The sequence below is a fragment of the Lycium barbarum genome, chromosome 5 (assembly GCF_019175385.1).
Source record: "Lycium barbarum isolate Lr01 chromosome 5, ASM1917538v2, whole genome shotgun sequence".
NCBI lineage: Eukaryota > Viridiplantae > Streptophyta > Magnoliopsida > Solanales > Solanaceae > Lycium > Lycium barbarum.
Genome location: NC_083341.1, coordinates 12,822,102 through 12,894,190, shown reverse-complemented (window position 1 = coordinate 12,894,190; position 72,089 = coordinate 12,822,102). Strand labels below are relative to the sequence as shown.

Below are 72,089 nucleotides of genomic sequence, written 5' to 3'. Positions count from 1 at the left end.
TAGTATTATACTCTCTGTGTTTTAAATTCTGCAATGATATTTGACTGGGGCATAACTGTGTTTGATTTGGCGCTTAGTTTTTTCAAAAAAAAAAAACTTTAAAACTTGTGATCTTAAAAATATTATGAATTTTTTTCGGGTAATAAAAGCATACCATTGAAGGTATATAAAATGAAATTATTAAAAAAAAAAGTATCAATTATTTGCAAAACATGTTAATAAGAAAAGAATGTTATATAAAATGAAACAGATGTGTACCTCTCCATTATCATTGATGACAAGAGCCCCAATCTATGAGAAGCATTTGCAGGAATAGTATTAGGAGTTTGAGGAATCCAGTACACCAACATCAAGTATGTTGGCTCTCCATGGTGATACCAAAATCCTTCCTGCATTATATTTCATGCAACAATAAAAAATAAGTACTAACACAAATCATCAATGTTTAATTAATACTCCTTTATTGGCCTTGTGATCATCAGTTCATGAAACTTTATTTAGTTTTAGTTTTACGTACCTTGACTGCAGCGTTAACTAGGATGGCATGTTCTATAGGCAATTTAATCCAAACAGCCGTCTTTCCCTGAAACAAAAAGTAGAACATATTGTTACTTTGACCAAAGACATACGTATTTCTATTTCTACTATATGAGAAGAGTGGGTTTGGTGGTTAACCACCCACTCTTCTAATATTGATAAATAGTGTAAATATGTAGTAAAAGAATATTTTGTAAATCTTCTATTTTAGGTTAGTATAGTTTGTATCCTAATAGGACATTGTAACTATGGTATATTTACCAACTCAATCAATTAGAATAATCACGGAATTAATCTCTTTCATGGTATCAGATACTAGGATTTCTTTTCCTTCTCTTCCGCTGCCCTAATTCTCCGACATCCTCTACCCACTTTTCCGACGTCTTCTTCTTCTTCTTCTTCTTCGATTTCCGTCCATTTTTCTTGCCTCCCATCAATGGCAGACACCAAGTTCCATCCTGCTTTGGCTGTCTCCAACATCAAGAATCACATCCCAATCATTCTTGAGATGGAAACGGATCATTATTCGGCTTGGGCCGAATTATTCAAACTTCATGCCCGGTCTCACCGTGTCCTTTCCCACATTCTGCCAACCGGAAAGGAGAAGGCTCCTACCACCGACGACGAAAAGGAGTTGTGGTCCACTTTGGATGCCACGGTACTTCAATGGGTATATGCAACCATCTCCACGGACTTATTGCATACAATCATCGAAGAAGACCTATCGGCAAAGGAGGCCTGGGATCGCCTCCGTAATCTTTTTCAAGACAACAAAAACTCCCGTGCCGTTGCTTTGGAACATGATTTCTCTCATGTCAAGATGCGGGATTTTCCAAACGCTTCGGCGTATTGCCAACGTCTCAAGACCTTGGCCGATCAACTTAAGAGTGTGGGGGCTCCGGTGACCGACAACCGCCTCGTTCTCCAACTGGTGGCTGGACTCCCAGAGGCATACAAGAATTTAGGTACCTACATCCGCCAAAGTAAGCCTCTTCCACCATTCTCCGAAGCTCAGTCAAGTTTGTGCCTTGAGGAAAAGGCGTTGGCTGAAATGCACGATGACTCGCCCGCGGCTATGGTGGCTAATTCCAAACGTGATTTTGATGACTCTTCTCATCTGGAAAATTCTAGTCGTTCTCACCATCATCGGGGCAAAAATAACAACAAAAACCGCGGCTCTAGCGGCGGGAATAATAACGGCGGTGGCCGTGGTTCGGGCGGCGGCAGTGGCAGTCGACGCCGTGGAGGACGCCCCTCAGGTGACCAGCAGCAGTGGCAACATCCCTCCTCACCGTGGCAGTGGGGTTGGATGCCTCAGTGGGTTCCCCCTTGCCCGTATCTTACCACGCAGTGGGCTCGGCCACAGCAGTAGTGGCAGCCGCCATCTTATTCGTCTGGCCCGAGGTCGCTGGCCCAGCCTGGCATTTTGGGCTCGCGACCACAGCAGCAGGCATATGCAGCCGCGGGCCCCCCGACGCAATGGACTCCGACGGATATTGAATCGGCCATGCACACGATGACGTTGAACCAACCCGATTCGAATTGGTATATGGATACCGGCGCCACGTCCCATATGACATCCACAAAAGGTACTCTCTCGTCTTATTTTAATTTGAGCAATCGTAATACTGGCATTGTTGTTGGTAATGGTAATTCAATTCCAATTCGAGGTTGTGGTCATGCTAAATTGACTCCCCCGAACCCTCCTTTATTGTTAAACAATGTCCTTCATGCGCCAAAACTCATAAAGAATTTGATATCGGTTCGTAAATTTACTACTGATAACTATGTGAGTGTTGAATTTGATCCTTATGGGTTTTCTGTGAAGGATTTCCGGACGGGGATGGCTCTCATGAGATGTAATAGTAGGGGTGCTCTCTATCCATTGTCCACCTTCAAATTTTCCACCAATTCACCGTCGACTTTTGCTGCCTTGTCTTCTACCCGTTGGCATGATCGTTTGGGCCACCCGGGAGCTTCTATTTTGGATTTTCTTAGGCGTAATAAAATCATTGAATGTAATAGTTCTAGTTCATCTAGTATTTGTCATTCTTGCGTTCTTGGTAAACATGTTAAGTTGCCATTTGCTAGTTCTATTTCCGAAACTTTGTTTCCATTTGACATTATTCATAGTGATTTGTGGACTTCTCCAATTTTGAGTTCTATGGGTCATCGTTATTATGTTTTGTTTTTGGATGATTTTACCAACTATTTGTGGAATTTCCCTTTGGCTATAAAATCTGATGTTTACTCAAAATTCATGGATTTTAAGACCCATATTCTTACTCAATTTGAACGTCCTATCAAGAATGTCCAATGTGATAATGGGAGGGAATATACTAATAGTCAATTCAGAAAATTTTGTGCATCCAATGGGATGTCTTTCCGTCTTTCGTGTCCTCATACATCCTCTCAAAATGGGAAAGCAGAAAGAAAAATTTGTTCACTAAATAATGTCATCCGGACTCTTCTTGCTCATGCCTCCATTCCTCCGTCTTTTTGGCATCATGCATTGCAAATGGCGACGTATCTCATTAATATTTTACCAAGTAAGCTATTGGGTCACAAATCACCTTTAGAGGTCCTTTACCAACGGAAACCATCTTATTCTCATCTCCGAGTCTTTGGGTGTTTATGTTATCCCCTTTTTCCGTCTACTACTATTCACAAGTTGCACCCTCGGTCAACTCCATGTGTCTTTTTGGGATATCCACCAAACCATCGTGGCTACAAATGTTTTGATTTATCCTCAAATAAAATCATTATTTGTCGTCACGTTTTATTTGATGAGACTCAATTTCCGTTTTCCAAAATCCATACTCCGGCTCCCACCTTTTATGACTTCCTTGATGATGGCCTCTCTCCTTACTTGATCCATCATATAGCCGCCAGCCCTCCACCGCTGCCCTGTCCCCCTCCGTCGCTGCCCGTGACTCAGGACCACGCCGACCCCTCCCCACCTGGGCAGCAGCCTCCATCGTCTTCTACGCAGGACCAGTCCACCCCTCTCCCCCACCAGCTTCCCACCACCCCGCAAAACTCGACCATTTCTCCACCTGTCCAGCCCAATACCCACACACGCATGGTCACTCGTAGTCAGCGCAGGATTTTCAAACCCAAGCACCCATTTAATCTACATGCGGCGGTTACCAAGTCCCCCATACCTCGTAAACCGTTGGATGCGCTACGTGACCCGAATTGGAAATTGGCCATGGATGATGAATGTGATGCTCTTATTAAAAATAAGACGTGGGATTTGGTACCCCGTCCACCTAATGTGAATGTTATTCGGTCTATATGGATTTTTACTCATAAAGAAAAGTCTAATGGTGATTTTGACAGGCATAAAGCCCGTCTTGTAGGTGATGGCAAAACACAGCAGGTTGGCATTGATTGTGGTGAGACTTTCAGTCCGGTCGTGAAGCCAGCAACGATCCGCACTGTCTTAAGTCTAGCTCTATCTAAACATTGGCCCATTCATCAGTTGGATGTCAAAAATGCACTTCTTCATGGCGAGCTCAAAGAGACGGTTTATATGCATCAGCCTATGGGTTTTAGAGACCCATCTCGTCCCGATTATGTGTGTTTGTTGCGCAAGTCCTTATATGGGCTTAAACAGACACCGAGAGCTTGGTATAAAAGATTTGCTGACTTTGTTTCTTCCATTGGTTTTGCTAATAGCAGGTCTGACCACTCCTTGTTCATCTATCGCAAAGGGCACCACTTGGCTTACATTTTACTATATGTGGATGATATTATTCTTACTGCTTCTTCAGATGCTCTCCGCTGTTCTATTATGGGCCTTCTTGGCTCAGAATTTGCTATGAAGGACTTAGGTCCTTTGAACTATTTTCTTTGCATTGCGGTGACCCGTCACAAGGGTGGTATGTTTCTATCACAACGAAGTTATGCTACGGACATTATTGAACGTGCAGGAATGTCCTCGTGTAAGCCTTCTTCCACTCCGGTTGACACTAAACCGAAGGTCAGTGCCTCTTCTGGCGATCTGTGTGACGATCCCACTCATTTCCGGAGCCTTGCAGGTGCTCTTCAGTATCTTACCTTCACCAGACCGGATATTGCTTATGCCGTATAGCAGATTTGTCTTCATATGCATGCTCCACGAGATACGCATATGCTTGCTTTTAAGCGGATTATTCGGTATATTCAGGGTACTCTTGATCATGGTTTGCATCTCTACTCATCTTCAGTTACTGATTTGGTTTCATACACTGATGCTGATTGGGGGGGATGTCCAGACACCAGACGCTCGACGTCGGGTTATTGCGTGTTTTTGGGAGATAATTTGATATCCTGGTCATCTAAGCGACAACCTACTCTTTCCCGCTCTAGTGCGGAAGCAGAATATAGGGGGGTTGCTAATGTTGTCTCTAAATCATGCTGGATACGTAACCTCCTCTTGGAACTACATTGTCCGATCCCTAAGGCTACTTTAGTTTATTGTGATAATGTCAGTGTCATTTACCTGTCAGGAAATCCAGTCCAACATCAGCGCACCAAGCACATTGAGATGGATATACATTTTGTTCGTGAAAAGGTGGCGCGCGGCCACGTCCGTGTCCTTCATGTTCCGTCCCGATATCAGCTCGCCGATATTTTCACTAAAGGACTGCCACAGGTCTTATTTGAAGATTTTCGGGACAGTCTCAGCATTCGTAAACCTCCCGTTTCGACTACGGGGGTGTGATAAATAGTGTAAATATGTAGTAAAAGAATATTTTGTAAATCTTCTATTTTAGGTTAGTATAGTTTGTATCCTAATAGGACATTGTAACTATGGTATATTTACCAATTCAATCAATGAGAATAATCACGGAATTAATCTCTTTCAAATATAGTGATGAATTAATTAAAATAATTAAAAAAAATTAAGGTGAGTCCGCGTGAAGAATTAAGAGACAATTGAGAAAAAAAAAATTAAGATGGGGTCCGCTTGAAGAAGTAGAAGACAATTGCAAAAAAAAAAAAAAAGACATCTAAATAATGATAATAAGTTCAGAAAATGGTAAAGGTATGCTTAAAGAAAATTTAAAGAAGAGAAATTCAAGAAAAAATAAATAACGATTTAAATTGAACACAAAACTGCTAAAGAAGTCATAGAACCAAAAGATTTAAAACTTATACTTTAGGAAAGGATAAAAATGTAACACCTCGTAACTTCGGACGAAAAGTTTGACTCATAAGATGATAATATAATGGAACCAATATGAGGGTTATAGGAAGTGTTTTGAAAACCAATTAAGTCATAAGAAATGTCTTTGAGCAAAGAAAAGTTGGAAGCCACTCTACGGGGCATGTTTGCAAGTGAGTTTCTGGGAGGTCTTACTTCCAACGACCATAAACCCTCTATTAATTTGGATTTTGGGAAAACTTCCTTGATGAAAGTTGTAGCCCCTTGAAATAGATTTCCAACGGTATATTATGGGCCTCAAACGGACATCCGTGCAAAGAGTTATGCCCATTATACGATAGACTGTCCGAGCAGAGAATTTTGACGGACCATTTGACGGTCCGTATAACATTTTGACGGTCCGTAAAACATTTATACGGTCCGTCAAATGGTCACAGAGAATGCTATTTTGAGGGTCAGTTTTACGGTTCAATTTTACGGTCCGTAAAATTGACTCAAGCCAGCGTAAAATGGTCACTGAAAACCATATTTTGCTGGGCAATTTTACGGTTCAATTATACGGTCCGTAAAACAATTATACGGTCCGTAAAATTGACTCAGACCACCGTAAAATGAGCACAGAATGTCCAAATCACTGGAATGGTTTTACGGTAAGTTATACGGACCGTAAAACCATTATACGGGACGTAAAACCCACCGTAAAATGAGCACAGAATGTCCAAATCACTGGAATGGTTTTACGGTAAGTTATACGGACCGTAAAACCATTATACGGAACGTAAAAATGGGCGTAGAATTGCCTGATGGGTCAGATTTTAAGATATTAATAAGAGACCCAAACCCATTTTTTTTTCATTCCCATTTCTCCTACACGACTCAAGGGTTCTCTAGAGCCATCCAAACACTTCATATGCAAGAATCCAAGTGAAACAAAAGATCCACTTCATCAATCCATAAAACTAACTGTGAAAAACACATCAAATCCATTCAAGTCAAGAAATTTCATAGAAGGTGGAACTAGGGTTTTGTTCAAGTGAAGCATTTCAACTCAAGGCTTATTACTACAATAACCAAGGTAAGTTTTATGATGTTTCATGATGATTAAAGTGTTGATAAGTTCTTGGGAGAATAGTAAATGGGTTTGATAAAGAGAATTATATGAACTATGCTAGGGTTTTTGGATTGTTGACTTGGGATTGTTGTATTCATATGGGTGATGAAGAATGATGTCAATTACATCTAATTGAGATTGTAGAATCAACTAGAAGTAATAGAATGGGGATTGGGGGAAGAAAACACCATTAATGAAGGTTGTGGAGCTTCATGCCCACCAAGTGTTTGATAAAATGCTTAGATGAACAAAACATGGATATTGTTGCTAATATAGAGTCCCTATGACCTGTATTGCTATAGATTAAAGTTGAAGGGATTGAAGGACATTGTGATACACTCAAAAGCAGGAAGTCAAGGTATGTAGAACTTCCATCCACATGTGGGAATCTCTACGTTCTTCCCCATGATCCGTTTTCGTAAAATCTATGAAGTTCAAATCCTAGGGCATTAAACCCAACATATTGGTAGCCCGTAATTATGTATGTATGTACATGAATTTTGTATCTATGTTCGTCATTGTATTCCTAATCTTCCATTACGGATATTAGGAATCCTAGCTAAATCCATGAATCATGAATTCTTCCTCATGTGTTCTCATTATGTTTATATGAAACTTTATGATTTCATCCAGCAAGTTACAAGCATGTTTTCAAGACAAGTATATATATATGATTTCGAACTATTGTTATTACTCATGAACCAAAAACATGTTTTGCAAGACTATGACAAGTTATCTTATGAAACTATACAAACAAGTTATGATTCATGAAAACCATGTACAAGCAAGTTATGATTCATGAACACTATGTACAAGCAAGTTATGATTCATGATATACCATGGGCAGAAAGTGCCACTATTTTACATGTTCATGTTTTGGGAGTTGCATTAATTACCGAGGAGGGCTTCAGATAGCCTGAAACTACGTAGCCACCGTAGGATGAGGATCGCTCCACCCATGTCCCGGGCGATCTCTCATAATGACTGGATCCTTTCATATTTTAGCAAATCTCATGTTCCCTGGCAAGGACTGAGTGTTCTGCTGGCGGGACGCAAGCACCAGACCATGGATCGGTTATAAGTTATTGCTCTCCCTACTTATCATGTTTTTACTAATGTTATATATATACATATGTACTCATGCTCATGTTCATGTCCAAGTTTTTCAGTTTCAGCTCTTATCATGTTATTCCATGTCCCATGTTGTTTCTTTCGGTTGCTTTACATACCAGTACATTCAATGTGCTGACGTCCCATTTTATTGCTCGGGGGCCTGCATTTCACGATGCAGGTACTAATATACAGGACGACACATCTGCTCAGTAGGACAACATTCGTATCAGCTTATTGGTGAGCCCCATCTCATTCGGGGTTTAGTCAACTTTTGTTTTATGATTAATTATGCATCTAAAGGTATGCTGGGGGTCTTGTCCCAGTAAGTATGTTTTTCAGTCAGACTCATGATAGAGGTTTCATAGACTAGACAAGTCAGTTATGTCATGTCAGACATTTGGAGTCGTATAGCCATTTTGGCTCACTCATGCTTAAACAAGTATTTTATTAAGTATTATGACTTACCATGTTTTATAAAGGCTCATTATGCATTCACATTATATTCCGCATATGTTATGTATCATGATGATTCAGCAAGCCATGTGGTTCGCTCGGTCACATGCAGTCAGGCACCGAGTGCCGTGTTACGTCCAGGCCATGGTTCGGGGCGTGACAAAAAATGCACTAATTTTAGACACATACGTCTCACACAAATAATGAGGAATAACATCAAAAAGACGAAATATAAACGGTCAACAAACGTATACACATATTTTCTTAAAATACTGAAGTTGGTCTATACTTAAAATTTAAGACTACAACAGATGTTAACACATGAAAGCGCTTTTTAGTGTTGTTGAGTAGCAAGAGATGATGGCATGAAACTCGGTAGGAGAAGGTGTATTCCAAATCTTTCAATTGGAAAACCAAACCAGGAAAGTCATATATGGGAGAAGCGGACTAAGTAAAATAATTTATTGATATTTTAAATTAATTGAATTATAATATTTTCTATAATAAAAATTCCATAAATTATATTACTAAAAGGTACTCTCTTTGTCTTAGTTTATGTGACATAGTTTGACTAGGCAAGAAGTTTAAAAATGAAAGGAAAGATCTTTCAAACATGTGGTCTAAAACAAATCACAGATAATTGTGTGGATTTAAATCATTTCATTAAAGGTAAAAGTGGAAGTTTCAAGTTAAATGGTTTCTAAACATAAAAATATATCATTCTTTATTACACAAACTAAAAAAGAAAAGTGTGGTACTATTTTTTGTGTTGGGCCCATGCTAGCACGGGCTTTCATCATCTAGTCTGCATAATACTCTGTCCATTTTGTTGACGACAAGAATTAACAAAGAGGGGAATAACAAGTACTCCCTCCGTTCACTTTTAGTTGTCCACTTTTAACTATGCACACTCCTTAAGAAATATTAAACGAAATGCATAATTTACCAATGTATCTATATTGATTGGTGCATATTTTTATTGGATTTGAAAAATAATTTGAAGTGAGTCTTTAATACAATATGCAAAACAAGGAAAAAGAAATTGTCTTATCTTGATATGCTAAAAGTGACAAGTAAAAGTAAAATCTATTTTTAGAATATTAGACAAGTAAAAGTGAACTGAGGGAGTATATATTGGAAACTAAAGATCCAAGTTTTTAGTTTTGTGGCATTCACTACGTTCAATTCCAACTACTTATATTTATACATTTAAAAAAAATTTACATCTTATACTTATAAATTGTACTCTTTCCGAGACCCTGTTTACTGAGCAAGAGTTTAAAAAAGGAAAGCAGATTTTTGAAACATATAATTTTATACATGCCATAATATTTGAGTGACTTTTAAAATTTGTGGTTTTAAAATTTCATAATATTTGTGTCGGTATAAAAGTTTGTTATCAAGTATATGTGAAATGAAAAGCTTAGATTAAATTAATTTTCAAATTAGCAAGAATCATTTTTGTGAAGCGGACGAGAAAGAAAATAAAGTCACATAAATTGAATTAGAGGGCGTATTAAGTTCGTAGGCATTGCCAAAATGGACGTCAGAATATGGTGACATATTTTGCATCCACTATTTTTAAATCTTAATCCAGGGGCACATTTGTTACGATGATTATCGGTTCACGTGAGATCAATAACTTTTGCTTAGACCATATAATTGTATTAAAAAATCATTAAATGTAAAGTAATCAATATTTAGATTGAAACCCTGTCTATTGGTCCAATTATTATTGTATATTAACTTGAGACAATATACTCAAAATTTTGATTCCGCCTCTGCTTAAATATGATTTCGAGAACGAGTGTTGTTATGTTCTGTTTTTCTGTCGAATCTCCAATAACTTACTCCATTTAGCAAAGAAGGAGAACAATCCTCTTTTTTTCATAAAAAATGAAGAAGAAAAAGAAAAGAAAACCTGTTTCGTCCATTGTGTAATTGATGCTCTAAGCATAGTAATGAAGTGGTTAGAATCATTGATTCCTTGATGTGGACATTCATACCGTCATATGCATCTTCATCTGCCTCAAATACTTGTCTCTTTCGCTCCATTATAACTCCATTTTCGACTACTCTCATTATCTCTTCCACCAAAACCATCGTTCAAAATTTCTTTGTATAGCTGAAAAAGGTTTAATCAATAGGAAAGCTGTTATAACTAAAAGAAAGTTAAATCTTTAATTTACATCTCTCTATGATGTTTAGGGAGACAACAAGGAATGGCACGAAGTTGACGACAAAGGAACATGCTTTGTTTACCTTTTGGAACATGCTATATATTTTAGACAAAATGCATGGAAGATGCTTTGTTTCAATTGTTGGATACCTTTCCGAAATAATTAAGTGTTTAGCTTTTATAATAATTTTACAAATTAATTAAGTTTATAACTTTTATATGCGTGTAAAGAATTTTAACCTATTTGGTCAGCTAAAACAAGCCTACACCATTAATGGATGTGGTGCAGCGGATGGGCTGCTCTCTTAACCAAAAGTTTGGTGTTCGAGCCCTGGGTATGGAAAAATCCTTGGTAGAGAGCGTTTCCTCCTGAATGAGATCCTACGCAGCGTGAATCCGAATATATATTAGCCTGTTTGGCCAAGCTTATTTATCTCCAAAAGTACTTATTTTTTTCAATAAGTGTTTATTTGAAAAAAAAAAAAAAAAGTGAGATGTTTGGCCAAGCTTTTAGGAGAAAATAAGTGTTTTTAGGGAGTAGCAGAAGCAGTTTTTCAGAAACTAAAAAAATAGCTTCTGCCCAAAAGCACTTTTTTCAAAAGCACTTTTGAGAAAAATTATACTTCGAAGCACTTATTAAAAGCTTGGTCAAACACAAATTGCCACTCAAAAGTACTTTTAAATTAATTGATCAAACACAAACTGTTTTTGACAAAAATACTTTTTTTAAGCACTTTCGAAAAAAGCACTTTTTAAAATAAGTTAATTTTAGAAGTTTGGCCAAACAGACTATAATCGGGCTCCAATGCAGATACCGGACACCAAGTGGGAAACCAAAAAAAGCTAAAACAAGCCCTCTCATTACAGTCCATAACAAGTTGTATTAATAACTTAGAAAATAGAGTTTAAATTATACACTCCCCCTCATTTCAATTTATGCGAATCTTTTCAAAGTATGTGGGTCAAACTTTATAGCTTTGACCGTAAATTTGGTATAAGTTTTTCAAGTTTATAAAAATAAAATTTATATATTTAGAAACTACATAAAAAGACGTACTATAAATCATGATAATTTATAATTTAAATAATTTAGAAAAATTATAAGAAAAACGTAGCCAAAGAACCATTTCGTAGGTTCCCCAAAGTAGTAATAGGTTCACATAAATTGAAACAAAGGGAGTATATAAACCGTCAGTTTAAAGATTTCTTTTTAGATCATCATGTCAAACAAATGATATCTAAAGAGAAACCTCCTTAAAATATGAGATCTAATTTGTAAACTTGAAAATAAGAAAAAAGGATATGAAAGAATTGAAGTGATAAAACATATACATTTAGTTAGTCCGTAACTTACAAAGATTTGAAGGAAGGAGCTTGTAAGCACCTTTTACAAGTTGTCTGAAACACTTGCCTATGAATATCAACACAAATAATTAAGTTCAGTACCAAATCTGAAACCCGACAAGCTTTATATAGACTGATTAAGTTTTCCTTCTCCCATTAAGAACACGCTCCTACATGACTGCAGGCTTGTCATCTATTTATAATAATTATTATATGCTGACCAATATTATTTTTCTTTCAGCCATTATGAAAAAAAAAAAAAAAGATGTCGTCAATAAGAATTGGTAGTCAGGGAAGCGGTCTTAGTTGGTGAACTAATTTTACCAAACATTTTAGTTATATGTATCGTATTTTGTACACTCGGTGAATTTTAACATGTAATTGCAGGTTGATTATACTATTTACTCATTATTTAATAGAGTATTTATTAGTATATTATAAGTGGACTATTTGTTTATATACATTTAGACTGAATTAAAACTTTGAATTTTTTAGCAATACTTGGATGGGAACATTTATTTCGTGTTTGACTAAAATAATATACCAAAGAAAAATAATGAAGGAAGAAACCAGGAAACTCATGAGGCGAGACTTTTTCTTTTTCCATCTCCAAAATTAAAGATAACTCCAACGAGAAATTGCAAACTCATACTCGCTGTCTCAAAATATTTATCGCATTTTTTATTTACGCACCTATTAAGAAAATATCTATAAAGGTAGCATTTTGATTATTTTATCCTCTTAACATATTTCATCATGTTCTCTCTCCTCAATAAATATTTAATTCATTAATGATGAACATCTTAAATGTTGGTATGTGAACTCACAAAATCAGCCCATTGATGTAATTAATACAAGGGTAACATAGAAAAAGGCTACTTAATTTTATTTTAGATAAATAAAACGACAAATATTTTGAGACATGTATTTGTAGTAAGGACGACAAATATTTTGAGACGGAGGAAGCATGGGTTACGATTGATTAAGTGAACAAACACGTTGTTGGATCATCGATGGAGACAAAATTATTTCTATTAATGGAAGTTGGGGATGTACATATAGGAATTACCTTGCATCTTCTTGGAGGAGTACCCGAATTTCAGATATTGGCTTCATCAATGTCCAGAAACTCCGAATAAATAAAAAGTCAAAGTTAGCAAAACAAGTGTCCAATGCCACGCATGCATAGGTTCATTTAAAGGTAAAATAATGAAAAAACATGTTATCCCCTGAAGGTAAAAAAGAAAAGAAAAGACAAAATACTAACCACCTTTTATCGGCGTTCAAAGAAAACATTGACCATAAACTAAAGTGGACGATTAGATTTTTTTTTTTTTTTCAAAAGATGCCTTCTCAATTATTTCTCATAGTGAGTACATAAATAAAAGTAAAACTTACACAAATATTTATCTTTTAATAGCTTATAACTAATTATAACTATAAGTTGAAGATTTACAATTCATAGCTGTTTTTACCTGTATTTCAGTTATATCTAGCATTTTTGAAATACAATGAAATATAGAAATAATACAAAACATGTTAGTGTAAATTTAGGCTCTATTTTTGGAACATATTTTTTTTAAAAAAAAAAAATCTGAGAGAAAAAAAGGCTATATTTTTGGAACATAATTCTTTTCCTTTTTAAATAGTAAGTCAAATTAAATCAACCATATTTCACACAAATCACTGAAGAGTAAAAGCAGGCCCTATTTATGGAACAGTTTTTAAAAAAAAAAACATTATGGGATTCAATTTAAAACTTCCCATAAATCACGCATAACGGTTGTTTTTCCATAAAAGCTTACAAATCTCTCTCAACTTTTATCACAATCAAAACTTTTTGAATTCAAAAACCACTAAAGATCTAAAAACTTCCAAATACAGAAAAATACACACTGAAATATAATAAAATATGGTTAATTGTTTAAGAAATATAAAGTTGTAATATGCGTATATACAGTGGAATACAATGAAATATATCAGAAACTGTTTCATAAATTAGAAATACAAAATGCAGGAATACATTGAAATACGGCGAAATACAAAAGTCTTGAAAATAAAGTGTAGCAAAAGTAGGCTCTATATTTGGAACATTCACTATATTTACAAATACAGCGAAATAATATACTAAAATATACTGAAAATTAAATATACTATTTGTTAATACACATAAATGCACTGAAATATACTGAAACATTTTATCAAACACTTGGTGGGCATGAAGCTCCACAACTCTCATCAATGGTGTTCTCATGGGAAAGAAGCGAGTCGTCTCAGATTGCTACAAAAAGGACGTTATCCGGAGATAAAGACTTTCAATTGGACTAGTTAATAAAGCTTCACTCCGTCGGCCTTCACTGTTGTTAGAGCTGTTTTTTTCACTCCGTCATCGATCATGGCTCTTTTTAATAAAGCTTCACTCCGTCGTCGACCATGGCTGCTGCTACTACTGTAGGATTCTTCTGATTTGTAAGAGAAAAATGAGATCTAGGGTAGGTGATGGAATAGAGAGGGAAAGAGGGGCGAGGAAGAAAATAAATTTGGTAGGTTAGAGAAAATCAATTTAAAAGACTAGGAGATGGAACGGAGAGAGAAAGAGGGGTGAACGAGAAAACAGATTTGATAGGTGAGAGAAAATATTTGGAAAAAAAAAAGATTGTGGGTAAGTGGGAGAGAGGTACCTTATTTTTAAGGAAATACATTGCAGTTACAAAAACAAGTTATAGATGATAATTCGATAAATAATTAAGCTACCAAATATAGTTTTTTTAAAAAGGTAGCTATTACTAATAAATAAATCTTAGAGGTAGTTATAGGCTGTAAAACTTCATAAATAAAGATGGTGGGATAAACTAGATAATGAAAGCACGGGCCCAACACAAAAAATAGTATCACGCTTTTTTTAGTCTACCTAAAAAAGAATGATATATTTTTATGTTTAGAAATCATTTAACTTGAAACTTCCCCTTTCACCTTTAATGAAATTATTTAAATCCACACAAATATCTATGACTTGTTTTAGACCACAAGTTTCAAAGATTTTTTTTTTTTAAAACTTCGTGTCTAGTCAAATTATGTCACATAAATTAGGACAAAGAGAGTGCCTTTTAGTAATATAATTATGGAATTTTATAGAAAGTATTGTAATTAAATTCATTGAAAATATCAATAAATTATTTTACTTAGTCCGCTTCTCCCATATATGACTTTCCTGATTTGGCTCTCCAATTGAAAGATTTGGAATACACCTTCTCTTACCGAGTTTCATTCTATCATCTCTTTCTACTCAACAACACTGAAAAGCGCTTTCATGTGTTAGCATCTGTTGTACTCTTAAATTTTTAAGTATAGACCAACTTCATAATTTTAAGAAAATATGTGTATATTTTTCTTGACCATTTATATTTCGTTTTCTTGATGTTATTCATCATTATTTGTGTGAGACGTATGTGTCTAAAATTAGTGCATTTTTATCCTTACCCAAAGGTATAAGTTTTAAATCTTTTGGTTTTATGACTTCTTTAGCAGTTTTTGTGTTCAATTTAAATCATTATTTCTTTTTTCCTGAATTTCTCTTCTTTAAATTTTCTCTAAGCATACCTTTACCATTTTCTAAACTTATTATCATTATTTAAATGTCCTTTTTTTTTGCAATTGTCTCCTACTTCTTCACGTGGACCCCACCTTAATTTTTTTTTAATGAAAGCACGGGCCCAACACAAAAAATAGTACCACACTTTTTTTTAGTCTGTCTAAAAACGAATGATGTATTTTTATGTTTAGAAATCATTTAACTTGAAATTTTTCTTTTACCTTTAATGAAATGATTTAAATTCACACAAATATTTATGACTTGTTTTAGACCACAAGTTTCAAAGATCTTTCCTTTCTTTTTTAAACTCCGTGCCTAGTCAAACAATGTCATATAAATTAGGTTTAAAAGCCGACCTCGTAGGTAGTTTTCAATTTTTTTCAAAAAGAAATCGAGATTTTAGATCGGTTTTTGCTGTTTTTTTAGTAACACTATGAAATTGGTATCTCATAAGCGAAATGTTTTCCTTTCAGATAGCTTTAAATTTTCAAATTTCCCGTCTCTCTTCTTAAGATATTATCCAATTACGTTTTTCAAATATCTCAAATATTCTCCTCATATCTCTCTACCATTGTATCAAATACTCTCAATCTCTATTTTTTCTTTTCTTTTCTTCGACAATCCCAACCCTTTACAGCATAGGAATTATTAAAGAAGATGTTGGGATCTACCAGCAACTGTGGGATTTGGAAAAGACTATAATATAGGCAATTTTGTTCGGCAGCTTTAAATTGTTGTTTGTAGTGATTTTCTCGGCAACTTCAAATTGTTTTTTGTAACTATTTCAATATGCGTATTTATGATTAGTCTGAATTAGGTGATATTAGGTTTTGTTGGAAGCATCTTAAGCAGTTTTGAATATCAATTTTTGAGGTGTTTGGAGACGATTTGATGCGGATTTGAGCTGAATTTAAAATTTAAAATTTGAGATCAAAGACATTCCATCTGTTTATTCCCCTATTGTATCCCATGTATATTCTTGTGTACATCAATATATACAGTGTTGTATATTTTTTTATCACATGTATATCATGTATGTATCTCTGAACATCTGTTTGTGATAAGAGGTACATGATATGCGGCATGATATACACGTCGCAATAGCATCATCAAAATCTTTCTGTAATATACACTGATATTCATGATATACATATGTCATAGTGTGTTTGGGTTTGGTTTTTTACTTGAAACAAGTCTAATAACTTCTATTTTTTCTCAAATTTTGTATATAGTCTTGTCCAAGTGTCTCACACAACTCTAAGCACACCACTCATGCCCGTCCAATCCGACAAAAGGAGGAGGTGGAGAGAAGAAAAAGAAAGCTGAAATTTGTTTTTCCCTTTTTTTTTTTTCCTTGATTTTTGCTTATGGTCTTCTCTGATTTGAGATAAAAATGGCTATATTAATTTTTGGAAGTGAATATACAATTCAAGCGGGAATTTAGGAAGAGAATCTTTAGCATATCTTATTATCTGGTTCATTTTTGTTGGATATGATTATAAATTGCCAAATTTTTTGGGCTTCAGTTGCTAGATATATTTTTTCGCCAAAAATATATCACTATCAATTGCGAGTTGTATATATGTATCAATATCCTTTTTGTTTATTTAATTACCCAACTAACTCAAATTAATCCAATAGGTCCACTAAAGAGGAGTAAAACTTATCGAAAAAAAAAAAGTAAAGCTGAATTAGGCGGCTCATAAATCTTATAGAGCACCAAAAAATGACTAGATAATAGGTTCATGAATAACCCAATACATAAGTAATAATTAGGTGGAATGGCCAATTTTTGGGTCTGTTATGAGTTTTTAGCCGCCATTTGAAAAGTAATAGGGAATAGTCATAGTTTAGTGTGAATATAAAATTTGGACAAAAATAACCCTACTCGAACACGGAAAAACTTGTAAAGGTCTGAACCTCATAATATGTTCCTCCTTTAGATACGACTATACACCTACATTAAAATAGTATTCTATATTGCATGTTTAAGTTGTTTAGCACATTTTCTTCTAGTGGTTGGGTGGTGAGGAGACAAAAAGAGTAAGGAAAAGGAATGAGAAGATGGTGGTGAGGTGAAGGTGATGGTGACAACTGTCAATGGTGGTGGGAGAGATAACGAGGAAGCATGAATAAAAGAGCGAAAAAGGGCCAAAATTACCCCTGAACTTTGGGAAATAGTTCATCCACACCCTTTGTTATACTTTAGGGCCAATTATACCCTTACCGTTATACTATGGGGTCAATTACACCCTTATGTCTAACGGCTGCTACGTGGCATCATCCTAGCCCTTCAAAATTATTTTCCCCTCAAATAATTTTTTACCCACTAAAATAACCCAACCCGACCCGAATTTTTTTTCCAGCCAAACTGGTATGAACCCAACCCATTACCTCCTGGCTGGAAAAAAAAATTCGGGTCGGGTTGGGTTATTTTAGTGGGTAAAAAATTATTTGAGGGGAAAATAATTTTGAAGGGCTGGGATGATGCCACGTGGCAATTATTAGATATAAGGGTATAATTGACCCCATAGTATAACGGTAAGGGTATAATTGGCCCTAAAGTATAACAAAGGGTGTGGATGAACTATTTCCCAAAGTTCAGGGGTAATTTTGGCCCTTTTCCGATAAAAGAGTGATTGGTGGTAGAAGAAATGACAGGGACAGAGAAATGAGGAACCTAAAAAATTCGAACTCAAAATTAGAGAGAACGGTCAAATTAGCCCTTGAACTATGTGATATGTATAAATTTGTCATCTGTTAAAAAAAAAATTAATCCTTAAGTATTGGACATGTGACATCACGGGGTGATAAGCTTTCGATATTTGAAAATAAGGAAAATTTAGCCTATTTTAGAAACAACGAAGACATATTTGACCCCAACTATTAACGAAAGGTAAATCTACTCAGAAGCGGAACGAAATAAAAGGAAACTTTTTTCTTTGTTGGTTTTCGAGTGTTATTGGGATTTAGATCCTTTCTAGAAAAGGATTAGACCTAGTAGTATATATACATGCTAGCTCGGATTTATTAAGGACAGAACATAGAACTTAAGAGTATTCAATCTTGTAACCTACTTTCTCCCTTGATATTAATAAAAGTGTCGGCCGTTCTCCGTGGACTGTGATCACATCGATCCGAACCACGTTAATTACTGTGTTTTTATCGTTTCCGCGCTAACACCTTCCTTATAATTTTGTGAGAAGATGTTTGATTTGACATATATTTTTATATAGTCATATAAATATTATGTCATCTTTAAAATCACATATATTAAGAACACTAGAGTATTTAGTATAGCCAATAACTTTTTTTCTTTTATAAGTTATGTATCTAATTAAATATTGGCATAGAAAATGAACCAAAACGAGTATAACAACAAACTAGTTGCATGAGCCCCGCATGCTACAGAAGTATTAAATTTATTTTAAAAAAATATCACTTATGTTACATTTTTTTAATTGCACAATTAATTTAATCTATTGGCACGCGTATCACCATCTTAATGGTAAGTCTTTATAATTATTAGAGTTTTTCAGTCACATAATTAAATAATTTATAAAAAGCAAGTTATTTATGAGGAAGAGTTTGGAATGAATTAGCAAATACAAAGAAATACAAGATTTGATATTCACTAAAGAAGCAAAACGTTGGAGGCTTAAAACAAATAAAGGGTATGTTCTAGGGGTGCTTATCGGTCATTTATCGGTTTATGGTTTATAGACACGCTTAACCGATAGCCAAACCAATAAGATATTCGTTATCGATTTTAATCTGTTTAGGTCCTTAACGGTACAGTTTTCGGTTTAACCGATAAGAAAATGTTTTTTTTCCTTTCTATTTTGTTCATTTGTTCATATACATTGCCTTCATGCATAAAAGTCTACACAAATTACAAGCAGAAGCAAATTCAAAGACGTTATTGCTAAAATAAACTTGTTTTCTTTCTGGTCGAGTTTGAGAGAACTAAAGTGTCGCTTGCAGAAATAGGGTTCTCGAACGAAAATTTAGGAACTGGAGTTTGTATTTAAAAGCTAAAGTCACTGATATAATTAGAGATAAAAAGGTAATTTTAATATAATCTTATTGAGTTATCGGTTTAACCTTTAACTAAAACTTCAAAATCAGAAACTAGCCCGGTAGTCCAATAAAAATATTTACAAAACCATTTAAAAATCGTTAACCCAAATAATTCGATACGGATAAATCAATGACATTTTTCTCGGTTTGGTTCATCAGTTATACCGGATTTTTCACACTCCTAGTGCGTTCAGTATGGAGGAAAACATTTCAAAAGAAAAAATTAATTTTTTCATGTTTGGTTTTGTGAAAAAATAAGTTCCTTAAAAATGAGAAAAATAGCTTTACTAGTAATAGTAGAAAAATTGGTAAGTTAGCATCAACAAGATTAAAACCCCATGATAGCAATATTGTTTCTGTTTAGAAGGACAAAAATCGGGAATGAAGAGATAGAAGGACAATAGTGTGAATGGTTGTAGTGGCTCCTTCCAATCTAGCATATTATACATTTGTTCGGTGTTTGTCAGGAGGTTTTTTTTTCTTTTCTTTTTCTTCAAGGTTTCTACACAGTACAAGGATAATTGTGAGATGTCGAGAACCGCTAGTATTAAAAATACCTTACTCTTATGTTTCAGAAACAATTTATTTTGTACTTCAAATTTTTGGATATTTACTATATTTTTTGGTGTAAACATAGTGAATGTTTCAAATATAAAGCCTGTTTTTACTTCACTTTATTTTCACGATTTTTATATTTCGCTATATTTTATTGTATTCATCTTTTTTTTGGTGTAAATATAGTAAATGTTTTGATGGGACATTTGTAAACAATGATATACAGTCGTTGGGATTTGTATTTCGTTGTATTTCAAAACGACGAAATATAGCCGCTTGTGTATTTACATGTATTTACAAAAATTGAAATATAATCGAATCCAACAAAACGATTCATTGTGGGAGACTTCTGTATTTTTGGAATATTATTTTGCTGAGTTTTTTTTAATTCAAAAAGTTTGGAATGGAGTAATTTGGAGAGAGAAACGTGAGTTGTTATGGAGCTTCAGCCGTTATGCGTGATACATGGTTGGTTTAATTTGACTTACCATTTAAAATGAAAAAAGAGAATCTGCTCCATAAATACAACCTATTTTTACTCTGTGGGATTTTGTATTTCCGTGTATTTCAAAAACGCGAAATACAACCGAATACAACAAAAACTAGCTACGGTTTGTAAATATAGAAAAAGTAGCTATAAATTGTTAGAAGTTATTAAAAGATAGTTGTTTATGTAAGTTTCACCTCGTATTATCTAATTGGTTTTTGTTGAATATGATTATACATTGCCAAATTTTTTGGGCTTCAGTTGCTAAATATATTTTTTCACCAAAAATATATCACTATCAATTGCAAATTGTATATATGTATCAATATCCTTTTTATTTATTTAATCACCCAAATAACTCAAATTAATCCAATAGGTCCACTAAAGAGGAGTAAAAATTATCGAATAAATCATTTTTTTTTTCTACACTCGAACATGAAATTTGATCATTATAAAACTTTTAACACGCACAAAAAACAAAAAACAAAAAAAGAAGAAGAAAGTAAAGCTAAATTAGGCGGTTCATAAATCTTATAGAGCACCAAAAAATGACTACATAATAGTTTCATGAATAACCCAATACATAAGTAATAATTAGGTGAATTGCCAATTTTCAGGTCTTCTATGAGTTTTTAGCCACCATTTGAAAAGTAATAGCGAATAGTCATACTTTAGTGTGAATATAAAATTTGGATAAAAATAACCCTACTCAAACACGAAAAAACTTGTAAAGGTCTGAACCCCATAATATGTTCCTCCTTTAGATGCGACTATACACCTACATTAAAATAGTATTTTATATTGCATGTTCAAGTTGTTTAGCGCATTTCTTTCGGGTGGTCGGGTGGTGAGGAGACAGAAAGAGTAAGGAAAAGGAATGAGAAGAAAAGGAATGAGAAGATGGTGGTGAGGTGAAGGTGATGGTGACAAATTGACAATGATGGTGGGAGAGGTAAGAAGGAAGCATGAATAAAAGAGTGATAGTGGCAGAAGCAATGACAGGGATAGAGAAATGAGGAACCAAAAAAATTCAAACTCAAAACTAGAGAGACGGTCAAATTAATCCTTGAACTACTTGATATGTACAAATTTGTCATCTGTTTAAAAAAATTAATCCTTAATTATTGGACACGTGACATCACGGGGTGATAAGCTTCCGACATTTGAAAATAAGGAAAATTTAGCCTATTTTAAAAATAACGAAGACATATTTGACCCCAACTATTAACGAAAGGTAAATCTATTCTATTTTACATATTCAGGAGCAAATTTGACCATTTACCCTTAAATTCATTTAACTTCTTCTTGTATCTACTTCTTTATAATATTACTCTAATCTTAGCTCCACCACTAGTAATAAAAGTGAAAAACGAAATAACTTTTTTTGGGTTCTTCAACATTTGAGATTATCTTTCTCAAAAGAATGTTGGCGGCTGAGCAAATTCTAAATATAAGAATTTTTTGGAATCGAAGTTCCAAACAAAACGTGAAAAAAGAAGATATATAGCAGGTTGGTAAGTTGAAGCTGCCCAGTTGGACTAGCATCAAGTCAACTGACAACGGCGGCTCCTCAAACTAAACTTTCATTGATAGGCGAAGCATATATATTAAGATAGTTTAGTTTAACTTTTATTCATCAAAGGTGTGGATAATATTTATACAATTAAGTCATTTGTTAGATAATTATATATAAGTTTCATAAATTACTTGATACATACTAATTACAATTAATCTGATGATAATTTATATATTATTATATGTTGAAATTCACTTATAGTATTAAAAAAAATTACACTGCGAGTTAGTGGCGGAGCCACATACATCAGTTGACACCCCTGCGTCGAAAAATTGCACTGTGTAAATACGTAAAAGAATCTTTTATGTATATATATTATGTATTGAACCTCCTTAATTTCATCATCTGTTTACTTTATCATATTTTCACCCCTCAGTAAAAATTCTAGTTCCGTCATCGCTAGTATATTAGTAACGTACTAGCAACTTAAATGCATAGTAAGAAAAGTCAGCATCTTTTATTCTGTTAAATGATAGTTGAACTGTAGAAGTAATAATTTTCAAATTCCAACAGCTTGGGTGATATATTATTAAGTAGAGGGGCAGAGTACTCAAATAGCAGTCAGAAAGGGCTGCTTGATAAGATGATCACTCATTTGTAATGTGCTCATTGACAATAGCATTAGCACGGATGGATGTAAACTTTTAAGTCACTAAATGTAGAACGGTATCATATTCTTTTATTATCTCATGCAAGTTTGATGCCATTGTAATTATAAATTTAATCATGGGTGTGGTAGAATGGGATTCTTCTACTTCTAACTAAAATCTCGAATTGAAGTTTTGAGAATAGAAAATCTTTCAGTAAGGAGTGTTATATAGTTTTATGTGTCTAGCTGATTTAGATTTGAATTAATCGGACTAGTAGGTTTTGAATACCAAAATCACTCTAATTATATTATTATTTTATAACTATGGTAGTCTGTATCACCAAAAAAAAAAAAAAATTGCCTATTGACTCTTTTTGGGCAGTTGTTTAGTAACGATTTTTTTTTCTTGCATTTAATGGACCTTTTAGACCACGGTCTAAAGATTCTTTTAAAGAAATTGAAAATGTTAATGTTACATCACGTTCTATAATTTGATAAGTTATTGTAAACGTTAGCCGATAGTTTGATACTTTCTCTGTAAGGTTAAGCAGCATATAAACAAATATTAGACCCGTATCTATTGTTATCCGAAAAAAATAATTTTCCAAGAATTATATTTATATAGGATAAAATCTCTGAATGGCGACTAAAAAAAGATATTTTGCATAAATCGAAATGATTGGATTTTGTTCTCTTTTTAATGTTCAAGACTTCTACTTTGGCCTAAAGAATCCTAAGACTAATTTAATCACTTCTTTGTGTTTAAGTTGGGAAGTTGCTATATATACCCTAATTAGATTTGCATAGTCCTCATAAAGAACCTAATTAATTGCCTCATATTACAGGTGAAGTTAATGAATATCAGGGTCTCTTTCTTGTTAGAAGGAAACCAATTGACAAAGTTGCCATGAATTCACCCACCCATATTTTGCATTAAATGAATGGCTAATGTGGTACAAGAAAACTCAGCTTTTTGAAGAGGTTACCTCTATACGCCCAAAGTAAAAAAGGATGCAGATATTTGCAGCGTTATGAACTTAATCTATAATCATTGTTACAGAAATTGTTCATCAGGAATGCATATTCAGTATGATATGTACTGGTATGGACAATTTGTTATTAATTTTCAGTATACTTTGAAGAGCATTTCACAAAATACTCATCTCACACGTTGATAAAAGTACGTCAGGACAAGTAAAAGAACTGATTTATCATAAACCATATTCGTATAACATGAAATAGACGTGTATACCACCAAATTATAGAATATCATTTGTTTTACTATCACTAATTCCTGTTAAAAGCTACAAGTTTTAGCACTTCATAGATACCTCTAAATGGCCTTTTTGTTGTCTTGGTCGATCAGGACAAGGAGTATGTTGCAAATGTCATATGCAATTAATTACATATCGAAAAGATTTACACTCTGTAACTTAGAAAGTAGGAAGAGAATACCATTTTAGAGAAAATTAAAAGGGAAGAAATTAAAAAAATTGTTTTCTTCCCGATTTAGCCATAATTTTTTTTCCTCATTTCAACTTCAATTTGAAATATTATTTTGCCAATCAATATATGTTTCTACATTATTTCAAGCAATAGGATATTTTTACATTACTTCAATCAAATATTGTCCAAACATCTAGGTCTCCAAATTTATAAGGTAGTAATCCAACTTACTCACTCTCTATCATTATAATTTTACATGCATACGAAGCATATACTTCTATATTTATTAACCAATATAATTGTCACTAAGGTAATTATACCATGTTGCATTTCAGCGTTGAAGTCTATACAATTATCTTAATTTTATAGGGATATGTACTCTCTTTTAAAGGTTGTGAAGAAACTAAACTTAAAATTCTAATAGAGTATTTAAGAACATCAATAACACCACCAAATAGACTCCTTTATTTACTTTCTAATACTTTAAAAGATAAATTATTCATAAGTCATCTTTGTTGACCCAACTTCACATCACTTTGGTTTAGGATTCTACTCATATCAAAAGCTATTCCATCTTTTATCTGTTTCGAAAAATTAACTTGGATAGTCGTCTTTTCAAAAAAAAAAAAAAAAAAAAAAAAACTAATAAGGTATAAATAGTCGCTCCACTAAAAATAATTGACATATATATAATATATGTATATAATTGACTTGCAGGTTTAAATATAAAAATAAATATATTTACCCAAAATATATATATACAAAAATTTATGCGACATTTTTTGTTTTCGAAATTCAAACTATATAAATACTGCTAAATATTTTCATATTGACATGGGAAGAATAGCAACTTATACAGTAGTATTTTTCGTATAATTTTTTAATTTAAATTATCGATCTAATTCAATTTAGCCTTAAAAATTAGTTAACTCGACATTCTTAAAATAAAAAATATCACATAAATTGAGACGGAATAAAAAACAAAAATTTCAATATCCAAAAAAACACCTTGTTGCCCTCCAGAGCCGCGGGGGGAGAGAGGGGGCGGGGGGGTGGTCCGTTCTGTATAAATAGGTCTCCCGCTTCTGTTGGATTTGCATATCATACTCTTTACTTTCTCTCTGTTGCTCTGCCTCTGCTCCACGTACCCCACTTTAATCACTTAGGTATCTTTGCTGACTCTTTGTTGCATGCAACTTCATATTTTTGTTGCAAAGTTTTCAATTGTTTCTTTCTTTATTAGATCTGATAGTAAATCACGTAAGACATCTTTAAATCAATAATTTTTCATGTGGATCATTTGAGCATTTTTTTTGGGATCTAATATCTTGTCTTTTTTGAACTGAATTTGTTGTTTGCACTCATTTTGCTTTGAAGGAAATATAGAGAAGAAAGAAAAATGGTTTTTAGAATCCCTTCTTCTTTTATTTCCTTGGCTAGTTTTAGCTCATGCATGCTCGCTCATCATGTTCCTTATGAGACATTTGATAAAATTGGAAAGATGCAGAGAAGATTAAAAATATGGACCCTATTCAAAGATGACACACGTAAAGAAGAGGCCCAAATCTTTATTAATAGAGGGTGTGTTCGCTACGAAGGAAAATGTTTTTTTGTAGAAAATGTTTCTTACTTATTTTCTAGTGTTTGGTAAGTAAACAAAATAATATTATCCCAATCATTTGTACGTCATCTAGCCAAAAAAGGAAGCCTGGTGCACTAAACTCTTGCTACGTGCGGGGTCCGGGGAAGAGCCGGACCAATAGGGTCTATTCTGCGCAGTCTTACCCCGCATTTCTGCAAGAGGTTGTAGAAAGGAAAATCAACTTAGAGTGTCATCATTGACCTTTACTATAGATGACAATGATAGTGGCAGATATATATGAGGTAGCTGAGGCTAGTACATATTGTAATTTAATGGCCTTAAGAATTAGCTAAAATTTCCAATTGTGATTTGTAGCACTGCCCCTTTAAATGCCCCTACTCCCTTCATCGTCTGTCCTATTGTTCCTAAATTTGGTCACGTCTCACATTAAGTAGTTATTCCGATTTTGTTGAAGACAACTCATGCTAATCCTATGATTTGGTAACCATACGTAGCAGTAATTTTAGGTGGCGCTTTCCTAATATATTTGTAGCCGTGCATATTTCTGTTGATAGAGAGAGAATTCTGATTTGTCTTGATTGAAACAGACTACTATTCACATATATCACTAACGATGGTTCCAGCAACTGCAGAATCAATCAAGCCTAGAGGTAACACATTTGTTCTTTTTGCTCATCGCTTAGAAATTTATGGCTCATTTCTTTAATCTCTCAGCATAATAGATATAGAACTGTTGTAATTTCAATACGAGCCACTTCTCTTGTTGCTTTTGGTTACCGTGTTATTAAAAGCTTGATGATAAGAAATAGATCTTTAATTTGGTCCTGGAGTGAAGCACATGCAGAAAGAGGAGTACTTTGTTCATTTTTTTTTGTCCGAACTTTTATTTAAAAACCAAAACCCATTGCTGGATGTAACTTTAGTTTTCCATTTATGTTTGAACTTCTGTTTTCAAGAATATCATTAATCTGTGTTTTAGTTTTGAAACATACATGTGAAAACTTTCAAATGCATATTTCAACAATGCATTTGTAGTTGAGGCATTTAGAGTGGAAAGGCTCTTTTGATGTTTGTTATCTTAATTAGTGAGTCAAAAATTGGCAAGTACATCTTTATTTTTATTTTTTTTACCTGAACTATGACATTTCTACTGGAGCTCCAATACCTAGAAACAGTTTTTTTTTCTTTCAGTGAATGCCCCTTAGTAATTGCTTGTTATTGTACCCTTTTCTGAAAAAATTGACACCAAAAAAGTTGTTGTATACCCAGGGTTATTTACATTTTGCTCTCTATTTCAGGAGCACAAGGCTCCTTAGATTCCCTGTTTACTTTCTATTGTTTGTTGTTGTTGTCTAGTTGTTGATTCTACCGTTTAAAGACATCTCTTTGTGAGAAAAGATTCAAGTGATACATTGCATCCACCCCCTCTGTCTGTTTCGTGAAGTTGGACAATTCAGATTTATGTTCTTTTGTCTGCGCCTTTATCACACTACTCATTTGTGGAAAAACTTTATCTCTTTGTTTCATCCATTTGTTTTCAAGTGTTTGCATGCCTGATTAGAATATGCTGAGAAGTCTTTTCAAAAATCTTATGGGAGTTAATTTCTTATGTCTGCAATATTTTTGCAGGATAACTTTGCAGTTCAAAGTTTTGAACGCGGTATTGCTGCACAGGAAGCTGGTGCTTTTACATGGGAAATTGTGCCGGTAACATAACTAGATATTTGTTGCTAGATAGAGCTCATTGTTAAAGTAAAAAAGGTTCCTTGCAGTTTGTTTTATCACCGTTTAAATCATTTTCTGGGGAATTTCAGGTTGAGGTGCCCGGTGGAAGAGGAAAACCATCCACCATTGTTGATAAGGATGAAGGTTTAGGGAAGGTGAGTACATATGTTGCAAGCAAGACTAAAATACCATAGATGTCTTTGTCCTTTACATCTTCCCTTGAGGTGTTTCAACGAATTTACCGACACAAAAACCTAATCCTGTGTGATGAGAGAACAGGAATGCAACAAAAGGAGTTATTTCCTGAAAATTGAATGCTAAATTTCTTATCAATACATTCATCATCTTTTTGACGTGAAGAAGGAAATGAATTTCTTTTTTTAGTGCAGTATCTGCCTTTCAAATACCAGAATGATCAAAGAGATGAATTTATTTTCTTGGTAGTTAAAATACGTTAAACATACATCAATAGAGGTTTTACAACGCCTATAATATCCTGCCATAGACAAAGCTATCAGCTTTACATCGCCCATATATTTTTTCCGTCTTTGCCAGTTTGATGGTGCAAAATTGAGGAAACTCCGACCAAGTTTCAAGGAAAAAGATGGTACTGTGACTGCTGGTAACGCTTCTACCATAAGGTGAAAGTACCGCGGGGGGGGGTTGAATTGTAAGCCTGTTAAAAAATCTAGTCGACTACTGTTTGATGCCAGTCGACTGATAGCGAGACAGCCTGCACAAAATTATCAATCCTTCGATTTACACAAGTATAAATCACAATAAATAGTAAGGGTACAGAATATAATATGAGAGCAATAAAATAAATAACACCAAGAATTTTTATACTGGTTCGGAACCAATGTGATATCCTAATCCAGTCCCCTTGGGTTGCAAGGAGGTTATCTCTTTAAGCTCTTTGTAGTTTGAGTTGAGTACAACCTTTGTGGTTTTCCTCGTTCACCACCAACGTTTACAAGGTTGGTTTTCACTCGCTCACCAACAACGAACAAGGTTTGGTTTTGACACGCTCACCAACAACGAACAAAGTTGGTTTTTCACTCGCTCACCAACAACGACTCTTTGGTTTTCACTCGCTCACCAAATAAATGAACAATGACACAATCTCTCAATACAAAGCCTCATCAACTATACTATATCTCTCCTCTTTTTTTTTGTTTACACAGTAAGTCACTCAGGATTACAATGCTTATGAAAAGTAGAGCAAAGAACTTGAGAAGGTTGAGACGAAAGTATAAGTGGCTGCGTGCTGAACAAGTTCAATAATTCTTCTTTAAATAGTGGCTCGTTATGCTCCAAGGAATATTGTCTTGATACGGTGAATCTTCTATTTGAAGTAGTATCTGCATTCCTTGATGGATTTTTGCCTCAATTGATTGCACAAAATATTTGCTCCAAGGATTTTGCTGAACGTTCCTTTCTTGACCCAATTGATAAATCTTCTTTCCTTCCATGATTGTTATACCCTTGTGATGTTGGTCTTTCCTTACATAGTACAATGTAATAATTTACCTTTTCTTCCTGGGAATGCATTGTTGATATTGAATCTCATCATACGTGGCCATTCATGTAGAGAATTAAGTTTCCTTAGAAGCTTCTATTTAAGACTCATTATTTTTCCATCTTTAGCTCCCTTGAAGTTTGGCCAGCAATCCTCCTTGATCTTTTCCATTTTGATACCATAATATATGGCATCTCAAATTCATATTCAATTGACTTCCCCTAATTTTGTCCATAGAGAATATTCCCTTTATAACCAAAGCCAATCTCTAATTCCTTTTTTACCAATACAGTACTTCAACTTTCCTTTCCAATAATTCTTTTACCCGTGTTGTGCATCTGCTCTTTACATAGAAAAAATATTTCTTTCCTTGTAGTGAATCACCTTTCTTCCAAAGCTGTAGCAAAGTGTATTCAAATTTGAGATCTAAATTTGAATATCTCTCTTCCCTTTTATAGAATATCTTCTTTCTAACATAACGAACATTCTTCCCATTAATTTCTCTAAACTCTTCTTCTGATTTTTACAAATACGAGCTTTTATTTAGGCAACCCAAGAGAATTTCAAGATCCTCTTCATTTCACCTTGGATCTTGATTTATATTAATTTGAATGTAATCACATTCGTCTTCTAGCATTTGGACTTTGATCACTCCGAACATGAACACTTTTGTGCACTTACGACTTTTGGCATATCTTGATACTCCATAGATTTGTGGCCCTTCCTTAAGTAACAAATTGATCTCGATCTTTTCATTTTCTAGAATATTTTTCTTTCATAGAATCGTAGTAAATATTCTTTCCATAATTCTTGCACCTTGATTTGAGTAAGTATTTTTCTTCCACATCTTCTTTCGTACTTCCATCTCGTAATATCTTCTTTTCCTTATTTGATTAGATCTTTACCAAATCCCTCTTCATCAAATAAACCTATACCAAAAATAAATTTACCACAAGTAAATGTTCTTTTATTAAAACTTATGTTGGTTTGTTATCATCAAAATTAATAGGTGAAACCTTGGACCTAACAATCTCCCCCTTTTTGATGATGACAAACCATTGAGTACAAAACTTTCAATTTTAATAAAAGACAAAATCAAGTATGATTAGAAGGATGTGAACTTCCCTGAATTAGTGAACTCCCCCTGAATGTTTGTTCCTTGACTCTTGAAGCACAACTTGAAGGAGTGGCTCCCCCTCACTTTATGCTTTCTCCTTCTTCTTGAGAATTTCCTGTCTGAAGATACTAACAAAGCAAGTGTTTTTTACAGGAAAACTTCTCCCCCTTTTGGCATCATCAAAAGGGTGAAATAGAAGATATAGTCAACTTCTTATAGACAATTTTAAGAGTACGTTATTTAACAAAGAATATAACAATTAGCACATGTTAAATCTACCAAATCTAATGATAGTTGCTAACCACATAAAGCATAAGAGCCAATTGGTGAAAATATTTTAAGTCAATTTTAAGAGTACGTTATTTAAAAAACAAATTGACTATCATGAACTTCCAAACCCACAAATAAGAACATATGAGTTAAGAGGAAAATTAATCTTCCTCATCAGAAAAGGATACAAAATTATCTACCATATACTATCATACTAAATCCTTTCTTCAATGTCCTCAAGGCAGATTCCATGTAATCTTTCATCCGCTATAGATAAAATTGTGAAGCTCTTGAATTTTCATGATATACATGAACGATGTTCTTCTTTGCGAGAGAGATATGACGAGTTTACTAGAGTATTCATGTTCAGTGAATTTTCCATACACAATCTCCTGAGTAATCCTTTGGAATACTTGGCTTCGCTGAAGAACCTTTCATTTACCTTTGCATTATTTGAAACTTGAAGAAGTATGTTAACTCACCCTCGTAATCATCTCAAGTTCGAATACCTTGTAAAATCTTATGAAATTCTTTGTACACCTTCACGTTAGTTACATGAGATATCAATATATGCAACTATAAAATGACAATCATGATTTTTGAAAAATCATTTTTGGAAGACAGAATTAACTTCCCTTGCTGTTCTCTTGGGATGGTTTCAAATCAAGAATAAAATTCCAGTAGCATAAATACTTTTTTTTAAAAAAAAAAACTATTGGGAGATGCTTGAAAAAATATTTTTCAGTTGTAAAATCATCTAAAGAAATACTTTTGACTTGCATTCTGAAAAAGGCTCTATAATAAGCTCATGAGAACTAACATACTAATAAAAATCTTAAGAATGAAGCAAACCTTCTTGTTGTGAAACCTTGGGCTACAAGTTTACCCTCAGTTCCTACAACCTTACCATTTCAATCAGGTTCATTTGAATATCCATAATATCAAATCGTTTGTCTTGTCAATAAGTTCCCATATGTTATTTCCTTCATTTGCATGCAACTATTTTTGCATTGCTGGAATCTTTCATTTATTTCAATGCTTCATCTCTGATTAATGTCGTACATACATATTCATATCAATCGATTTCTTGTGGTCCAGAGTACACTTTTTATCTTCATGCTCAATTTCACTTCAAGAAACATTAGTCTAAAGAGAACGTGGATAAAGATCTTTCTAACTAATTGTCTAAAAGCCATAAGATTATAAGTAGTAAAGATTACAGAATATACCATAAATTTTACCACTTGGTTCTTACCATGACGATAGACATTTGCAAACAAAAAGAATAATCAACAAGTGATTTTTCTTTCTTTCCATATCTCATGTGAAGAGTTCTTCAAGATAGATCAAAAATCATAACACATGTAACTTGTGAATAATTATCAATACTAAAAATACATACCTCTTGCCTTCAAGATTTTGAATATGTTCATATGAAGAGGTTATGAAGGCCTCGAGTTGTACAAAATTCTTGGGCTTTGAATGAGGCGTTAGTATTCTTACCAAGAGAGAGAATATCATACATGGGATTCCTTGAAGAATAATCTCAGACCCACATATATATGAATTAAATTTGTATGATATCAATAACGATTGTATGCTTGGTTGTCCTAATATCTTGTGACATATATAGATTAAAAAAAATCGCAAGACGTGTATTCGAGTTATTCAAGGTCTCCAGGTCAAGGTTATAACCAGTACCAACAAAATAGTAGCATGATGCAATTAGTCGACTCAAACCATATATAGTTGACTAATACCATATTAAACAACAGCTAGATATACATCACCTAATGCAGTAAGAGAAACTTGAATAATCTTCAGTAATACCATTCATTTAAACTTTACCATCATATGTTGTAGTTCCTTCAATTTGTAGAATACATATGAACTTTGAAGCATCTTTAATCTCGTTCCTTGACCAGCCGCTATGCAAATGTCAATGATTCTATTTATGGCTAGACTCAAGGAATTCCTGCAAAACAAATTAGTTTGTGTTTGGTACCCAAGTCTTTTTGGGTCCTTCATGGTTAGTAAATTGTGTATTTGGAGATGCATGTAAGTGTTTGGGTCTCCAAACATATTTAGATCTTACATGATTTCTAGCATAATTGCACATAAATGCTTTATGTCCAGAATTACCACAGTAATGACATATAATATGAGAATAAGAGTGTTCACCTGCAGTTGTCTTATTAGTCAACTTGAACCTTACCTGAGTTGACTTGGTTGAAGTAGGGCATCTACTAGTGGATCCCTTTTCAGTCAACTGGTAGTTCTTAAGGAGATGATTCGACTTCCATTGATCAAAGTGGTGACTAGAAGATTTGTGCAAAGTCTTCATTTGCTTGTGCAACTCAAAATTTTCTTCTTGAAGTAAGTCATATTTAGTCTGACATTCCTTAAGTCGAATATCCAAGTATTTCTTTTCTCGTTGAACTTTCTTGAATGCACCAAGAATTCTTTGCAAATCTTTCAAAGCTAGATCTAGAGTTTCCTGCAAATCATCACAATTATTACAAGTCATGATAGGAGTATGACATACCTCGTCGGTTTCTTCCTCGTCACTCAAAGAAGAGGTTCTGTAATTTTTATCGCTTTGTTTTCCTTCCAGGAAGCACATGAACGCCATTTCTCCGTAGTTACTCTCTTTATCAGATTCATCCTCGTCGCTCCAAGTTGAAGTTCTAGAATTCTTCTTCTTGTTATTGTTAGGACACTTTGATTTAATATGTCCAAGTTTACCACATTCATAGCAGTGTATGTTCTCTCTTTGTTGGGCCTCTTGATTCTGGATGGATTGAGCTTTCTGCTTCTTTCTTCTTTTCCTTTTGACGTTGTTGGATGCCTTATCCAAGTTTTCTTGATATTCCTTATTTTTTACGGTGCCCTCATGGAGAGCTTCCAATCTGTCCCATATTGCTTTAGCAGTTTTACAAGCGGATATTTTCTCATATTCTTCTTCACCAAGAGCACAATAGAGCAGGTACATTGCTCTAGCATTTGTTTCCATAATATCCAAATATTCTTTTGTGTAGTCAAACATAGATGTTTCTTTTTCAACCTTCTTTCCATCACTATTATTTGGAATAGGTCGTGGCCTATTCTGAATAACTAGCCAGGCTATATAATCTGTCGATTGAACATAGATCTTCATTCTGGCCTTCCACTGACTGTAATATAAACTATTGAAGTAGGGTGGCCTACTTGTTGAGAGTCCCTCTTGAAATATGGCTTCAGTAATTTGATGCCCTGCCATGGATCTTTCCTCACTTGCTGTTAGGCAAAAATAAAAATGTGAGACGAGGCACTGATACCAATTGAAAGTACAAGAGGGGGGGGGGGGGGTGAATTGTAAGCCTGTTAAAAAATCTAGTCGACTACTGTTTGATGCCAGTCGACTGATAGCGAGACAGCCTGCACAAAATTATCAATCCTTCGATTTACACAAGTATAAACCACAATAAATAGTAAGGGTGCAGAATATAACATGAGAGCAATAAAATAAATGACACTTGGAATTTTATACTGGTTCAGAACCAATGTGGTAACCTAATCCAGTCCCCTTAGGTTGCAAGGAGGTTATCTCTTTAAGCTCTTTGTAGTTTGAGTTGAGTACAGCCTTTGTGGTTTTCCTCATTCACCACCAACATTTACAAGGTTGGTTTTCACTCGCTCACCAACAATGAACAAGATTTGGTTTTGACACGCTCACCAACAACGTACAAAGTTGGTTTTTCACTCGCTCACCAACAACGACTCTTTGGTTTTCACTCGCTCACCAAATAAACGAACAATGACACAACCTCTCAATACAAAGCCTCACCAACTATACTATATCTCTCCTCTTTTTTTTGTTTACACAGTAAGTCACTCAGGATTACAATGCTTATGAAAAGTAGAGCAAAGAACTTGAGAAGGTTGAGACGAAAGTATAAGTGGCTGCGTGCTGAACCAGTTCAATAATTCTTCTTTAAATAGTGGCTCGTTATGCTCCAAGGAATATTGTCTTGATACGGTGAATCTTCTATTTGAAGTAGTATCTGCATTCCTTGATGGATTTTTGCCTCAATTGATTGCACAAAATATTTGCTCCAAGGATTTTGCTAAACGTTCCTTTCTTGACCCAATTGATAAATCTTCTTTCCTTCCATGATTGTTATACCCTTGTGATGTTGGTCTTTCCTTACATAGTACAATGTAATAATTTATCTTTTTCTTCCTGGCAATGCATTGTTGATATTGAATCTCATCATACGTGGCCCTTCATGTAGAGAATTAAGTTTCCTTAGAAGCTTCTATTTAAGACTCATTGATTTTTCCATTTTTAGCTCCCTTGAAGTTTGGCCAGCAATCCTCCTTGATCTTTTCCATTTTGATACCATAATATATGGCATCTCAGATTCATATTCAATTGGCTTCCCCTAATTTTGTCCATAGAGAATATTTCCTTTATAACCAAAGCCAATCTCTAATTCCTTTTTTACCAATACAGTACTTCAACTTTCCTTTCCAATAATTCTTTTACCCGTGTTATGCATCTGCTCTTTACATAGAAAAAATATTTCTTTCCTTGTAGTGAATCACCTTTCTTCCAAAGCTGTAGCAAAGTGTATTCAAATTTGAGATCTAAATTTGAATATCTCTCTTCCCTTTTATAGAATATCTTCTTTCCAACATAACGAACATTCTTCCCATTAATTTCTCTAAACTCTTCTTCTGATTTTTACAAATACGAGCTTTTATTTAGGCAACCCAAGAGAATTTCAAGATCCTCTTCATTTCACCTTGGATTTTGATTTATATTAATTTGAATGTAATCACATTCGTCTTCTAGCATTTGGACTTTGATCACTCCGAACATGAACACTTTTGTGCACTTACGACTTTTGGCATATCTTGATACTCCATAGATTTGTGGCCCTTCCTTAAGTAACAAATTGATCTCGATCTTTTCCTTTTCTAGAATATTTTTCTTTCATAGAATCGTAGTAAATATTCTTTCCATAATTCTTGCACCTTGATATGAGTAAGTATTTTTCTTCCACATCTTCTTTCGTACTTCCATCTCGTAATATCTTCTTTTCCTTATTTGATTAGATCTTCACCAAATCCCTCTTCATCAAATAAACCTATACCAAAAATAAATTTACCACAAGTAAATGTTCTTTTATTAAAACTTATGTTGGTTTGTTATCATCAAAATTAATAGGTGAAACCTTGGACCTAACATAAGGTTTGTGAGTTACGTGCATCATTTTCTTTTCTTTCAGTTCTTTCATTTATAAATATAGAGCTGTGTGTTACCTAAATTTAAATGCACTATATCCTTTTCTAATATTTCTTAACTACCCTGAAATTTACTTGCACTATGTCATGCCATCTGAATTGTTATATCCCGTATTTTCGCGTATTCGGGAAAATTGAAAATAATTTTGGCTTGTAAGGAATAAGGTAATAATTTATTTTATTTAACTCATGAGTTGTTTATGAAAGAATATTAATATGGAAGTGTTGAGGAAGGCTAGGGGCAAAATTGGAATTTCGGAAATTAGTTTCGGGAATTACAAAATGTGATCCATAAGCCATTGGGCCCAAAATAAATGATGAAAAGTTAGGCCCAATAGAGAAGGGGTGGCCGGCCATGTGTAGGCCAAGCCCACCAAATTAATACAAATTTTCCATGTGCTAAAATTAATAAAGGGGGCCATATATTCATCAATTATCCATAAGAAGTTTCAAGAAACAAGGAAAGAGAAAAACAACAAAAAGAAGAGCAAAAGCTTGAAGGCCATTCGACCATAGCTTGAAGAAATCACCCCTCAAAATCTTGCTTCTAAAATTATTTTCTTGTGATAATCCTACTAATTTAAGGGTCCTTGACAACTTGGTGTAGTTATTTTGGAAGAAAGGGCACTTGTTTCCTCAAGTTGACAACTTGGTCAAGTGAAGAAGGTTGGAGAAAAAGGTAAGAATCAATTCCTTTTTATTATGTTATGAAGGTTTGTTTGTGTTGTAGTATGTAGAAATGAGTAGAAATTATGGAAATATGGAAGTTGCAAAGTGGGTGTGTATGTAAGTATGTGGCCGTGTGTATGCTATGTTGTATACATATGATGAGTTGAATTTTATGTTGTATTCTAGTTGTAGTTGTGGTGGACCTTATATTGGAAAATGAAAGTTGAATAAATTTAGTTGAAGTTGGAAGTAGGGATCATGGTCGTGTGGTGTGGAGATGGTAATGGGAATGAATTAATTTTGTTAATATGTTAGTTGTGTTGTTGTGATCCTTATAATGTAAATGAAGGTTAAATGGTTTAAGTTGGTATTGGAATGGAATGTAGAAGGTTATGTCATTTTAGAATGATCTTATGATATTATGGGAATGAAGTTGTTAAGGTGCAAATTATAATTATTGTTGATGAAATTGGAAGATGGACATATGTTATGAATATGTATGTTGAAGATTAGAACTTTCGGATGAATTATGGTTTTGGCGAAAAAATTGTATATTTTGTATATTTTGTGAATATTTTGTAAAATGATATGAAATGTTTCCGAATTGTATTGGAGTGATCTTGATTAGTAAATGAATATGAGAATGTTGGTATTGAATTGAAAATGTGAAGTTGGAATGAAAGCTATTGCACTATGTTGGGAAATAAGACTAGTTATGCCATATTGTGTTTTATAATGATTGTTAGTGTTGTTGTTGAATTATTTTGGCCGAGTTAATTCTCGGGGATGCTATATGTATAGGGGGGATGCTGCCCAAATTTCTGTAGACAACTATGAATTAAGATTGAATTCTTGAAGCCTTATGATTAATATTTGGTAAATGTGACCAATTGTAGAGTTTGGACGAAACAGGATTTGAATTTGGACTAGCGTAAAGGGCAAAAAAGGTATGTAAAGCTATCCCTTTCCTTCTCTTGGCATGTCCTAGGTGTACTAGGGTTGGATTTGAGCCTCGGAAAGTATTCTGTTCATAGAAACTCGAGATTGAAAATGTCCTTTTTCTATTCAATAGAATTGAATCCTATTTGTATGTTTTGTTGAAAGAATTGTGTAAGCTTTCACAAATTGCCTAGAAAGTTAGGGAATGTCCCTAGGACCTCCATGGGTGACTCTATAGACTTAATATACGTAATTTGCGCCCATCGCTTCAGTTGACCCGAGGTGGGCCCACTATTCCCGACTTGTCTCTTATTGTACTAATGTCTTATTTCCAAGCCATGTAAAATGAAACGTTTTAACTATCCTTCTAGCTACTAAAGGACAACTGTTTTAATAGATCCCGTGAGTCTTGTAAACTATTTTGGAATGTGGAAGCGACCTCAGAAAGATTATCTCTCCGTAACTTATTATGACATCCGAAATACACTTACTATGATTCTGTCCAATTTCATTATTTCGATTTGTCATTCGACATGTCTTATTGAGTCTCTGAAAATATATGGTATTTTATATTGCATTTAGTTTCTCACTACTCCACTCGTGGATGCCTCAATGTTTCCCTCACTGAGCCCGGGCCAGGATATGTTGTCAAGCGTATTCCACTGCATTGTTCGTCGTGCCTCGATGTGAGGGGGCAGGTTTACTTGTACATGGGTTGTGGAGTATGCTGTGCCATGTACACACATTCGGATATGACATGATATTATTTGATATAGCCATCTGATATGATATGTTATGATACGGGGTTATTCCCTATTCTGGAGCATGATGTGTTGTGGCGCCAGTGTCGGGGTGGCGACCACGTTCTTTTCATCGTGTCGCTTGACGGGGGCCGGATATGATATGGCATATGTTTCTGCATACGTTCATTATGTTTCGGAAATATGCATTTGATAATCTGGATATTACACTCATTTTCTGCAAGTTTTGTTTTGACTATGATTTCGTTTCTGTACTTCAGGCTTTACATATTCAGTACATATTCCGTACTGACCCCCTTTCTTCGGGGGCTGCGTTTTCATGCCGCGCAGGTACAGACGACAGATTTGCTGATCCGCCTGCTTAGGACTATATTCTGCTATTTTGGAGTGCTCTATTGTTTGGAGCCTACGTTTTGGTACAGCCTTTTGCCATTGTACATATGTATGCTAGTCAGGGGTACGACGGGGCCCTGTCCCGTCTTATGATTCTGATGTGTTCTGTAGAGGTCTGTAGACATACATGTGGGTTCTGTATATGTGTTGGATTGATATGATCTGTGATAGCCTTATCGGCTTCTACGTGCTATATCTGTTCATCTGTGATAGTTATTGACGCCATTTGACTTTTATATCTATATACTCTGCTAATATGCCGGTTTGGGTTATGGGGTACGTCCGGGTGTCCAGCACGGACACTAGTCGCGGCCTACGGGGTTGGGTCGTGACAAAAGTGGTATTAGAGCGGTTCGTCCTCGGAGAGTCTACAGACCGTGTCTAGTAGAGTCTTGTTTATCGGTGTGTTGTGCACCACACCTATAAACAGGAGGCTACAGGGCATTTAGGATGCTACCCTTCCTTCTTATCTTAGATCGTGCGATAGAGCGATATTATCAGGATGATTCCTCTCTAACGAATTGTTTTGTTTTCAGCCATGCCTCCGAAAAAGGCGACAGCTGCCCAGAAGGGCAAGTCAGCTGCGACCGGAGAGACTAGCCGGGCTCAGAAAGTTACTCGGACCCTTGCTCAGATTATGCGTGATACTGCGCCCCGGCCAGCAGACTCTGCTACGTCATCATCATCAGAGGAGTCTGGAGCACCAGCCGCTGTCACTATGGATCAGGGGGCGGCTTCACCAGTAGCCCCAGAGGCTCCAGCGCCTGAGCCCCCAGCTCCACAGCCAGGAGTGGAGGATAGGGCCCTGAGAGATGCGGTCCAGTTGCTGACCAGATTGGTGGCGGGACAGGTTCAGAGGCACGGATTGGGAGGTGACCGTGCAGACAGACGTGAAAGTTCGAGAGCTCGTGAGTTCCTGACCTGTAATCCTCCAGAGTTCTTCGGGACAAAGCCCGAGGAGGATCCCCAGGAGTTTATCAGAAAGATGCGGCGTACGTTACACTTGATTAAGGCTTCTGCGACCGAGTCAGTTGAGTTGGCTTCATACCGGTTGTATGATGTAGCAGCTAATTGGTACGAGTCCTGGGAGTTATCCAGAGGCAACGATGCTCCCCCAGCAGTCTGGGATGAGTTTACTGAGGCTTTTCTTGGCCATTTTTTGCCTCCGGAGTTACGGCGGGCTAGGGTTGACAAATTTCTATTGCTGAGACAGAGAGGCCGCAGCGTCCTAGATTATAGTTTGGAGTTTGACTCATTGGCTCGATATGCACCTGCCATGGTAGCTACTATGACTGACAGGATGCACCGGTATATTATGGGGCTGGACGATTATTTGGTCGACAGTTGTTTGGTGTTGGCCGCTCAGCCCGGTATGGATATTGCCCGTATACAGGCGCACGCCTAGGGTATGGAGGACCGGCACAGGGGACATCAGCCCGACAGGAGCCAGGATCGAAGACGGCCCAAGAGGGCCAGGTCAGCTGGGTATTCTGGGGATTTTCGGAGCAGGCAGCCCCAGCAGCAGCAACAGGCTAGCAGACATTCTTCCCAGCCAGCATAGAGCACACCTCCACAGTTTACAGGCCGGATATTTGATAGCCCAGGGTATTCAGGAGCATGCCAGAGCTCCAGGGCTTCAGGTTCGCGAGTAGACAGGAGTTCCGGCCAGATGAGGCCATCTAGGCCTCAGTGTTCTTATTGTGGGAGATACTATCCTGGAGAGTGCTACCGGGCCACAGGTGCTTGTTTTTCTTATGGCCGCCAGGGCCATTCTGTGAGAGATTGCCCATATAAGGGTAATTTGGGTGGTGCAGCGCAGCCTACCAGATCAGCCGTTGGGTCATCATCTTCTTCGGTGGCTATGCGCCCTACGAGGCCGGGTACATCAGCACCAGCAGGTCACGGCAGAGGCCGTGGTGGAGTTTCCAGTACTAGCGGTCCTTCGAACCGCATTTATGCTTTGGCAAGCCGCCAGGATCAGGAGGCGTCGCCAAATGTTGTTACAGGTACATTATTGGTCTTCTCTCGGTCTGTATATGCATTGATTGATCCAGGCTCGACTCTGTCATATATTTCCCCTCTCGTTGCTAGTAAAATTGGTATAACGCCCGAACCTATAGAGCCATTTGAAGTAGCCACACCGATTGGGAACTTTATTATAGCGAGACAGGTATATAAAGATTGTTCCGTAATTGTATGTGGCCGAGATACTAAGGTAGATCTGGTGGAGTTAGATATGATTGAATTCGATGTTATTATGGGTTTGGACCGGCTAGCTTCCTGTTATGCTAATGTTGATTTCCAGAAAAAGGTGGTTCGTTTCCAGTTTCCCGGGGAGCCAGTTATAGAGTGGGCAGGTAATACAACATCGCCTAAAGGTAAGTTTATTTCATACCTTAAGGCGAGGAAGATGATCAGAAAAGGGTATATTTATCATCTAGTTCGGGTACAAGACTTGAAAGCAGAAGCACCGACTCTTCAGTCAGTCCCAGTGGTTAATGAATTTCCAGATGTATTCCCGGATGAGCTTCCAGGTCTTCCTCCGGAGCGGGAGATAGATTTTACTATTGATTTGCTGCCAGATACTCAACCTATATCTATTCCCCCGTACAGAATGGCACCTGCAGAATTAAAAGAATTGAAAGAGAAGCTGAAGGATCTGTTAGAAAAAGGCTTCATCAGACCCAGCACTTCGCCTTGGGGAGCCCCGGTATTATTTGTACGGAAGAAAGATGGGTCGCTGCGTATGTGTATTGATTATCGGCAGCTAAATAAGGTAACCATAAAGAATAAATACCCCCTCCCCAGGATTGATGATTTGTTTGATCAGTTGCAGGGCGCTAAGTGTTTTTCGAAGATAGATCTGCGGTCAGGCTATCACCAGGTACGGGTACGAGAGGCTGATATTCCTAAGACAGCATTCCGGACTCGCTATGGGCATTATGAATTCAGAGTTATGTCTTTTGGGCTGACTAATGCTCCAGCGGTATTCATGGATCCGATGAATTAGGTATTCAGGCCGTTCTTGGATATGTTCGTAATTGTATTTATTGACAATATTCTGATTTATTCACGGTCAGAGGAGGAACACGCAGATCATCTGAGAGCGGTACTTGGGGTACTTCGGCATCAGAAATTATATGCTAAATTCTCTAAATGTGAATTCTGGTTGGCTTCAGTGGCATTCTTGGGACATATTATTGCAGCTGATGGTGTCCGAGTGGACACACAGAAGATTGAGACCGTAAAGAATTGGCCTAGACCCACGACGCCCACGGAGGTACGTAATTTTCTGGGATTAGCAGGCTATTACAGAAGATTTGTGGAAAAGTTTGCTTCGATTTCAGCGCCTTTGACAAGGCTAACTCAGAAGGGAGCCAAGTTCCAGTGGACTGATGCTTGTGAACGAAGTTTCCAGTTGCTGAAAGAGAAGTTGACTACAGCTCCAGTCCTGACTCTTCCAGAGGGACCAGATGGGTATGTTATTTATTGTGATGCTTCCGGTGTGGGGTTAGGCTGTGTATTGATGCAGCACGGCAGGGTTATAGCCTACGCTTCCCGGCAGCTCAAAAAGCATGAAAAGAATTATCCTACCCATGATCTGGAGCTAGCAGCGGTAATCCACGCCTTGAAGATATGGAGGCACTATCTATATGGTGTCCATGTTGATATTTATACAGATCATAAGAGTCTCCAGTATATCTTTAAGCAGAAGGAGCTGAATGTGCGGCAGAGAAGGTGGCTAGAGCTGCTGAAAGACTATGATGTTGATATTCTGTACCATCCGGGCAAAGCCAATGTTGTTGCAGATGCACTCAGCCACAAGTATATGGGTAGCTTGGTAGATTTGCAACCAGACAGGAAAGAGATAGTACGTGATATTCACCAGTTGGCTAACCTTGGGATTCGTCTGGCCGATTCTGGAGGTACGCAAATTTCTGTCCGAGGGGTTTCTGAATCATCTATTAGGGAAGATATTAAGCGGCACCAATATGAAGATCCTGTTTTAGCACAGTACAGAGACACAACCCATGAAAAGGAGAAGACTCCGTTCGAGTTTACACCGGACGGAACACTATTGTACAGAGGCAGGTTGTGTGTACCTGATATTGCAGGGCTACGGCAGCAGGTTATGAGCGAGGCACACTATGCTCGCTATTCTGTTCATCCTGGATCGACGAAGATGTACCATGACCTCAGATGCCTATACTGGTGGGATGGCATGAAACGGGATATCGCAGAGTTCGTAATTTTCCTCGATCACAAGTTAAATGTATTTTGATTGACCCAGGTAGCTCGGCCAACATCATCCGATGGAGAGTGGTTGAACAGCTAAGTCTAATCGATCAGATTGTACCAGTTACCCGAGTACTCAGTAAGTTCAATATGGCAAGTGAAACCACGAAAGGGGAGATTTCTTTGTTGGTCAGCATTGACGGCACCATTCAGCAGAGAGTGTTCTATGTCATCGAAAGGGATATGAAGTATAATAATGCTTGGAAGATCATGGATTCATAGCATGAGGGCGGTGCCATCTATACTACATCAACTGCTAAAATTCCTGACCCCGGAGGTGATAAAAATCATCCGAGGTGAACAACTCGCTGCCAGGAAGATGTTCGCGGTCGAGGAAACGCCACTCTTTCCCAAAAAATTAGATCTGAAGGATGATGAATCAGTCAGAGGAAAGGACACTCAATAGCAATTAAAGGGTACGGGTCCGATAGCAGAGCAGAAGGGGTCGGACCCGGGGGAATGAAGAGGATGATTTCAGCATACCCAGATCGTTCGTCTTACCGGACGACTCGGATGCAACCAAATCTACCGTAAAGGAGCAGGAGCAAGTCATCTTGTTCGAATATTTATGGATAGAAAGGTTTACCTGGGCACGAGGTTAACCTCGGAGCTCAGGAACAAGTTAATTAAATTTCTTCAAGCTAATGCCGATTGTTTCGCATTGTCCCATATAGATATGACAGGTGTGCCACCAGAAGTGACAACTCACAAGCTCAGCCTTGACGGGAGATTTCCCCCGGTGAAGCAGAAAAAGAGGCCTATGGCAGAGCCGAAACACGCCTTCATAAAAGATGAGGTAATAAAGCTTTTAAAAATAGGCTCTATCCGGGAGGTAAAATACCCGGACTGGCTAGCTAACGTAGTGGTGGTGCCGAAGAAAGGTAATAAATTTAGAATGTGCGTTGATTATAAGGATTTAAACAAAGCATGCCCGAAGGATTCATTTCCTATGCCTCACATCGATAGAATGATTGATGCAACGGACGGGCTTGAGATGTTAAGTTTTCTCGATGCTTACTCCGGGTACAACCAAATCCGGATGAACCCGAAGGATCAAGAGAAAACATCCTTTATTACCCGGTATGAGACTTACTGTTACAATATCATGCCCATCGGGTTAAAAAATACCGGTGCAAATTACCAACGCCTAGTTAATGGGATGTTCGAAGAACAGATAGGGAACACAATGGAAGTTTATATTGATGACATGGTAGTCAAGTCCCTGGAAACAGAGGACTATTTAAAACATTTATAGGAAACCTTTGACGTACTCCGTAAATACAAATTAAAGCTTAACCCGGAGAAATGTGCCTTCGGTGTCCGACTTGGCTAGTTCTTGGGTTTCATGGTGTCAAACCGGGGGATTGAAATCAACTCGGACAAGATCAAAGCCATCGAGGATATTGAGGTGGTGAATAATGTCAAAGGAGTGCAGAGGCTCACTGGAAAGGATAGCAGCGCCGAGTCATTTCATTTCGAGGTCTTCGAATAAAAGTCACCGTTTCTTCTCCTTATTGAGGAAGAAGAATGACTTTATTTGGACACCGGAATGCCAAAGAGCCTTGTAGGAATTAAAAATATACTTGTCCAGCCCGCTTCTGCTGCACACACTGAAGGTAGATGAGCAATTGTTTCTCTACCTTGCCGTATCTGAGGTAGCGGTAAGTGGTGTTTTGGTCCGAGAAGAATCAGGTACGTAATTTCCTATATATTATGTGAGTAGGACTTTAGGGGATGCGGAGACCCGTTATCCTCACCTTAAAAAGGTGGCTTTGGCATTGGTAAGTGCTTCAAGGAAGCTCAAACCCTACTTTCAATGCCATCCGATATGCGTAGTGACTACTTAACCTCTAAAACATATCATGCATAAACAGAAATTGTCGGGTAGACGGACCAAATGGGCCGTAGAGATTAGCAGATATGATATCGAATATGAACCCCGGACGGCCATTAAGTCTCAAATCTTGGCTGATTTTGTGGCAGATTTTACCTCGCTATGATCCCTGGGGTTGAGAAAGAGCTTCTGCTCACCTCGGGAAAGGCTTCGGGTATTTGGTCTTTACACACGGACGGAGCCTCCAACCTGAAAGGTTCCGGGCTAGGCATCGTCCTTAAAACCCTCGTCGGGGATGCCATTAAACAGTCGATTAGAACTATTAAATTGACTAACAACGAAGCCGAGTATGAGGCTATGATTGCAGGTTTGGAATTAGCTCGGAGTATGGGGGCCGAAATAATCGAAGCAAAGTGCTACTCTCTCTTGGTCGTTAACCAAGTGAATGGCGTCTTCGAGGTTAAGGATGAACGAATGCAAAGGTATCTGGAGAAAACCCAAGTGATACTACACCGGTTTAAAGAGTGGGCAGTGCAGCGTGTACCCAGGGAGCAGAACAACGAAGCCGACGCATTGGCCAATTTGGGTTCTTCGATCGAAGGGGAGAAAACCAACCCCGGAACCATAGTGCAGTTGATGAATTCGACGATAGAAAACGTGCATGCTGAAATAAACACGATGGGTCTAACTTAGGATTGGCGCAACAAATACATCAGCTACTTGCAAGATGGAAAGCTCCCGAGTGACCCAAAAGAGTCCCGGTCACTAACGACAAAAGTAGCACGGTTCTATTTAATAGACGGTCAATTGTATCGACGTTCTTTCTTCGGACCACTGGCTAAGTGTTTGGGTCCCGGAGAAACCGATTATGTTATGAGAGAGGTCCACGAGGGTACCTGCGGTAATCACTCCGATGCAGACGCCTTAGGTTGAAAAATTACCAGAGCCGGTTATTACTGGAACCGGATGGAGGAGGACTCGAAGAATTTTTTCCGAAAATGTGATGGGTTTCAAAGGCAAGCCCCGATTATCCATCAACCCGGGGAGTTGCTACACCCGGTGATATCACCTTGGCCTTTCATGAAGTGGCGGATGGAAGTTTTTGGTCGCCAGGAGCACCAGGTAAAGCTCGTTTTATTTTATTTATGAGTGACTATTTCTCCAAATGGGTTGAAGCGCAGGCTTTTGAAAAGATTAGAGAAAAGGAGGTTATGGATTTCATATGGGACCACATTATTTGTCGTTTCAGCATCCCAGCAAAAATAACTTGTGATAACGGTCCTCGGTTCATTAGTAGCAAGGTCAATAATTTCCTCGGAGGGTTGAAGATCAAGAAGATTGTATCAACTCCGTATCACCCAAGTGCAAACGGACAGGTAGAATCCACCAATAAAACAATAATTCAAAATTTAAGGAAAAGAATTGAAACGTCAAAACATCACTGGAGGGAAGTTCTGCAAGACGTACGGGAGAAACGCCTTTCTCGTTGGTCTACGGGGCCGAAGCCCTCATCCCAGTAGCAGTCGATGAACCGAGCGTCCAATTCAGATACGCCACCGGTGGGTCAAACGAGGAGGCCATGGCCATAAAACTCGACCTTACGGATGAACTTCGCGAAAATGCGTTGGTCCATATTACAGCCCAGAAACAGAGAATGGAAAGGTACAACAATCGGAGGACCAATTTTTGACATTTCCAAGTTGGTGACTTGGTGCTTCGAAAAGTTACTTTGAACACCAAGAATCCCAACGACGTAAAAGTTGGTTCCGAACTGGGAAGGGCCGTACAAGATAACAGGAATAACGGGTAAAGGGTCATACCAGCTGGAATCCATGGACGGACAACAGTTGCGCAACAATTGGAATGTGGCTCATTTGAAGAGATACTACTGCTAAGGTATGGACGCCTACCCTCGTGATTATTTTTTGTTAATCTTTCCTTTTTTTTCCGGAAGTCGAATACTGGATGAAGTTAGGTCTGAAAACACGTGTTGCACTCTTTTCCTTAGTACGGTTTTGTCCCGAAGTAGATTTTCCGATAAGGTTTTTAATGAGGCAATAAGTACAATGTGTTACTTGATGAAAGCGAGGATAAGTATCCGGGAACTCGGGGGTATAGCCCTCGAGTGGGGACTTGATAGTGCTTACCTGATCTTGCAGCTCGGATAAACACTAGGGGACTACTATACCCATATCAAGGCTTACCTTGGTAAATAAAAAACGAGCAGCTCAATAAAGCAGATGAACGTTGTTAGGTTCTACCCCGGAGAAGTCCTCAAAATTTTGTATTTCTCACCTTTGTCCAAAACCGGACCTTTTGTATTAGGTTTCGATGTAAGGACCAAATGATCAGAACGAATCGTGTCCACTTAGTATTTGCTATGGCAAAAATAGAAGGAAACAGACGAAGTCTTCATATCATGTACGTGAAAATACTTGCAATATAAAGATTATAAAAAATTCATTTCGGATGTGTCAAGTTAAACACCCTACACATGGGGATTACCGCCAAAATTTGGCATTATTTTATCGAAATACCCTACACCGGGGTCTACTGTCGAAATTCGACAAAGTCAACAAGGTCGCATTGAACCAAGCCAGAATATTTAACACCCTCGAATGGGGACTACCATAACAAAATTTGACAAGGTAGGGATTCAGGTGTCCGAACCTAATCCATGATAAGTGGTCGGAAAACATCGGCCCTAAAATGCCTAATGTGATTCGGAGACATCTGAACTCACAAAGCATAAGTAAGTCCCACGAGCAAACCGTTTGATCAAATCCCTGGACAAAAATGTTCCGGACGAAGAGAAAAGCCAACATCTAGGCACAGTCCGAAAAAAATGACTCCGAGCCTTTGATTGTTCTTTAACGTGATAAGCGATTAGGGCAAAAGTCATAACAAATATTCAAATAAAAGGATAAGGAGAATCAGAAGGAAAAATGCACATTCCATATACGAAAGGTTTTTCATCTGAAATTTCTACAAAGTTAAAAAAAAAAAAAAAAGCCAAAAAGGCAAAAGCAAAATAAAGGCTGGAACAGGCCCTGGTCTACCCGGTGAGACTGGAGCCGGAGTGCACAGAAACTGTTTTCTCAGAGTCCTCAGACTCGGTGTTAAGGGATTTCTTAGCTTCCTCATTGATTGTTCTGGCTTCAAGTATCAGGGCCGGGAGGTCCCCAAATCCTTGTTGAGCTTATTCAAGGGTGGCCCTCCGAGACTTCCGCTGTTCATATTCTACTGCAATCGTGGTATGGCCCTCGGCAGCCTCCACATCCTTAAGGGACTCTTCTAATTCGGCCTCAGCTTTGGTCAATTTAGCCACTAATTCCGACCTCTCTTCGTCGAGAATGCTTTGAACTTGAGTAACCGACTCAAGGCCGGCATTAAGAATGTCATTGGCCTCGGCTGCTTCTTCGAATTTGCTTTTGAGCTCGTCACAAATCCGGGCCCTATCCTCGGCTTTTTGTTCCATTACCCTCAACTTCTTCTTGTTCGTAGCATTCTAGGATTCAAGCAGCCTATGTCCCTCGGTTAACTTCACGGCTTCAGTCTTGGCCGAATCAAGCTCACTTCGGAGTTGGGAGATAGTGGCCTCGAGTTCACCGAGTCTCGAAGAAAAATGGGCATTGTCTTGGCTAAGGCTGACCTTATCCGCTTCCAAGAGTCGATTCTTTTCAACCATTCCGGCCAACTCAGCCTCCAAACTAAGATTTTCACGCTTCGCCGCTTCGAGCTCGGGTTGAAGGTTGGAGAGGGCAGCTGCCCGATTCAATTGATCTTCTTTTTCTTGCAAAAAGTGCTGGAACTTCTCCGTTTCTCGACTCTGGGCATCCAGCTGGCCCTTAAGGTCATCAACCTCTTGCTGAGCACGGATAAAGGCCTCATTGACGAGTACCACACTCTGTAAAATAAACAAGAAGTTAAACTTTGATAAAACTGGAGCTAAGGTTCACATTGAATTATGGAGAGATTGGATGATAAGCTTACCCGGTTACCCGCGTGCATGCCCTCGTTAATGAGGCTCTGCCCGGGGACTCCGACCATCTTTCTCTTGTCTGAGTCTGAAATGAGGGGCCTTAGATAGCTTGCTATTCCCACAGGACGGGACAAGAAGCTGCAATCCTCGAGGACGGTAACCGTGGCCGACCTTATCCTCTTCGGTTCCACGCTCGAGGCCGGGAAGACATATACTAAGCTTTCCTTTGAACCATTTTCAGTGGCCCGACTAACCTCCCTAGTGACCCGAGGGATAGGGAGATGTCCGAAATCGGTTGCTTCCCCGATTGCAAGTGGTGTATCCGAGAACATGTCATCAAGGTTATCCAACCTCGGCACAGGAAAAGTTGGAGCATCCCCAGAGGTCTCAGTAGAAGCAGGAGCCTCGGACTTTGCAGCTAGGTCACCACCGGGTAGTGGGCTGGCATAAATTTGAGCCTCGGTATCAGGGACCGACTCAGCTCTTTGTTCGACTTCAGCAGTTAAAGCAAGCCCGGATCTTCCAGTCCTTTGCAGGGGAGTCTTTTCAGATGAAGCATCACCTGAAATTTCAACGTATTCAATTGACCTTAGTGGAGTCAGATAAAGAACTTCTTCCCCACCTGTGTGCAAAGCCGGAGCGGAAGGTCCTTCCTCAGCTGTAGGAAAAGGGCGGAAAGGTGGCTTCCTCCTCCGGAATGGAGGCGACAGAAGGGGCCACACCGACCCTTTGAATAAGAAAGTCGAGCTCTGATTCATCCCTTAGAGTCCGAACTACGCTCCTTGCTCTTTTCTTCGATTTTTGCCTTTTGTCCGAGGGCTTTCTCCGCCTCTTATTGGTAGCAGCAATGAGCCGAGATGTCCCTGCTGAATCAAATTCAGGAACCGGTGCAGCAGGCTCAGCTGTTGGTTCCGGTCTCGGCTCCACCGAGCCCCTCGGTAAAACTGAATACCGAAAGGGTTATAAAAAGAAAAGGAAACAGGAGAAGATACAATATATGCCAAATCCAGGATAGTATTACCGTGATTTTGAGCAACCCATCGGCCACGCGACAGATCCCCCCATGTCCGTTTTTCATGAGTGTGTTGACCGATTATTGCTCCAACCCATTCATTCATGTTCCGGACGACCGGAGGTATCCATGCCACAGCTGGAACACTATCCACGGTCCTCACCCGGACATAGCGTTCTAACCAACCTCAATCTCTGTCTTCGTCCATCTTCGAAAATATTGGGTTTCGACCTCGCTTGGTGAGCCTTATCACACCCTCTCAGAATAGCCTCGGGGAATATAATCGGATGAAATACGTCATTGTGAATTCCCTATTGATGATGTTGTCCAACAATCGGAGGTAAGCCACGGTCCTTCATATAATCGAACCAATTTGGGCTAGGGTCACATTGTACGTCCGGCACATCTTCAAAATAACCGGGTCAATTGCAAAGACGAGCTTGGGCGTAAATGGATAGGTGTAAACATACAAGAAGCCTTCTCTATGATCAGTGATAGATTCGTCGGGCCCGGGGCCGAACACTTGCAGCGGACGGTTATCCCATCCGTAGTCAACCCGGACCTGGTCAAGTTTGTCCTCGGTAATAGACGAAGGATATCGCCTTACATCAAAATCTCTATCCACAATCGGAGAGGGCTTCTCGACCTCAAATTCTTTGTTGTAGTTGGGTTTGGACGGCACTATGTCCAAAGCGGTAGGTTCAATGGAGGTTTTTCCCTTGGGTTGTGAGGTTGGATCAACTCCCTAAGAAGAAATCGAGGGAACATCCTGGGAGGTAGTTTCATGTTGGCAGACATTTGGAAGATGTGAAAAAAAAGATTGGTGAATTCGAAGTAGGAGACGAAAGAAGTTGGAGGAAGTGTAAGAAAGATTGGAGAGGTAGTTGAAAAATTCAAAATGACGAAGTGAAAGTAGAAACAAGGCAACACTTTTGATCAAAGAACAACAAATTGAGAAGTTGGCAAAGTTGGCTTTTCTTATGACCCAAACAAACAAGGAATTAAGAAACGACAGCGATCATAACAAGCAAGAAAATGGGAGATTAAAACGATCAGGAGTAAATGAAGAAAATGAAGAAAGTGAAAATGGTAAAATGAAGGGGTTAAGGGCATTATATAGGCATGGGGACTGTAGCGGTTACGGAGGTCAGCCAACCGGGAGGCGCAACGTGTCCCACAATTAATGAGGCGTGATTTGAGGCGACGTGCGTTACGGCTGTTCTCGAGGTCGGCCATTCGGGGCGAGACACTTGGCCGATGTCAGAGGTACGTCACACAACTATTCCTGCTAAAATTAAAATATAAGAACGGGCTTATGAAACCACCGGTTTTGTGACTTATCCACTTCCCGTTACTCCGGTAAAACTACGGTCCGAAAAGTGTGGGGACTATCTGTATATAGTAAAAACCGGACGTATGCAAGATCGTTGATACTGGGGTCCGAGGGTATGACCAAATGGGCACGAGGATGATCGGTCTTTCCTTCAGACCGAGGGGATCGAACCGGATGTGGCTAATCCGAGAAAAGTGAGGTAAATCTGTTAGTTCGGTGCCTCCGGACCAAACTCTGCGTTGCCGTTAGTTCATTTTCTCCAAGTCAAGTTCTCGTGGCCGTTAGTCTGGTTTCTCCATGACCGAATTGATCGTAGCCGTTGGTCCGGTTAACCAGTTGTGGAATCGCCACGCGTCAAGACCGTTCTGTCATTTTGTACTGATCACTGTACGGGTGTCAGATCGTACGATCCTACCTTATCCTTTTAGGGTTTTCTTTATTCTAAAAGGGTTTTGTGTTGTATGTAAGGCCGATGAGGCAAAACTATAAATAGAGGTCATTTCCCTACTTTGAGGGATTGGTTTTTTTGGAGATCTAGAACATTGTAATAGAAAATATATATTAAAGCGCGCTCTCTCTCTCTTTGGTCCGAATCAATTGCCTTTTTGACTTTGCTTATTCATTTAATACAATTAGCTTAATCATCACTATATGCACATTTATCCAAGGCATTAACACGTACATTTACATATACACACTATTGCATATGATTCCATACATATTTCATACAAACCCAAAATAGATTAAAGTTTATCCACATATTCTATACCTCACTTATAAATTTAATTGATTACCTAAATCCGGGATAAACAGCGATGATGTCATTTTTAGCCCAATTATTAACGAGTAACATGAATAAGCTTTTTTTGATAGTTTGATGGCATGTTTGAAACTTTTTTGTTGTTACTTTTTAATTTGCCTTGCTTCATGAAGTTGTTGAACTAATCACTTTTCTTTTTGACTAATAGCCTTGGTAAGAAAGAAAATATGTGACGTGTTCGGTGAATTGTGTGTGAGAACCCATAGTTATGGAACTTAAACCCTTTCTCGATTCAATATTTTTAATTTATTCTCGCTCAATCCTTCATCAAATTGTATGTTATTTGTATGATATTGGATGACGCATGATAAACAATTTCGTACCGAATTTATACACATATACATATTTTATACATAAAAAATACATATATTTTTCCTGAAAGCATTGCACATTCTTTTCCTTTTATTTTGGGACCACTTCAATTCACACATCACACACCTCAGGTTACATATAGAGCACTCACTCACATGCACCTTGCTATATATCTATTCATCACACAAAACATCGTTTCACACACACAGAGAGTTCACTTCTAGTCCTCTTCACATTCCATACATAGATACACATGAGGGAGGTTCTAAAAAAATATCTAGAGACATTAAAATGAGCACACACATACATAGAGGGAATTAGTTATAGTAATGGAGAGAAAACAAAAACATAGGGAGATGGAGAGAGCACACGAGTTAGAAATCCATTTTTCACAATACTGAAAAAAATTCACGAAAAATAAACATTGATTAATCACTGATTAGGGGATAAAATACGCATGGATACACTACAAAATAGGGAGAGATTCATGTTTTGAAGAGTTTAAATCGCAAACACAGAGAGGGACGATGATTCCATTCGCCTAACATGAACTTTATACTAAAGTAGTACACGCATATACATATTTGATACATAGTTCATACAATTTTTATTCATGAAAGCGTGAGTGAGATTCAAAGCCTTGAGCAAAATTTGAAGTATGGTCATGGTTTCTAAAAAAATTCCTGCTATGATTGGTAAAACAATACTGCTATATTTGATAAATATCCGATATAATTTGTATATATAAGATTTTTTCCTAAAAATAAAAGCTAAAAGCCAACAGAAACTCACTTCCCTAAAAGAGCTCGATTTTAATTATTTTCTAAAATATTGCAGCGGATAATTCTTATACATTTTGTTATTAAACTAATTCAGCTTATACATCAAATAAAGAAAATAGAATCTTTGAAAATAATGTGAAATCTCAATAGCTTGAAAACATTGAAAGAACTCCCTTTCAAATGGAAATTACTACACTTGAACAAATAGGCAACTTGGACCAGATAGACTGTAACGACCCGTTTGGTTGTTTCAAGCATTTTACCGTTTCTTTCCCAAATTACCCTTCCAGTAGTTCCATTTGGGAATTTATGACTTGCGGGATAGGTGGCGCCTTTCCCGAGGCAATCAGATGAGTTTTGGGTGTTTTGAGAGATTTCTAAGTCAAAGAGTTGATTAACCAATGTCAACATTGGGGATATTCTTGTTATTTTCGAAGCTTCATCGATCCATCAGGTCTAAAACGTCATTTGAGACTTACTTGAGCTTTTGGTTCGGATCCTGAGGCGTTCGCGTATGATTTGGGTCTTTGGTTGGAATTATGAATTTTTGGATGTTTTGGAGTTGACCCTGGGTCAAGACGATCTCTTTTGAGAAATCTGAGTGCGTGAGCAAGTTTTTAGCATCGTTTATACTCAGTTACCTATTTGGTTTGTGTCCGGAACGTTAGGGGTGAGTTTTGGGTATCTGATCCGGGTTTGGGAGACCCAAAAAATTTCTAGTGTCTAGGTCTGATTTCCTTTTTTGCGTTCGTGAGGTCGCGTTCACGTTCTCCTCCTCACGTTCACTATGAGAAGTGGCATTGGGCCGGGTCGCGTGTCATCGCAATCGCGAGGAGGCTTCGTGATCGTGATGAAGGAAGTCACTGAACAGTGATCTAAATTCGATTTTTTTCGAAAAGAAACTTCATTCTCAAATATTTTAGGTTCTAGAGCTCGATTTTGGGTGATTCCAAGCCCCAAATTCAAGTTTCTTCTTGGGATAAGATTCTAAGGTCAATCTTAGTGATTACAAAAGTTTCTTTTCATTATTTTATCATTCTTTCCATGATTTATGATTTATGGGTAGAAAACTTAGGGTTTGACCCCACTTTAAAGAGAAGGTTTTGCATGAAATTGAATGACAAGATCTAGGATTTTTTATTTGATATTTTGGATTTAGATTGTCTAATCAATGGGTAAGCTATTCCCAAGCTTGAATTTCCAATTCGATCCATGATTCATGATAGAAGATTAAGGGTTTTCCCATAATTTGGGTTTTTTGATAATTAATGAAATTGAAGGCCTAATTATGATTAGTTTCCCATAAAATTTAGGGTTATGACTTTATAGACTATGGGTAACATGTTTTTAAAATTTAATTTCCGGTTGTGTCCTTGGGGCTTGGGGTTGGTTATTTTGAGTTCGTTTTTTTGTTTTCGACTTAAGTATAGCAATATGGGTATTGTTGGGTTTGTATGACCGTATATGTTACTAATTTGGTCATGTTAAGTTCAATTTCTCAATAAATTACCATTTTGACCTTCGGGGTTGGATTTGGGTTTTACGGTGACTTTTTGGACCCGAGTCCTTTTACAGTTTATTGAGTATCCTTAGATCCATATTTTGACATAGAATTTCTGTTTGTTAGACTTCGATCGTTTGGAATTACATTGGAAGGGTAAAGCTTTGGCGTGAGGGTTTGTGTTGTCCGCTCTCCTTTGAGGTAGGCTACTGTTTATATTTAGACTCCGATTGGAGAACGTATATTGTTTATAAATATTGAAGGGGTATTGGGCGTGATGGGGTGCCCACCTTAGTGACTGTGATGAGCACTTGGGTGGGTAGCGATGTATTTGTGTGGGTTGTTGCTGTACTTAGTGAGTGAGATGGGGATTTCATATTAGGTCCTTCGGGCATGGTTGTGGTGCTAAATCCACTGGTTTGGTATGGTTGTTGTTTTTGTGGGTCATGAGAAACATGATTGATAAATACTTGTAATCATTTGATGTTGTTTATCTCATCACTTAATGTTTTTGTGTGAATTGTGAAGGAATGGTCCATGTTAGTGCTTGAGTGAAAGTAATTGAGTCATCCATGATATACTTATGCTAATCCATGTTCTCATATGTGATTGATGAAACTTGATATTGTTGCACATATGCATTCATTCAAATACATATATATTTGGGATCGGGTTGCATGCTGCAACAAATATATTTGGGATCGGGTTTCATGTTGCAACATATATATTTGGGATCAGGTTCACGCTGCAACATATACATTGGGTCAGGTTTCACACCGCATCAAGAGATCTGATTGCACGTCTCAACAAGGTAAATGGACCTCGTGAGTCCCCCATGGATTATGACTACGAGGCATAACCTGTATCGAGTGTGTACCAGGTTTGACATATGGCCATTACATTGTATCGCATTGTATTCATACCATCGTATTTCCATTGGTTCTCTGTCTGTCCTACGTGCTATGGTCTTATATGCGTTGTGTGTTGTTGGACTATTAAACATAATTGGTGAAATTAGGTTGGATTGTTGTGAAGAGTGTTTAGCTTCAATCTTTATATCCTGTATATGTTTTTTCCTTTCGTTGTCAGCCTATGATGCCTACGAGTACTAGTGGTTGTACTCATACTACACATGTTGCATCTTTTTGGGAGCAGATACCGCTCCGTATTCTAGTTCTGGGCCTCGCGTTTGACCTCGAGGCAGTTGATTTGGGGTTTTAGGGTGAGCCTTCAGATTCCATCCGCAGCCCTGGATCCCCCTTTATATCATTTCCTGTCTTTACTTCCTTTCGAGACAAATGTTACTTTTCAATATTCCAGACTTGTAATAATATTTAGATGCTCTTGTACAAGTTGAAGCTAGATTTCAGGATTGTAATATTTAAGTAACTTCCGCACTTATTTAGATATTCTAAGTATATTAAGGAGTATTTTATTTTGTTAAACTTCAACCTTTTCTCTTAAAAATTGATTTATGAATTGGGGTTAGTTAGCCTAACGGGAGGGACGATGTAAGTGCCACCATAATCTGTGATTTGGGTCGTGACATGTTGGTATCGGAGCCCTAGCTTAATCGGTCTAATGAGTACAAGGGCAATGTCTAGTAGAGTCTTGCAGATTGGTACGTAGACATCAATACCCATCCTCGAGAGGCTATAGGACATTTAGGAAGCTTCCATTATTTCACCCGTTTCGTGGTACTTTATTCAAATTGGTATCTGATTCATATTCTATTATCTCACTGATGGTGAGGATACGTGCGGCTGTTGCTAGGGATGAGGCACCAACTCCTACGACTGAGGCTGTGACACGTGGTCGAGGCAGAAATAGAGGCTGTGGTAGGGGAAGGGCCCATCGAGCAATGCCAGCCAGCGGTAGAGCACCAGTGGCTGACCATGCACGTGTTAGATCACCATCTCCTGAGATGGAGCTAGATTATTATGATGAGCCATTTAAGGAGGGATGGGCCAGCCTAGTCTCCACCAGAGATTGTTACACGAGTGCTTAGGATTCTATGGTATGCATTTTGAGCCTTCTTGAGAGTTTGACCTAAGCTGGCACATTTAAGGCTACACCAGATGGGTCACAAACCAGAGTCGGAGGATAGACTCCAGAGCCATTTCAGACTCCAGGGGCATAGCCAGCCGCTGTTGTGGCCCCCCGTATTGATGAGATTCTAGCACTTGATTTTTCTCCTCGACTAGTCCCTAGGCCAGCTATTGAATTTGCACGACCTAGGTGGCTATCCCGATGTGTACCTACTTTTTTCCTGTAGACAGAACATGTTACCTAAGCTGTCCTATAAATGTGTTTGCGGAATAAAATCAAACATGGAGGTAAAGGACATCGGATTTTTACGTGGAAACCACCCGAATCAAAAGGTGATAAAAAAACACGACCTGCAGACCTGTAGGATTTACTTTAACTCCACTACTACAATGAGCCAACTGCAAATTAAGTTACAAACTCTGCAACCTAATTCTTAAAACAACCATGCTACCCAACCTCTGACTAGCAAGCTATCTTCAAGCTAGACTCTAACTTGAAGTTGCAACACTTATATCTACTTTTTATGCTTCTAAATAAGCTGATAAGGATACACTTTGATAGCACAAACCTAATACAAGATTCTAGACTTAAGAAATGAAAAACATTATCTAGTAGAACAAGTCCTTCAATCCGTCTTCTTCTACTAGGGATGCAACCCCGGTTTCTTAAACATATCTTCTTCACTTAATGTTCTGAATTCTCTCTTATTGGGTGTGCAAGCTTCTTCTTGGAAAGACCTGGATATATATAGCCCTTAATGCTCTGTAGGTCGGTTGACACAAAACCCTTTCCTAGTCGGTCAATGACATGTAATATGGTTTGTGTAGTATTTGGATTCTTGCTTTGTTGAGTCAGCTTCTAATACTTGTTGAAGGCTTACTAATCCCTACAAATATGGCAAGGAATCTTTCATACTTGACCACCAAGTTCTTTCCATAATTCTGCAAATCCTAGTTGATGTAGGACTTGCCTTGGAACATGTTCACGAACCTGTTTCATCCACCTGGTTCGTCTGTCTTTGAATCTTTACAATGTCTGAGCTAGAACATATTCATGTACTTTTTCCACCAATCTATTTCATTCTTCATCTACCGTTGAACTGCTTCTGAGATCTTGGTTGGAACATACTGACAGACCTGTTTCACATATCTGTATGCCTTTGTGTATGCAACTGGTCTTCTCCACTCCTTCGCCACTGATTACTTCTGAGTCATTCATCTACTGCACCTGATGATCTGTGTGATCATGTTGTTCTGCTTGTTCTATTTTTATTTTTTTGCTCTGTGACTTGATGACTTCTTAGTATAGAACTTGTTTGCACACTTGTTCTATTTCAACAGTAAGCTGCTCTTTTTGCTGAATCTTCTTTCTGAAATATAATTGTATTATATCTGGATGGATCAGGTTTGTGAACCTGATTCATTTATCTGCTTTGTCATCTTATTTTTTCAATTATCAAAACTTCACAATGTCAACACCAGCTATGACATGGGATGAGCAGAAGTTATTCGATCACTTCATTAGGATGGTGCCTCCCTGTTTCTATGGTACACCCAGGAGGATGCTTATGAGTTTAAAATCAGTTGTCATGAGAGGCCTCATAAGGGCGGGGGGGGGGGGGGGGGGGGGATATTGGAGTCGCATATTATGTCTTTTTTCAATTGATGGGGGATGTTAAGCTGTGATGGAGGTCCTACATTGATTGCCGACCAATCGGGGCACCTCCTTTAACATGTACTCGGTTCTATCAGGTCTTCCTGGAGAAGTATATCCCTCGTAGCTTTAGAGACAGGAGGAGGGATGAGTTCTCCGCCTTGGAGCCGCGAGGATTATCCGTCGTAGAGTATGAATCTTGGTTTCACGCTTTGGCTCGTTATGCAATATTGTTACTTCCCACTAAGGCAGAGATGGTGAGATGATTTGTGAAGGGATTGATCATTCCCCTTTGATTGGCGACTTTATAGGTAGTAGTTTCGAGGGCTATATTCTAGACAGTGGTGGATCATTCCAAGGATGTTGAGTCACTGCGAGGACAGGCATAGCGGAGTAGTGGCGACAAGAGGGCTCGCAAGTTTAGTAGTTTCAGTGGCTCTTCTTCTAGAGGTTGGAGACATTATGACAGAGTCCCCCAGTATCATCTTAGTTGTCCCATCCAATCAACACTCCAGACTTCAGCATGTGGTTTTTCTGGACATAGTGGGTACAGTACCAGACATAATGGTTTCAGTTTGGGACAGATATCCCAAGGTTCTTTTTCCTGACAATCAGACCGTGGAGGGCACACAAGATCTTATATGATAGTTCAGCAGCCCATGGCTACTAGGGCATGTTTCGAGTGTGGTGAGATAGTCTTTTTAGGGAGATTGTACGATTGCATAGAGTGCCCATTTTTATCATTTTAGACAGAGGCACTTAGTCCACTTCTCATTTCTGGAGGACTTTGCAGAAGGAATTGGAAACTCAGTTGGATCTTAGTACAACATTTTACCCGCAGACAGATAGGCAGTCCGAGAGGACTATTCAGATGTTAGAGGATATGTTGCGGCCTTGCATTATTGATTTTGGTGGTCATTGGGACCAGTTCTTGCCCTTGGGAGAGTTCGCTTACAACAACAGTTGTCATTCGAGTATTGATATGGCACCAGTTGAGGCATTGTATGATAAGAGATATCTCTCTCTGATTAGTTGGTTCGATGCATTTGAGGTGAGCGTTGGTGTATAGATTTATTGAGGGATTCCTTAGATAAGGTGAAGTTCATTTAGAAAAAGTTTCTTGCAGCTCAGAGTAGGAAAAAAGAAAATGCAAATTGGAAGGTTCACGGTATAGAGTTCATGGTAGTGATCAAGTTCTATTAACGGTTTAGCCTATGAAGGGTGTGATGAGATTTGGAAAAAAGGGTAAGTTAAGTCCAAGGTTCATTAGTCCGTTCGAGATTCTCCAACGTGTTGGTGAGGTAGCTTATGAGTTGGCTTTGCCGCCAGGTTTAGCACTTGTTCACCTTATGTTTTATGTTTCCTTGCAGAAGAAAAACCATTCGGACGGGTCTTACATAATTCATTGGGCTCGGTGTTATTTGATCAGAATCTGTCCTTAGAGGAACAAACAACGACAATCTTGGATAGGTAAGTTAGGAAGTTGAGATCAAAGAAGATAGCTTCAGTAAAGGTACAATGGAAGCACAACCCAGTCGAAGAGGCTACATGGGAGATCGAGGTGGATTTTCCAAGTAGATACCCCCAGCTTTTGATCGATTCAAGTACTTTCCCTTCATTTATTTTCTGTTCGAGAACGAATATTTGTTTAATTATTATATGATGTAACGACCCGTTTGGCCATTTTAGGCATTTTACCATTATTACCCTTCTTGTAGTTCCATTTTGGAGTTTATGACTTTCGGGGAAAAGTGGCGCATTTCCTGAGGCAATCAAATGAATTTTAGGTATTTTAAGGATTTTAGAGATTTCTAAGTCGAAGAGGTGGAAAGAGTTGACCAAAGTCAACATCAGGGGTATTCGTTTCACTTTCGAAGCTTCGTAGATTCTATTAGGTCTGAAAATGTCATTTGTGACTTAGTTGACTTTTGGTTCGGGTCTCGAGGCGTTAGGATGTAATTTGGGTCTTTGGTTGGAATTATGAGTTTTGGATGTTTTGGAGTTGACCGTGGTCAACCCCGGGTCAAGACGATCTCTTTTGGAAAATTCAAGTGGGCGAGCGAGTTCGTAGCGTCATTTATACTAAGTCTACATATTTGGTTTGTGTCCGGGAGGTTCCGGGTGAGTTTTGGTTATCTGTTCCGGGTTTGGGAGACACCAAAAAATCTCTGGTATCTAGGTCTAGTTTCCTTCATCGCGTTCGCAAAGGAGGGGCTGCGTTCGTGAGGTCGCATTAGTGTGGCCGTCCTCTCTTTTGCGAGGGAGGGGCCGCATTCGTGAGGTCACGTTCTCTTGGCCCTCCTCGCATTCGCGAAGAGGAGTGGCATTAGGCCTGTCCAAGCTTAAAGCCTCACATTTACGAGGCCCCTCTCGCATTCGCGAAGGCCAAAATTCTTTGGCCGGGTCACGTGTCCTCGTGATCGCGATGAAGGAATTCACTGAACAACGATTTAAATCCAATTTTTCAAAAAGAAACTTCATTCTCAAATATTTTAGGTTCTGGAGCTCGGTTTTGGGTGATTCTAAGCTCCAAATTAAAGTTTCTTCTTGGGTGTAAAATTCTATGCTCAATCTTAGTGATTACAAGTGTTTCCTTTCATTATTTTATCACTCTTTCCATGATTTATGGGTAGAAAGCTTAGGGATTGACCCCAACTTTTAAGAGAAGGTTGTACATGAAATTGAATGACAAGATCTAGGCTTTTTTATTTGATCTTTTGAATTTAGATTGTCTAACCAATGGGTAAGCTATTCCTAAGATTGAAATTCCAATTCAATCCATGATTCTTGATATAAGATTAAGGGTATTTCCATAATTTGGGGTTTTTCATAATTAATGACATTGAAGGCCTAATGGTGGTTAGTTTCCCATCAAATTTAAGGTTATGACTTTATAGACTATGGGTAACATGTTTTTAAATCCAATTTCAGGTTTTTCCCTTGGGGCTCCGGGTTGGTTATTTGGGTTTATTTATGGGTTTCAACTTAAGTATAGGAATGTTGGTATTATTGGGTTCGTATAATCGTAGAGGTTACTAATTTGATCATCTTAAGTTCAATTTCTCGATAAATTATCATTTTGACCTTCAGAGTTGGATTTGGATTTTGGGGTGACTTTTTGGACCTGAATCCTTTTACGATTTATTTAGTATCCTTAGATCCATATTTTGACATAAAATTTATGCTTGTTAGACTTCAATCACTAGGAAGCACTTTGGAAGGGTAAAGCTTTGGCTTAAGGGCTTGTGGTGCCCTCTCGGCTTTGAGGTAGGCTACGATTTATATTTAAACTCCGATTGGAGAACGTATATTGTTTATAAATTGAAAGGGTATTGGGGGTGATGGGGTTCCCACTTTAGTGACCATGATGAGCACTTGGATGGATACCGTTGTAGTTGTGTGGGTTATTGTTGTAGTTAGTGAGTGAGACGGGCATGGTTGCGGTGCTAAATCCACTGGTTTGGTATGGTTGTTATTTTTGTGGTTCATGAGAAACATGATTTATAAATACTTGTAATAATTTGATATTGTTTATCTCATCACTTCATGTGTTTGTATAAACTGTGAAGGAATGATCCATGCTAGTGCTTGAGTGGAAGTAATTGAGTCGTATATGATATACTTATGTTAATCCAGCTTTTCATATGTGATTGATGAAACTTGATATTATTGCACGTATCCATTCATTCAAATACATATATATTTGGGATCGGATTGCACGCCGCAACAGATACGTGTGGGATCGGGTTGCATGCCACAACAAGGGATCGGGTTGCACGCTCAACAAGGTATATGGACCTCGCAAGTCCCATATGGGTCATGACCACGAGGCATATCCTGTAGCATGTGTGTACCAGGTTTGACATATAGCCATTACATTGCATCGTGTTATATTCATACCATCATATTTTCATTGTTTCTCTGTCTGACCTATGTGCTATGTACTTATGTGTGTTGTGTGTTGTTGGAATTTTGGGAATAGTTGGTAAATTTAGTTTTGATTGTTGTGATGAGTGTTTAGCTTCAAACTTTATATCATGTATATGTGTTTTCCTTTCATTGTTGACCTATGATGCCTACAAGTACTAGTGGTTGTACTCACACTACACTTGCTACATCTTTTTGGGTGCAGATACCGCTCTGAGTTCTCTGGGCCTCCCTTTTGACCCCGAGACAGTTTATTTGGAGTTTTAGGGCGAGCCTTGAGGTTCCATCCGCAGCCTTGGATCCCCCTCTATATCATTTCCTGTCTTTACTTCCTTTTGAGACAGTTGTTACTTTTCAGTATTCCTGACTTGTAATAATATTTAGATCCTCTTATATAAGTTCAGACTAGATTTTGGGATTATAATATTTAAGTAACTTCCGCACTTATTTATATATTCTAAGTACGTTAAGGAGTATTTTATTGTGTTAAACTTCGGCCTTTTCTCTTAAAATTTGATTAATGAATTGGGGTTGGTTCACCTACTAGGAGGGATAGTGTAGGTGCCACCATGATCCTTTATTTGGGTTGTGACATAGAGTATGGAGTAGAATAGGCAGGACACGTTACACCCCGTACTTTAATGTTAGAATGCGTTGTAAGTGAATCAATTTGAGCCAGAGAGGTTGAGGACCTTTACAAAGATAATGATGGGTTAAAACAAGTATTAAAGAAGTATCGTAAGGGTTGGAGGTTAAACGAATCCAGGATGTTATAACTTGAACTTTCGGGATAAAACTAGGGGTGCTTAATATTCTAAGGAGGTTGGGTTTCAAGAATTTGAATTATATAATATTCGTATATTAAGTTTTTAAGTCAAGCAAGTTGTAAAACAAAAGTCAGCAAATGTTATCGCAAGGCACGTTCATAATTCTACTGAAATTTGGGTATAATTTCACTGAGCTTTTCTCCTAATATTCTTGGAGGTGCTCCACCCACCAAATTGAAGGTCTACGAGTCTAGTTTCTAACACATTAAATCATTTATCGATACGACATCGGAGTAGAGAGGTATTCGCATTTTCGCGAGACTGCGCAAGCAGCCAGTTTGGGACCCACTTGAGGCAATGAAATTTTCCACAACTTGTATAAATCGGTGGCACGACTTGGAAGCCTCATTTTTTTCAGTCTCTCCAGTTCATATACACTCTAAAACACTCTCTAAAGGTCCTCATATCATCCTTATGCAAAATCAAAGTTAAACAAGGTCAATCAAATGCTAGGAAGCTCGTGGTACATGTTAGATTGTTGTTCTCCTTCTCGTGGTTGATATAGAGTTCTTCAGTGTTAAGTAAGCCCAAGTAAGGGTTGTTCTTGTTGATTAAGGTAAGGATATGTCTTCTCTAAATGTATTTTAGTTTGTACAAGTCTTAGTTTGTTTGTTTTGGTTGGAAACCCTTGAAGAAAAGGTTAGAAATTATGTTAAAGTTGTTGTAATGTTGTTGACTATTTTGGGATAGTTATGATGGTATTTTGTGGCTGGAAATTCATGGAATAAACTGAATATGTTGTGGTTGTTGTTGTTAACAAGTTCTGGAAGGAAGTAGGGGTTTAAAGCTATAGTTTTGTTAATCGTATAGTGAGCTTCCGCTTGTTGTGAGTTGTTGTGCATATTGAACTATTTTGGAAGTTATTCTTGAGATATTTGGGGGTGGAAATTGAGAGAGTAACATGCGTATATTGTTTTTATTGTTATTAACATGTTTATGGAGAAAGAGAAAATGTTTAAACTAGAGTTCATTAATCGTAAATCAAGCTTGCCACTCGTTGTGTTTGTTGAATTGTTTGAGGAGCTTATCATGAGTATTGTTGTTGTTGTTTGGGCTGTTTGGTGGCTGTTGTAACTTGTGGAAAGTCATATAAACAGGGGAGGTGTTGTCCGTCTTATCGTAGAATCAGTTGTCGTTCGTCATGCGATAGTTATGACACTTTAATCGTAGCAGTATTATCGTTTTCGTTACTATAGACAAAGGGGCGTCAGGATAAGCTCTATTAGTTGTTGAATAGGAGGTTGACCAAGGTATGTAAAGGCTATATCTTTTCTTTATTGGCATGATCCCATAACAAAAAGAGTCAATCGATTTATAGTACAGGAGTGTATCATGGAATTCATCTGCTTCTAACTTATCCCTCATAGGAAATACTTACTTATCCTACGTTTGTTATATGTCAGTAGAAATAGTAGAAGAGTTATGTTTACAAGTTATACAGTGCCACCATTATACATTTACAGATATGGTCGGCCTATTAGTTGGAGAGTTATGTCCGGTTTATTAGTCGGAGAGTTATGCAGGCTTATTAGTGGGAGAGTTATGCCAGACTTATTAGTCGGAGAGTTATGCCCGGCTTATTAGTCGGAGAGTTAGGCTTGAAGAGATATGCCTGCTTTTAGTCAAAGAGATATGCCCGCTTATTAGTCGGAGAGATATGCTCGGCTTGTTAACTGGAGAGATATGCCCGGTCTATTAACTGAAGAGATATCCCTAGTCTTATGGCTGGAGAGGTGCACCGAGCCCTATATGTGGCCGGCTAGCTAGATTAATATAATATTATGTAAAAGATGAGTTAGAGTAGGTAAGTATACCTTCACAATATTATAGATTTCAGTTGATTTCCTTTATCAGTTTCAGTTTTAGTTATTCAGTTGCCTTACAAACTCGGTACATTACTTGTACTGATGTCCTTTTTTTGGAGGGCGCTGCATTTCATACTTGTAGGTTTGGATAGACAGGCAAAGAGGCCTTGCCAGTAGACAGTTGATGTGCCGCGGATTTGTGGCACATTCGACGCCTTTTTACTATGAATTTTGGCTGTTTTCAAGTAAGTCTGGTTCTCTTTAATATGTTTTTGTTGTGTTTTAGGAAAACAGTGGTCCAAAAGCAAAAAGCAAAGAACAACAGAAGAATTGGCCAAAAATGAGAATCGACGGTCCGTCGATCGTCCTTTGAATCATCAAAAAGCATAAATTTCCAGAGAGGACAAAGTTGAAGACGATAAAGGACGGATTACTCGACGATGCGTCGACTTGATCGACTCCACCGTCGAATGGCACATAAGGTTGGAGTTACAAAAGACGAAGACATCGACGGATCGTCGATCAATCGACGGTCCGTCGATCTTGCTATCGGGGGGGGGGGGGGGCAATTTTGTCAGCTTTTGTTGTGCGTTTTTGGAGCCTATTTAAAGAAAATTTTAGGTCATTTATTGTATTAAGTTTTTATGATACTAAGCTAAAAAAAAGTCCCATTGGTTGGTGAGCATTGAATACTCTCCCTTTGGAGTTTAGTGAAGACACAAGATTCCATATTCCACCATCTTTATTACATTTGTAAGCTTTATGTCTCATTTATTGCTTACCACTTTTGAGACCAAAATGTGTGAGTAGTCTCTTTAATCAGAGTTGTGGACCCAAGATGATGGATGCTATGTGTCACGACCCAGCTAGGGGGCCGCGACGAGCACCCGGTGCTACCCCACCCGAGCACCCCCGTATCGTACATAACATAACATCTAGGTGAACCATAAGTCAATTCGTGCTTTTCTTATCGTTAATCATATTGATCCCATTAGGCGATCATCATCATTTGACATATCATAGGCATCTATGCCACATCATAAGTACAAGGTCGACGAGGCCAACAAACGATATACAAAACATGGGCCGACATGGCCGAACACCTCTACCCACATACACATGACTACAAGCCTCTAAGAGTATGACATATCGTATGAGCGGGACAGGACCACGCTATGCCCATAATTTTATATACACAAAAGAATAAGTACCCAAAAGCTACGGCTCCGAAAGAAATGGAGCTCTGCTATGCAATCTCTGAATAAGCAGCTATGGATCAAGTCTGTCTCCCTGTGCACCTGCGGGCATGACGCAGCGTCCACAAACAAAAGGATGTCAGTACGAAGAATGTACTGAGTATGTAAAGCATGATCAACATCAATATAGAAGCATAATAGATATCATATGAAGATAGCATATGAGGGGAGACAGTAATATCATCATCATCATATCGCTTACTTGCATACATCGTCGTTCGTATTCCATAATAATACTCGTACCATACTTGTGCTCATATTCGTATACATGCCCCTATTTGCATTCATATACATAGTCTTTTCACATTCATATTCATATTATATACATATCCATACACTTATATACATACATAGCATTTACATAGCATACCCGACCTCATAGGATCGGTGTTTCATACATACTTAGCCAACCAAGGCTCAAGATCATACATACCTGGCCCTACCAAGGCATCAGGGTTATCCGTACCTTCTGCAGAAGTGCGCGCGCGTTACGTAATCATAAACATACTTTATACATAGTTATATACATATAGTCTTACCGGGCATCATAAGCTCGAGGTCTTATCATAGCCCTTCATAGGCACACATATACATATATCATAGCTCGTAAGCATCTCTAGTCTCATTTTACTCTCATCATCATTACTATCCTCATCATTATCGTTACATTTACATTATAGACTTACTCGTCATACAAGGAACGTAGTATAATCATAGTACATATCAAGGTCGTGAGCTTATGAGCTCGGAATGTCAACCATGTGAAGACAACATACTCATATAGAGGAATTTAGGAATTTGGCCAAGAACCATGCCTTATGAAAGAAGGGTTAGCCTTACATACCTTTCCGTCGAACTATTCTACACTTGCACGTTCCCTTCCAATGCTAGCGTCTATACCTTCATTAATATCATAACAATGGTCATTAGTCATTCACACTATCCACATTATCTAGATTCCTCAATTTGCCTCTAATTCACCCACATTCATGGTCATAACACCCATCTTCGTCCATTCGTCTAAAGTGTTTAGTTCATGATCTTAATACCATTTATAACACATTCATATCACAACACAACAACATTCATATCTCAATTCAAACTATTTCTCAAAATGTCACTATTCATCATTCATGACCTAGTTGACCACATTTTCTACAATCCATGTATTTTAATTCTCCAATACCTTAAACATCTTGTAAAAATCATGAATCTTACCTTAGAAGTTGTAGGAACAAGCTTTGGTTGGTAATACTCTTCTTTGAGCAAAACCCTAGTTTTTCTCCATTTGGGTTCCTTGACTTGGATGATCCTTGATGATTCCCTTATCCTTGATTCACTTGTCTTACTGTTATTGATGGCTTATAATCCTTGAAAACTCATATAATAAATGTAGAGAGAAGTGGTGTAATGTTGTAATGAAATAAAATAAGTCTTGATCCTCATATTTAATGAATTGGAAAATCTGTGCTGGGTGAACAGTGGTCGGCCATGGAGGTTTACGGTCCGTATTCCACTTTACGGACCGTCCCTCATGGTCGTCTTTAAGCTTAAGCAGGACCAGAGACTTTGGCCTGCATGCATTCCATGGTTTACGGGCCTTAAATCACTTTACGGTCCGTCCACCAGGTCGTATTATACCTCTTCCTCAGCTGGCAGAAAGTTGAAGTTGGACATGCCAGTTTACGACTTCAAGTTTACGGACCGTATTGCACTTTACGGTCCGTATTTTGCACTATACGACCACTGGCAGAAGGCTGAAGCTTTTGCATGGCAGTTTACGACCGCCAGTTTACGAACCGTATTGCACTTTACGGTCCGTATTTTGCAATATACGACCACTGGGCAGTTTTGCCAACTTTCAATTTTTCTCATTTCTCGACTTTTCATTCTAATCATCCACATCCCTTTTCCTACATTTCCCATGAAACATTATACCTTCGCACTCCTCGCACACATCATTAGTCTATTTACTTGCGTACCAACGAAAAATTTCCGAGGTGTAACACTATGTAATGGGTATCTAACGTTGTATATATGTATAATGGGATGTGATGTATTTTATTATTTCTCGTATTCATTGTTCTACAAATGGTTGCAAACATTTGTTCATGCACAAACCCTAGTTTATTCGGAAAGATGAGCTAGGGTGTGATTTGAAATAATATAACAAGGACTCGAGGCGTTAACCATCGTTTAATGAACTCGCTTAGGAATAAGATGAGTTTTACTTGGCATATTTAGTCAACCTTACTTATAACTTTTATGCATTTGGGAAAATCATGAAAAGAAATACTTTCTAACTATTGGGAAATATTGGAAAGTGTATTAGAGATTAAGTGCATACATAATCGCGACCCATTAGAAATATATCATATTGACACCTATAGCATAACATCTAATCATCGCGGTGACACAACTTTGGTTCTTCCAATCTAAACCAATTTCAATTACTTCAAAGTAGCGAATACAAACCAAATCTCCATTGTAAAATGCTCGGAATAGAATTAAAACCTTTAAAGACGAGTATCGCATACAACTAGTACCTTTTTCTCTCCATATTCCCTGTGGGATTCGACCCCAACCGTGTTTGGGTTACTATTTTTGACAACGTCCGTTTTACACCATTAACAGGTGTAATTTGAGCGTATCAAATTTTGGCGCCGTTGCCGGGGAGTACAGTTTAGAAATTACAGATTGTTGCGAACTCTTCTTTAAAACTTTTCTATTCCATTACACCTCGTTTGCTGTTGTGGTGAACCAGGTGAACATGGCTAGAAGACCGAATCGCCAAGGTGGACTCCAAGTGAATCAACCTTTTCCAGAGGAGGATGATGATGAAAATATATTTGCGGAATTCATAAATGAAGCGGATTATGCTTCTGCTGTGGTTCCTCCCAGAACTGGAAATGCTACCTTCAAGATTGATAGTTCTATCTATCAACTGCTGAAACTCGAAGGTTATTTCCGAAATTCTTCGGAGGATTGTCCACTTCGTCATTTAAGGAACTTCTTGCATGTATGTGCTCAACGATCTCAAGGAGCTGTTTCTGCCGATGCACTTCGGTTAAGGGTCTTTAAATATTTCTTGGCTGGTCAAGCCAGGGAATGGTATGAAAAGCTTCCAAGCAATTCCATTCATACTTGGAATGAGTTGGCAAATACATTTTTAAAGAAATGGTTCCCGCCAAGCAAAAAGGCTGAGCTTAGAGACAATATATTCGAGTTCAAGCAACTTCCAGGGGAACAATTATATTCAGCGTGAGAGCATTTCAAGTATTATCTAGCTCAATCGCCAACTCATGGATTTCCGGATGCTATCCTCACGGAAATATTCTACAAGAGTTTGGATACAATGAACCAGATTGCCGTCAACACAGCCGCAGGAGGGTGCTTTATGGACAAATCATTTATAGTGATCACCCGTTTGCTGGATAAGCTCACCACTCATAATCAAGCTTGGCACTCGAGTGATAGTGAAGTCTTGTCATATGGTAGTCCCTCTACTGCCGCAATGGCCAAAGAAAATCATGAACGAGATCATGCTTTCGCTCAATTGCAAACCACTGTGGATTTGTTGTCAAAGAGGCTTACGGACAAGGAAGCCAAAAGTGTGAATGTTGTCGAAGAGATGCCACCTCATACTCCTGGAATGTACCAAGTCTCGGAGGAGGCTTATCTAAAGGGGCATCCACAACGGGAGGCTGCAAATTATATCGATCACTCTCAAAGGGGTTATCAAAAAATAGAGACCCCAACAACAAAGCAATCAATATGGTCGAAATGAATATGGTGGTTCGGATAGGAGGGATTACAACAACAATAATTATGGTAATCGGAATTCTAATGCCTATGCTCCACCAAAGGGCCGTGCGTCTAACTCTCAGAATTGGCGAGAAAGTCCTCCAATGATCAAGGGACCTCTTGGATGGAAACTATGCTTGAAAAGATATTGGACAACTAGCACAAGAGTGACAAGAAGATGGAGAATTTGACCGAAGTGGTAGGCTCTCACACCGCTTCGATTCATAAACTTGAGTCACAAATGAGAGATATTTCTCGTGAGAAACATCCACCGCAAAGAGGGGGCCTTCCTAACGACACAGTACCGAACCCAAGGGGTAGTGGAGGCAATCACAATGCCTCATGCAACGCTATTTCCACTAGAAGCGGAAAGGTCCTTGATGCGGTAAATCAGAAAGTGGTTGAACCAATCATTGTCGAGCCGATTATTGATGAGAGTATTGAAGAAGAGGTTGAAGAGGAAAATGAGGCACCGAATGATGTGCCTATTGTTTTTGAAAGAGAGAAGGAAATGCACCCTATTGTTCAAAAGGGTGACGAGGAGCTAAGTGTTCAGAAGGCCACCGGAGAGAGCTTTCTAAAGAGCAAAGTCACAAGGGAAATTAAACCCTTGACTCAAACGTATAAGTCTCCTCCCCCGTTCCCACAAAGATTGATGAAAAGAACGGAGGATGCCAAGTGCCAACGATTCTATGACCAACTGAGGGGGTTGTCAATGAATATCCCTTTCTTAGACGCATTCCAAGAAATGTTGGGATTTGCCAAATATTTGAAGGATTTGTTGACAAAGAAAAGGCCAATCAAGCATGATACGGTTGGAGTCACCCACCGTGTGAGTTCTATTATCTCGTCATCAAATGTAGAGAAGAAGGGAGATCCAGGGGCTTTCACTATCCCTTGCACCATCGGTCATCATGAGTTCGCTCGGGCTTTATGTGACATCGGAGCTAGTATTAATTTGATGCCACTAGCCATATTTAAGCAAGCCGGTTTGGGAACGCCTAGACCAACGAGCATGCGTCTCCAAATGGCCGACAGAACAATCAAAAGATCGGTGGGGGTTGTTGATGATATCCTTGTTAGAGTGGGGGAATTCTTATTACAGGCAGATTTTGTCATCCTTGATTGTGCGGTTGACAAAGAAGTCCCAATTATTTTGGGAAGGCCATTTCTTGCCACTGGGAGAGCTCTAATGGACTCGGAAAAAAATGAAATAAAATTCCGAGTCAATAATGAAGAAGTAACCTTTCAAGCTAGCAAGGGGTTAAAGTTGCCTAGTGCTTATGAGAGCATTTCGGTCATTGATTTGTTGGATGTGGTAGATGAGGCGGTGGAGCAGAAGTTGGAAGAAGAATATTTTGACGAGACACTTTCAGCTATCTTAGTGAACTTTGAGGCGGATGACATGATGGGGTATATTGAAACAATTAATTCTCTCATTGGCCGGGGTTCGTATTCTTATGAGCCGAAGAAATTATCTCTTGATCTTGATAAAAGAACCACTCCTCCGGCAAACCCTTCGATTATTGAGCCTCCAAAACTTGAGCTCAAGCTACTACCCTCTTATTTGAAGTATGCTTTTCTTGGCCCAGATAATACTTTACCGGTTATTCTCTCATCTTTGTTAAGTGAGGACAAAACTCAAAAGGTGCTCGAAGTGTTGCAGGAGTATCGAAGATCATTGGGTGGACTATTGCAGATATTAGGGAAATTCCCTCCGGTATTTGTGAACATCGAATCGAGCTCGAGGAGGATAGTTCATCAAGTGTCGAGAATCAAAGGAGGCTAAACCCTCCTATGCAAGAAGTGGTGAAGAAAGAGATAATCAAGTGGTTAGATGCGGGTGTTGTGTACCCAATTGCAAACAGTCCATGGGTTAGCCCGGTGCAATGTGTGCCGAAGAAGGGGGGCATTACTGTTGTCCCTAACTCCAAGAATGAGCTGATTCCTACAAGGACGGTCACCGGATGGAGAGTGTGTATGGACTACCGGAAGCTGAACACAGCAACTTGTAAAGACCACTTCCCTATGCCGTTTATTGATCAAATGCTTGATCGGCTAGCTGGAAGAGCTTATTATTGCTTTTTGGATGGGTACTCGGGGTACAACCAAATCAACATTGCATTAGAGGACCAAGAGAATACCACATTCACCTATCCTTATGGCACTTTTGCTTTCAGCCGCATGCCTTTCGGCTTATGCAATGCCCCGACTACCTTCCAACGGTGTATGATGTCTATTTTCTCAGATATGGTGGAAGACTTCTTAGAAGTCTTCATGGACGATTTTTCTATTGTTGGTGACTCCTTTGATGAATGTCTTTCCAATCTCGGTAGAGTACTGAAGCGGTGTGAAGAAACCAACCTTGTACTTAATTGGGAGAAATGTCATTTCATG

General features: G+C 38.0%; 1 protein-coding gene, 1 long non-coding RNA gene and 1 other non-coding gene across 4 annotated transcripts in view; 2 read left to right on the top strand and 1 right to left on the bottom strand.

Annotated features, from left to right (window-relative positions):
- LOC132640495 (nudix hydrolase 2-like) overlaps positions 1–12,045 on the bottom strand; it is a 14,700-nt gene extending 2,655 nt beyond the window's left edge. The window contains exons 1-4 of one of the 2 annotated variants that reach the window (XM_060357103.1): positions 11,930–12,045; positions 10,288–10,491; positions 518–583; positions 259–389 (exon numbers count right to left, since the gene is read on the bottom strand). In XM_060357103.1, coding sequence (XP_060213086.1) covers positions 259–389; positions 518–583; positions 10,288–10,323 — 233 coding nt within the window. In that variant the 5' untranslated portion in view covers positions 10,324–10,491; positions 11,930–12,045. Of the gene's footprint in view, positions 1–258; positions 390–517; positions 584–10,287; positions 10,492–11,899 lie in introns of both variants that reach the window. The other variant, XM_060357102.1, reaches the window with a different exon arrangement.
- Positions 12,046–25,682: 13,637 nt separating this feature from the next.
- LOC132642958 (U6 spliceosomal RNA) lies at positions 25,683–25,787 on the top strand. Its single transcript, XR_009583428.1, has one exon. It is a non-coding gene; the product is annotated as a U6 spliceosomal RNA (small nuclear RNA).
- A 506-nt stretch (positions 25,788–26,293) lies between these two features.
- LOC132642300 (uncharacterized) lies at positions 26,294–28,176 on the top strand. The gene is made up of 4 exons (XR_009583093.1): positions 26,294–26,467; positions 27,447–27,524; positions 27,632–27,697; positions 28,098–28,176. It is a non-coding gene; the product is annotated as an uncharacterized LOC132642300 (long non-coding RNA).
- The last annotated feature ends 43,913 nt before the right edge of the window (positions 28,177–72,089 follow it).